Source organism: Cuculus canorus, chromosome 3 (genome assembly GCF_017976375.1).
Source record: "Cuculus canorus isolate bCucCan1 chromosome 3, bCucCan1.pri, whole genome shotgun sequence".
NCBI classification, from domain to species: Eukaryota; Metazoa; Chordata; class Aves; order Cuculiformes; family Cuculidae; genus Cuculus; species Cuculus canorus.
Window position 1 is genome coordinate 108,054,928 of NC_071403.1, and position 72,089 is coordinate 108,127,016.

General features: G+C 39.5%; 1 protein-coding gene across 1 annotated transcript; it reads left to right on the plus strand.

The window, feature by feature from the left end:
* Positions 1 to 6,007: 6,007 nt before the first annotated feature.
* Positions 6,008 to 36,376, plus strand: CDC42EP3 (CDC42 effector protein 3). The gene is made up of 2 exons (XM_054061747.1): positions 6,008 to 6,209; positions 30,941 to 36,376. The coding sequence occupies exon 2, from the start codon at positions 31,242 to 31,244 to the stop codon at positions 32,007 to 32,009; it is 768 nt and encodes a 255-aa protein (XP_053917722.1). The 5' UTR covers positions 6,008 to 6,209; positions 30,941 to 31,241; the 3' UTR covers positions 32,010 to 36,376.
* The last annotated feature ends 35,713 nt before the right edge of the window (positions 36,377 to 72,089 follow it).

Sequence of the window (72,089 nt, forward strand, 5' to 3'; positions counted from 1 at the left end):
AGCCGACTTCAGCATTTCCTAATTAGGTTATATTCAATCTTTATAATGTGCTTGTAATAGATGTGGTACTGTAGCGTAATCTCAACTGATATTATTCACTTCCCAGGAATGTACAGCTGAAGCTGCTCTGCAGGCTCTGACTGAAAACAATGGGTGTGCAGCTGACAAATAAAAGTAGCTATTTTACATGCCCTGGTCTATTTGGATGCCATTGTTTAAGGGATGTCTGCTGAACAGGTATTCACATTAGAAAAACAAGCACAATTACAATTTTCTGATGTGGCAGCTATTTTTGAAACTCATTAAAGCTTGCTAGTGCTTTTCCCATGCAAAGAAAAACTGGAATTGCCTGTTGTAATATTGGCTGGCAGTTATGAATGGTTTCAGCTCACATTTTATAATGAAGAAATGAGCTCATGCTGTATAATTGTGGGTTATCCCCAAGAATATTTTTATTCAGCATTATTGTCAGACTAAATTAAAACCGCCGAAGAGCCTGATTCCTCAAGATGCCAGGTGCTCTCAAATCCCACCGCAGTTAATGGAAGGAAAGAGCACTCAGCAGTTTCAGAATTAGTCCCTAAATGCTGATAGTGATGCGCAAATTTTCATATTAAGCAAGGCAGCATTTTGCAGAGCTCTCATTGTTCTCCCATTCTTCTTTTTCTTTGTAAAACGAGCAATTATTGCTAAAAATAATATTTATTCTATGCTGTATCCATGTATTACATTTATATGAGCTACTCCAATATCCTTTCAAGTGACTTTTGGCTTACTTTACCCCTCCTATTCTTAAAACAGACATTAATGTCCTTATATTAAAAATTAATTAGTGATGTATTTGAAGTTGCTGGTGTTCACAGACAGTGGCATTCATCTGGGACTCCAGATACGTTTGCATCCCCTCCTGCAAAATGCTGTGTAATTTTTGTTCTCTGCTCCCCGGGGAGTTCTGCAGAGAAAAGCTTTCTAAGCTTAGGGGACCCAGAGAGAGCAGATGACAAAAGAAAGGAAAAGCCCTTTGGGGCAATATGTGAACTACTACCGCCTTTCACCAGCTGAATCGCTATTTCACCCCACGCACTCCCCCAGGCAGCACTGGGCAGCCTGGGGAACCTGAAGGGGGGGAATGTTGGTACCCACAAACACACGTGCTTCCACTTGGCACTTCATAATGCAGTAGGAAAAGGCAGACTAGGAAAGCCAAATCTTGTGCAGTGTTTGAATACCAACAAAAGTTGGAAGTCAAATATCCATCATTAACATGTACAGGATCACGCAAAAACCTTGCTCAAACTGTAGGTCAATTACTCTTTCTTTCTCCCCTGGATCCACAGTGTTATCACCATGACGGGTAATGACTTAAAGCCAAATAAGGTCTTGTGGAGCTCAGAGGTCATGGAATGAGAGTAAAAAAAAAAAAAATGGGTTCTAAATATTATAAGTGTTTCAACACTGTTTTCTAGGTATTCTGTTAAATATCCCACTGGGAGGCTTCTTTTCATCAAACCTAACCACAGTTCTTTGGACTTTCTTCTCTGATTGATTTCAAATATATAAAGAATTTAGATGAAAAACAGATCTCTATTTTTTCATTGTTTAAAAAATGGTAGTAAATGCTCACTTCTCAGAAGAGTGATAGTGATTTTATTTATAGAAATTCCCAAAGTGACAGTTACAGAAATAATCTGTGGCAAACAAGTTGCAGAGTATTTTTCCCTCAGTCAGATCACGTTCTTTCCTTCCAATAATGCATAATGCTGCATAATAATTTCCATGAAAAAAGCTGTAGTATGTAGCCCTGATCATTGTTTCAACTTGGTAAGAGCAAACAGGGACAAAAAACTACACAGTTGGAGAAAATAGTGGCCTCCAAATAGGTTTGTTATGAAGAAGATGGTCTTACCGCTCTCTGGGCTCAGTGAGAGAAGAAAGCATCTTAATTCACAGCAAAGAGAGATGTAAGTTGTGTAGCTGTTGGAAAAACAGGGAAAATACAGATAGCGAAAAGATGAGACTATGAAGCTACCTCAGGAGGGTGTGGAATTTCCATCAATGGATAGGTTTCGGAACAGAGGATAAATAAACACGTGTAGGAATAGTCTAGGCGTATGGTTGCCCAACTTGCCCACAATGCCACAGGGACCTGAGAGGGAATGTGAAAGGTGGCTGAGGAGACAAGTTTGACTGCACTATGCAGCAGCCTGTTTCAGGGAAAGGGGCTGCAACTCCTCTGGAAAAAAATTATGGCGAGGTCCAGAGATTTTGGAAGGTTTTAAAAGTTAAGTGCTTAATCCTGCACAATGTGGAGGAGATGATCCCAAAGTCCCTTCTGAATTTACAGTTATGTTGCTTGATAAAGGAATTTATCAGAAATGTCATGTGTTTGGAAATGTGTGCATTGGTTATCCACGGGAATTATTAAAAAAGAGACAAATATTTAGACTATTCCTATATAGTATTGCTAACCACTATTTAGTAATAGTATTTACGAATGCAGTCTTCAGGAACACTGGAAAATAGTATTAGACAGTTTTTGAAAAAGGTTTTAGTAACATTTTCTTGTTTATGGTGGTAGTATGAAGAGTGTTTACATTAAATAATTTAACTTCTTAACTTCCAGAGCTTATGTTAATCGGGCACTTTAAGGATCATAAAACCTTTGTCAAAGCACAGCTTTTAAACCAACAATTTCAAAGCATAACAGACTGCTTAACAATCCTCTCTAAACTCATGATGTAGCTCCAGCTGAAAGAAATGCAAAAGCACCATGGCCTTGAGTTGGGTATATATAAATAAACAAAATATTATGATGAATTGAAGTCCTCATTCAGCAAAGCACTTAAACAGATACTTACATTCTCTAGATATTACAGGGATGTAAGTATTCAAGTATTTAAGCATTCAAACATGCCTGCCATTTAGGAATCTTAAAACCATGCTTTAGTTCCTAATGGGAAAGGTTTGAAATGACAGGAGAGACAGCACAAGTCTGTGGTGGAAAGAGACCAAACAGCGGAGGATCCCATCACTCCTTCCTGGTAATCAATTCAAAATCTGCCTGTTATTAATAATGCTGATACTTTAACTGCTGAGAAGCTGAAGAAACTCAGAATTTAGGTTCTTCTAGGAACTTTGGTTTTGCCTCTGGCCCCTTCATGTCTGACTTCCAGGGTTTCCCATAACATACTAAGCTGGAGAAGGGATCGGCATTTTTTTCTGCAGAGAAACTGAAATTTTCTCTAAATCGTTACTGCCTCAAAACTCTAACTGTATTTATGGGTACACATAACACTTTTAATATGTCCTTTCATTTTTCATAAGAGAACAAACCAGTATCATTATGGCCTATGATGATGCACTCGGGTACAGTGCAGGATAAAGAACATGCTCCTTGTACTGGGGAAGGCAGCCTTCTTTTGATACCCTTGGAATGACTAAAATGGGATTGGAAAGGTACGAGCAATGATGCAAGAACGGCGGAAACTTTGTGGTTGTGCCTTGGGCCGAGTAGGCTTTTAGGGCTAAAGAGAAGGAGGTCATCTCCTCACCACAGTGAAAATAAGCATGAATCTTAGATGAGATAAAGACAAAGGAAAACTGAAGAGCAAAAGCTGGAGCAGGTGCTGAAGGTCAGAGGCACAGGAGGTTGAGTTATGAAAGAGAGAAACTTGAGTTAAACCAACTGTGGCACAGTAGAGTGGCACACAGAGGCTTGAAACCCAGCTCTGAAAAAGAAGAACTAGGGAAAGTATTCAGAAGAAGCAGGGTTTGTGTGATGTGTCTGGGACAATCTTTTGAGTGTACCATTGTAAAATGTTGCCAGCCTGTCATAGCAAGTGAATCTGTGTGTCTGTTTTGTCCTCAGAAACTATTGTGAAGATTTTCTTCGGCTTCAGCACATGGAGCCACACACGTGCATGCCCACACACATGTACCTTCTGAACTTAAAAGAGGTATGAGCAATTTCATCCCTCGAGTGTCCCTTTTAGAAAGTTTTAAACCACGTACATTTCTAAATGAGAAAGCAGTCTCACGAGTAAAGTTGGTGGATTAAAGGTAGTGTGGAGTGCATTCATGCAGGACAAATAATTGAATAATTGCAAAGTTGGAAATGTATCCAAAGAAGCCAGGATTTATTACAGAATTCTTTTTTCTTTTGCTTACACAAACTTTTTAATAGCTGTTTTCTCTGACTGTCCTTTTGCATAAACTGAGAGCAGCCTCTGGGCTGCTCTCAAATTTACTTTGGCTTCTGCAATAGCAATTAAGAATTACTGGAACTGTGCAGTCTCTGGCCATGCCTTTTGTACCGTCAGAGGCCGGGGCACAGAGCCATCCTGCTCCCTTGGGCAGAAGCAGGGCTGCCCCCTCCAACCACCTGCTCAGTCGCTGCCTGCTCTCAGCTGGGGTACTACATGCCAGGCAGGGGAAGGACTGTTTGCACGAGACATTATTCCAACAGAATAAGGGCCTTTACGCTCAGCTATTAAACTGACATATAGAGAGCTTGTTGTTTTGTTTTGGTTTTTAAATTAGGTTATGTAAATCAAATGGCTAAAAAGATTTTCATAGAACTGAAAATACTTCAGCAATGAGAAATTTCCTGTGAACGGCAGTATTTTCTGTGCAAGCTTTATTTCAGACAGCAGGATAGCGGATTGGGGTATAAACTGCTGTGTATGACCTGATGTGTCCTGCCCAGAACCATCTCCCCGTACGTGTAACCGCACAGCAGTTTGCGGGCATGCTGAATATTACAGTCTTGACACCTTGAAAGGAAAATGTTCTCTGAATTTGGGCACTGTATTTACAGAAAAAAAGATGCAATTGCCCTGTGGTAAAGTGCTTTAGCATTAAAGTACTCCAATGCTAACAATGCAAAAGAGAAAAAAGGGGAAAATTCCCTCACCCAGATGAGGGTATGTAAACATATTTTAAACTAAGTATACATTTATAGGCAATGCACCCACTGTTTACACTTACTTAAAGATGCCATATATAATGAAAATTATGGAAATATTTATAAAAATTTACACCCTAGCCTGGGCAAGGTACATGCCACACTTAATACTTCAATAAATGCACAAGCAGCACTTGCACGGCAGTGCCAAATGTAACATTTTGAAAAATGACCTTTTGGTAAAGCCGTCGGATGCCGAGTGCCGAGTTGAGGTCCTTGCCAACAGAACCCCCTTGGAGAGTGTCACTGTGTCACTGGGAGAAGCACAACAATACCAGGGTCTCTAGCCATAATAACCAAGGGACTTGTAAAAAAATTTAATATCAGCTTAGTGTTTATAGGCTTCCAAGTCAGCAATCTGCTGGGCTGCCAGCAGCTATTTTGAGCCCTTTCCCGTTCTGGGCAAGGCAGTTTCACTTGTATAAAGCAGCTGTGCAGGTGCCCTTAAAGCTGTCCTTTAAAGGGCTCTCGGCTTCGGTGGGTCTCGCGGAAGTGAAGCTGGATGCTCCATGCTGGATGTTGGGTGCTGGATGCTCTATGCTGGATGTTGAATGGGTGCTGGATGCTATATGCTGGATGTTGAATGGGTGCTGGATGCTCTGTGCTGGACGTTTGGTGCTGGAAGGTGAATGGGTGCTGGATGCTCTATGCTGGACGTTGGGTGCCGGATGTTGTTGGGTGCTGGATGTTGGGTGCTGGATGCCCTGCGCAGCACCTCGCCAGCTCTCGCAGCGTTTGCCTTTTACCTGCAAATGGCAGTCAGGCAAGCCTAGGCGCCCCTTATAGACCTGTAAATAAAGGAGGAGAGGCGGAATGAACGAAAGCAGCGGGCGGAAAGCCTTCCCCCACCCCCGGCAGGTCAAGGAGGTGACGGGGAAGAGGGTTTGGGTGAAAAACCATCAGCTTTGAAGCACTTTTTTGAGGTGGGGCAGGGGGTGGGCTGCCCGCCCGAGGGCTCCGGCGGGGACGCTGCCGGGATGGGGGTGGCTTAATGAGCTGAAAAATAGGGAGGGGAGAGCGAAAACGGGGAAGGGAGGAAGAGACACCCCCTCTTCATTGTTCCTGCGGCTGCGAGCCGCCTCCCCGGCGGCGCTGCGCGGTGCCAGCATCTCCCCGCCTCCCCGGCAGCCGCGACACGGCGCCGCCGCTGACGGGCGCTCGCAGGTGAGGGGCGGCCCCTGCCCGCCCGGCTCCGGGGGCAGCTCGGCGGCGGCAGCAGCAGCAGCAGGAGGGCGAGCAGCCGGCTGTAAGTCGGGGAGCCGGGGGGCCCCTTCTTGCCCGTGGAGGGGCGGCACCGCGCCCGCTGCGGGGGCATTTCGGGGTGGTCTTGGGAGAGAATGCATTAATCCTCGTGTTTGGCTGCCGGGGGGGATGGGGGGGGGGGGGGGGGGGTATGCCGGCGCAGTCGCGTTCCTAAGATCGTCTCGGGGTGTTTCTGCATCGCTGAAATTCGCCCTTTATAATCTCTTTAAATTTCCTTCCTTGCCTAAGGGCTTTGGGCAGCCTGAGCCAGTGGGAGGTGTCCCTGCCCATGGCAGGGGAGTTGGGACTGGGTGGTCTTTAAGGTCCCTTCCAACCCAAACCGTTCTAGGATTCTATGATTTTGACATACCTGTTTTTATGCCCTGCCTTGGAGGCAGAAGGCATCCCTACATCGCCCCGAAACAGCGCGGGTATTTGGGGTTTCGTTGTTTGGGTTTTTTTTTGCGGCGGGGGGGGGGGTTTGGGGGGAGTCCCCTATCGATGCTTTATCAATAACCCGCGGCGCCGCTGGCTGCACATCTGGGCAGGGCTGGGAGGCACGCAGGGAGCCGGGACGATGCTCCCTGTCCCGACACAGGAGTTCGAATCGGGAAGTCAAGTAAGAATTTGGTATGGGGTTGCCGATGAAGGCGGTGCGGGCGGGAGGTTAATCAGAGGGACGTGATTGAATTTCGGTTGAAATTTAAGAGAGACCGAAAGAGAGGAAGTAATTAATTGAGGACTTGCGTCACTGTGGATTGTTGTTACGTTTCAAAAATAGGAAGAGGGCTTAATTATGAAATGTTGCGTGTAACAAATATGATCCTGATCTCGTACTTTCCTTTGAAAAACAGTTAGAGGAGGGAGGCAAGGAGAGCTCCCGGGAGTGAAATTCCTCATGTGTAGACCATTATTTTCAGTTACCTGTGGGTTATAAGTATATGGCATCGTACAGCGAAGTATAGGGGGAAAATAAAAATCAGAGGCTTTAAGGTATGAAAATCTAAAGCTGAATAATTCTTAAGATGCACAGTACTAGAAATCCTGTAATCCGTGTGTGGTGGCTCAGATGTTTTGAGGAATGACAGAGATACCAAAAAAGGCATCGTGATACTCAGTGATACCAGGAGCTGAATCTTCTTCCTTACAGAAAAGGAAAGTGCATTTCTGGAAGCTAGAAGTGACAGATGTGGCATCTTTAGCAGCTGGCTAAACATAAAAGGGTATATCAGCAGGTGATTACTGTCACAAGGATTTAATTTTAAAGTGTCTTGTACTGAAAGGGTCCGCCCTTTTTTAGTCAAGTTAGAGTTAAGATTTACTTTAGCTCTATGGCATGTTAAAAATAGTCTTTGAGAGGAAGCATTCAGAAAAGTAAAAGAAAACGCCTATGTTTAAGGCACTCTTTGCTTTGAACGTTTGCTTTTTGTTACAGCATGCAGAGAAGAAACTGAGCAGGATCTTTGCTTGGTAGGATAGCACTGAAGGGAGTAGCCTTAGCATAAGCCACTTGTATATGGGAAGGAAACAATGGGGCCTATCTCCTCTTTAGATAAAAGGTAACACCAGTTACTGTTCTGTGGGAGCACTTTGTGCATCCACAGGAGTGAAAATCAGGCGGCAAGAAACTACCTCTGTGGTTCTGCCTTTCTCTGTTGATCAGTAAAGCCAACTAGAATCACCAGGTGGCCTGGGTGAACTCGGGGAAGGAAAGAGATGGCTATCACCTAAAAGGCAGCCCACAGCCACTCTTTCCCTGAGGCAGTGTGTCTCTACAACCGTGCCTGTTTGGCTGCCGTGGCTAAATGTCACAGCGCCTTCAAAGAGGCGTCTAAAACTGTTCCAAACCACTTATATCGGCTTTACTGTAGCAAAAGAAAGCCACAGTTCATGGCAAAACATGTTTTGCTCTCAGCTTTTCGTAATTAAGTATGCTGCTTTGGTTTATAGTCTTCTAAGCTAGATGACTTCTTATAGAAGAAATTCTGGTCCTCTGCCCAAGTCTTGAGAAACAGTTTGGGGTAGGAGAGGGAACTGGCATTTAGAAACAACTTTCCCTTTGCCATGCAGAATTTACCATCAAGTTCTCCTTGCTTCTTCCCAGTGAGGCTGTCTTCCCAGGGTCTCAGCAACACTCTCTGAGCAGTTTTTCCTCCTGTTCCTCGCCTTTGTTGACAGACTTGCTGTGTATCAGGTCACCTGTTGCCCACTTTGGCTTTTCATAGTGTAGTTCACTTCAGGCTTTCACTCTCCTGCATGCAAATATTATTTTTTGGAGAAGGAAACCCCAAAACCCATAGCAAACAAAAACCATCACTGCGTCACTACTCCTTCCTTCCCCCCCCCCCCCCCCCAATCATGATCAAGACAGAGTAGAAGTATTTTCTTGAGATCTGAACCATCTCTGAGAGAGCTGGTTCCCTCTCCTTGCTGTAGTGGTAAAACTGAACTACTTAGGTGGTCTGAGCCTAAAAGGTGGAGCTGTGCTGCAGACATGGTATCCCCATGGGTACAGGGCTTCCAGGGGTGGCAGTCAGCTGAAGGTATATCCTGTAGTTCATTGGTTGTTTTTCTGTGTGATAGCAAGGTGAATCTCTGAAACAAACTCAAGTTTGAACTTAACTGGGGATGTGGGGAGAATTGTATTCAAGTGTTGGATGGAGTGTTTAAATTATATCCTCTTACTGCAAAGCAGGCCAGTTGCTAGCCAGTGAAAGCAGCTAACTGGTGCTGATGGATGTGTCCGGATAGAGCAGCGGGAGCAGATCTGAAGCACCATCTATATGGGAGCTGGCATGTGGGTGAAGCAGGATGGCAGAATGAGGTACAACTCCCCAGTACAAGCTCAGGTGAAGTTCATGCTGAAGAAGAGATCTATTTCTAGTGCTATGTTAAATAAGAAAGATTTCTGCATGACATTCATGAAGATAATAATTGCTTGCAGTATTTGACAATGCTCATTATTTACATTCACAATGTTGTTGAGCAAAGATGTCGATCCAGCATGGTGACTGCTGGGTAGCCAAGTGTAGCAAGAACAGCTGAAACTGGCTGGCAAGAAGACTGGCTTCCTCATAGTTTAAGGATTAAATCAAGAGGCAGTAAAGCTTCAGAAAACGCACTGCCAAGATCAAGTGGGTTGAGTACAAATGGACAGAGCTGGTCTGGTTGACAAAATTTATACCTTTACTTGGGTTTCATTGACCTTTATGGAATAAGTAGTCAGGTGAAGAAACGAATGTTTGTCTTATGGTTCTGCCACTAGTTGAGTCCACAAGAGCACAGTTATTTTTTTAAGCAGCTGTTAATTTTTTCTTTTAAGAGGGTAGTCAAGTGTTGAATATGTTTTACTCTTTTTTTATTTTGTGTGGGTTGGTTTTTTGTTTTAAAGGAGGGAGAGGTAAGTAATTTGCAGGTCCTTCACAGGCTGAGCCTACATAGGAATAGCAGCACATTTTAATACCTAAAGCTCTGAAACTGTGAAAATGATAGTTGAATACTCATATTAAATTGTATCTTCATGACCATAGAAGCTTTTTACTGGGACCATTTTACTGAAATGTATGTTTAGCAGCAGTAATTTGAAATACTGTTATCTTTGAAATTATGCAAGTTGTGCAATACTTTTAGAACTTGATGACTAGTATCTCATGAATACCAGGGAGCCACATTAAGAGTTTCAACCCCCACTATGTGTGGGACAACAACATACAACTTAACTATGTAAATGTTGCGTTAATGGTGTTTATTTGCACTGAACAACAGAAGAAAGCCCACCAAGTCTGATACACTGCTTTGATTTCTATCATAAAGGTCAACGGGAACAAGTTAGATAAGAAATTAAATGGACTGATATAGTGAGTTATTGTGCTGGTGTTCATTCTGAATAAGCTAAGTGAACTTTTCTGTGGTTATGTGTAAACAGCAGCTGACCCCTGTAGAGATACAAGTGCTGATGGCAAGCAAGTCCCAGAAACTTGCTTAGTCAAGTCTTCAGACTTGTTCAGGTGCGTTTAGATGCCAATTAGGTTTTTTTTAAGGCACCTGTAGAAAACTTTCTGGTTTTATTTTGTCCCTTTGAAATAGCAGATGTTTCAAGTCTGGTTCTCACTGTTTTGCTGGAGAAATTTCGTGTATATCTGAGTATTTGTGTTGTGCCTTAAACAAAGGAAGCAGGTGTTGAGTCGTCATTGCAAATGTTTTTTCTTTCATGTTCTAATATTAGTCACTTACAAAAAATGGCAAATAAAAGCAAAGTGTTAGTCTGACTTTTTTTCCCAATTACCTTTTTTAACAGCGTGTACAGTTTAGCAGTAAAGTCAAGCAAGCCTGAAAACCTATAGACTGTTATGCAGGCAAAGCCAAGTGTCCATAAGTTGGAAAATGCCTACATAAAAAATGGTGGTGCGTGTGAGTGCATTATGGTCACATTATTTCTTATAGCCCTCTTGCCTCAGACCATATGTGAGATGAATGATGTGAGGAACCAAATAATGGTTGCACAAGTAATATAATTTGGGGGTTTCCTAACTTTGCTTTCTTTGACTTTGCAATCCTAGTGTTCTGCATATGATGTTTCTAATTATGGGGTTCAGAATTCTTAGTGATACTCTGCAAGGAAGATCAAAGGTGCTTTGCTGCCACCACAGCCAGCATCTATGAAGCATTTCTCTAAAGAGGTTGTGAAACTAGCTTTCTAGCCAGCAGAGCTCTCTGTTATGATCTTCACAAGGAGAAACTCTGATACCTGTAAAGGTATGAGTAATGTTGTTTCAAATTGCCAGCAGGAAGCCAAGAAAAGGCAGGAAGGAGCTGGTACACAAAACTAGAGGCTTTCGTGAAAAAGAGGCTGACGGATCTTGTTTTCACAATTTCTCTGTTTCCCCAATTCTAGTAAAGTTCATTATTGAATTTTAAGAAGTTGATTCTCTCAAGCCATACAACTGGGTCAGCCTCCGGTGTAGGAGACAGTTTTTGTTTGGTTGTTTTTTCTAGTTTGAGTGCTGCACTAGTACAGAGTGATGTACAGAAGCATAATGCCAGTGTTTCTCGGGATTTTTTCCTCACATTTGTATTCTTGCATTTTTATACATTTTTCCCCTTAATGGATTCTTTTCATTAAGAAAGCTTTTAAATTTTACAAAAATCAATACTTCTGTAATTTAGGAACAAAAAAAAAAAATCATTGTGATGCCAGAAGAATTTTTTTAATTCTCCATTCTAATGCTTACTAAAGCTAACCTTTTCAACTGTGTTCATCAATCTATTCTAATCAGAAATGAATTCCATTCTTTCTTTCTTCTACATCTATCTCCAGTTCTAGTTAAGTAAAGGCTAAAGTGTGTGTGTGTGTGTGCGCGTGCATGCATACATACATCTTTTTCATGGGAGTATTTTTTAGAAACCACTAACTTCAACTTTTTACCTCCGTTAATAAGATTCAGTTTATGCTTTGATTTATGTTTAATTCTGTTTATTCACAAGATTGTATAAATTAGATCTGAAACTTGGGCAAAAATTACTCCAAGATGCAATGGAGCTTAAGGTGGATGCTTTGTTTTGCTTTTTCTCTCCCCTTTTCTGTTCTCAAGCACCATAAATATCCTGTCTTCAGTGTGACAGAGGACCACTAAAGAACCACATCTTGTTCAGGCACTTTTGCCACTCTTTCAATAATGAATTCTGCTGCGGAGTTGTCATCAATTTATTGGCTTTATTTTTTTATTTACTGTCTTTTAAGAACTAAAGCATAGTTTCAGTTTGGTTAAAATTTATCCCCAGAGAATGGCTAGGTCAGTCTTCTCAATGTTCAGTTTTCAAATGATAGCTTAATCAATTTTAATTTTACAAGCACTCTGTCATTTAAAGCATCAATGCAGCTCACTGGGTCTTTGAGAGTACGTGTTTCTGTGTTCATAAAGACTAAAACCAAAAGCATCTGTGACATCAAAAGCTATATGTGTTACAGTGAAAAGAAAATGCAGGTTCTGCTCTTCGTAGTTTGATGTAAAGGCCAGCCATACCACTTCTTCCCAGTACTCTGATCCTTGTAAAGGCTCGTATCTTTCAACTTTTGCATGAGTGGTACCTGTATTCCTCTAGAGGATGGTATGTTGTATTGTAGTCTTAAATGTTTCACTTCTTTTAAAAGTGCGTGGCTTTTACAAATAATGTTAGGGGTTAGCCAATTCAAAGAAGACTTGAACAGCAGGAGAGCTACCTGATGAATGAAAGAGAGGCAAGCAAAGAATAGTGCCATTGATTGTCCTGCGTGTCAGATACAGCTCACATGTTCCTACTCCAGATACAAAAGATTATGGCTCTTCATCAAGTTTAAGCTGGTTCTTTGCTTGCTCGTAGCTTTCTAGCAGATGACCTTGGAAGAATAACCACAGTTCATAAGAGGGTTAGGTGCAGTGTATTGGATATCTTCTCTGCTTGGATGCTTAAAAAATACATGGGATTATGGAAGTAAAGAATGGAGTATAGTTATATATAGCATATGGAATTGTATTTTACTTCAGACATGTGGAATGGAAAAATTAAATAGGAAGGAGATGATGCTCACAGTAGTTACAGTTCTGTTACAAAGCTAAAAGTATTCCCCGCCCCAAAAGATGGAACAACTGAAGAACTGTCATTTGTGACATTTTGTTGTTATCATTTTATATATGCATATGACTTTTGATTAGGGCTTCTGATACTACAGTAATACTGGTAACATTGCTCAGTTTGGTCATCTTGCCTAGAATTAAACAGGGTAGGATCTATTCAGTTTGAAGGTTAAATGAAAAGGTTGGATTGTTAATGTTATCAGTCTGCTCTAACTTGTTTCTTACTGATCATATGCAAAGTAACTAGTGGTACAGAGAAGTCATACAGACTGAATAAAAAATCTGTTGTTAGGAACAAGATAGCAGACTGAGCAGACCAGTAATTTGTATGGCAGCTGTTCTGTTCCTGTATGCCCCTTCCACACTTGCTTGGTATGATTTTAGTGGGGAGAGAGGCTATATTTCTTCTGGTTTGGTGTATATGCACCCTCAGGCATGATGAATGCCAGTCTCAGTCTCCAGAGTCTTTTAGATAAGATCCATTAAGGTCAAAAGCAAAGACAACAGAGTCATCCATTTTACGGCAGAGTAGGCTGTACAGCTCTCTTAAAATACATATTTGTAGTCCCAAAGAAGAGAAGTTACAATAGCAAGAGCCCAAGTAGGTTAGGAATCTGTAGGAGTTCCTAAAGGAATTTGAGAGAAGGACAAAATGAAGCCTTACCTCTCCAAATGAAAGTGAAGAACAATCAAGTAGTTCATGCTGCAAACAGCTTCTGTATTTTTGTCTGAGAATTATTTTCCCTTTCAGTTGCACTAGTTGTTTTACCTTGAGACTACAGTGGTGCCTCTACTTTGTCAGAGAAATATACACTGTAAGTAAGGTATTTTGTAGCATGGTATAACAGCTGGATTGCTGGGATATGCTCTTTCAACCTCATAGGAGGAGAAACATGAGTAGCATCTAATGAAGTAATAATAGAGGAGTTTGGTGTTTTTTGACATTGTCTTTGGTAAGAACAGTATATCCATTGAAATGTAAATCTTTTAAGTGTATTCAGTTAATCACTGAAAATATGAAGATATAATCTGCATGCAATTTGAGTAATCAGTAAAGAAAGAAGCAGGCTTCAGCGCCCAAGTGAGCAATGTAAACATTGAATGAACCCCTGTTCATAAATTCCAGCTAATTCCATGTAACATGCCTGCTTATACGTCTTTGTCCCTTGCATCTGTCAAGGGTCAATCCCTTTGCCATTTTCACTGTCCTTTGTCTTCTGATTCCACATCCCTAACATCCCTAGTTCTTATGCAGAGGTCCTGTCCTTCCCAAATTTTGGTTGGTGGTTATTCCTTCCTGCTGAGTTGTTTGTGGGGATAGAGCAATGTAAGCTGGAGGCATGGTATTTTTAATAGAGAGGGGATTTTGGAAGATTTTGCCTGGCAAACACTAAGCTACTGAATCTTGCAAAAATAATGTCATTAGAACACATTAAAATTGACAATCCTGGTAATTCACAATGACAGGAAAAGACACATTCTTAAATACAAATTTGACAGTCATAATGTGATGGCAGTACAGGCTGCTGGATGATGTGATTGAGAGCAGCCCTGTGGAGAAGGATTTGGGAGTGCTGATTGATGAGAAGCTCAACATGAGCTGGCAGTGTGTGCTTGCAGCCCAGAAGGCCAACGATACCCTGTGCTGCATCAAAAGAAGCGTGGCCAGCAGGGCGAGAGAGGTGATTCTCCCCTTCTGCTCTGCTCTCATGAGACCCCATCTGAAGTATTGTGTCCAGTTCTGGAATCCCCAAAATAAGAAGGGTGTGGAGCTGTAGGAATGGGTCCAGAGGAGGGCTACAAAGGTGATCAGAGGGCTGGAGTACCTCTGCCGTGAAGACAGACTGAGGGAGTTGGGCTTGTTCTGCCTGGAGAAGAGAAGGCTTTGAGGAGACCTTATGGCAACCTTCCAGTACTTGAAAGGGGCTACAAGAAAGCTGGAGAGGGACTTTACAAAGACATGTAGTGATAGGACAAGAGGGGAATGACTTTAAATTGGAAGGGGGAAGATTTAGATTAGACATTAGGAAGAAATTCTTCACTGTGAGGGTGGTGAGGCACTGGCACAGGTTGCCAAGGGAAGCTGTGGCTGCCCCTCCCTGGAGGTGTTCAAGGCCAGGTCGGATGGGGCCTTGGGCAGCCTGGTCTGGTGGGAGGTGTCCCTGCCCATGGCAGGAATGTTGGAACTGGATGATCTTTAAGGTCTCTTCCAACCCAGACCTTCTATGAGTCTATGACTAGCTTTAAAAATGCAGATATGCCAGATCTTTTTAGCAAGACTGTGGATTTTGATGGCTGATGTAATCATGGAAGTAAAGGGTGCTGCGATGGAGCAGAGGAGGAAGAATACATAATTCTGTTTTGATTCATTACAGAAATAGTATAACAACTTGTGTTAAATTTCTTCCACCTTTTTCTAATCCTCCCAGTAAACAAACATATACGGATTGCTGTACATGAAGGACAGAAAAATGTTGGCTTGAATGGTGAAGTCTGATATTAATAAAGAACTCTGAAATGAGCTTCAAAACGGAAGCTTCCGAGATATCTGAAGAGTGAGTGGTCATGTTAAAAATGCTCCATCTAAGACGTGTGTGTTCTTTGTGTAATAAAACAGTGTGGTATCTGTGGATGCAGGAGCAGCTGTCAGTGTGTATGTGAACATTAAAGATCCTTGTCTGAAGTGGTACTGGATAATTTTTCGGGTGCTGTGATACACTGTGTTCTTTCAGTCCATCTTGTGAGGTAGCTTTCAGCAGTCACTGGGCCTTCTGAATTTCAGAGTTTCTAGTTCAAGGGTTAATATGCTGAAAGTGCAAATATGGTCCCAAAGTCAAGTTTTACATCAGTAACAATATATAGGAGATGTAGCTTGAAAATAAGTGATAGTTATAGAGTGTTGTCAAAATTCAAGAACTACATCAGTTTCTCTGGAGTAAAAGTAAATGAATCCACATCTCACTTTTCATTGTGCTTTTCTTGAAATTTGATTATCTGGAGTTGGACACTGGATTCTGCTTGGCCATGGATTTGAGATACTTTTCTTAGAAAGATGTACTTGTAAATGTTTCGTTTTCCTTGGTCGCTTTGAATAGACTAAGTGGTTGTGAAATGCGTGCCCTTCTGCTGGCACAGCATCAGAGGAGAAGCAGCTTTTGAAGCTTGCAGATCTCAGCCTAGTCGTGGCAATTTGACAGGAAAGGGTTTATTCAGTTTTCTGTGCAGGATTTGGGGTAGTGTCAAGTATATCTATATTTTTTCTTCTGTGTTGTACTGAAAGACAAGAACTTTCCAAACACAACAGTTTGGGTGAGAACTCTTATTTTGAGAACTCACAGGAAATTTGCCCTTTCAACCTTCATAATCATCTTGGTGGCCAAGAAAACACAATGTGTGGACAAAAGGACACTAAAAATCTAGTGTGGCTTTCCCTAGTAAAAATGTTTTCCAAAATATTTAATTCCTAAGAGGAATGTCATGTATATAGGTAAAAACACTGTGTGTATCTTGAATGATAAAAGCCAGAACAGGCTCCTTTGGGAGCCTATGACAAGCTTTAGGCCTTCTCTGGATTTTTATCCAGTTCTGTGTCACTATGACTCCTTGCTGTGCCTGAATTGTTTGCATTGGCCTATGGGCAGGGTTTCCTTGTTTGTTTGTTTTAAATAATAAATGGTGGTTTGTTTGTTTTTAAATAGAAGTCCAAATAGTAAAGAATCCACCACAAGCCTTGGTAAATTGCTTTTGCTGTTAAGAAAAGGTACGGGTTTTTTTCTTGCCTTGCTTTGTCCACATTCTAGCAAATGAATCTAGCACGATTCAGTGGCTGGAAGCTAGATAACCCTCTATTACGAAATTTGTGCTCTTTGTGGTGGTAACTGCCCGTGATCAATTCATCACTTCATCTACTAAGTAGCTGAATAGACTGAACTTTCAACAAGTCTGTTGCTGTAAATTATCTAGTCCATTAATCAGTCTTGGGCTCTTCTGAAACCCTCTTGTTTAACGACATCCTCCTGGAAGTATGGCTACCAGGACTGGATGTGGTGATGGTCAAATATGGAATTACTGGACCTTCCCTTTTGCTGTCAGTGCTCTTTCATGCAGCAGGGATTTGTTGTGTCCCCTTGTTATCACAGCATAAGAGGATCAAGTTCAACTGATATCTGACTTGCAAAATTCTTGTTATTGTTTCTAAGCACAGTTTTCCATCATGGAAGTATGGTGTATGTGATTTAGTCTTAATATTTAATCTTGAATGCATGACTTCGGCTACTGTTAAAACTCAAGTGGCTTGCTGATGTCCACATATCAGCTAATCAAGGTCAGTCTTTTCCTCTAATTTCTGCTGTCTGCCTGTTAATTTTCCTTTCCTCCTCCTGATCCCCAGTTCTCCAGTGCAGAATATTTTAGGATAATTCTCCAACTGGAATTGATCAATTGAAGGCAAAGAGTTTAAGAGCATCCACTCCCTGTTTTGTTTCTGATAGCCTGAAACACTCACTTTGGGAGGTGTGAACTTTCTCAATCAGCAACCACTAACCTGGGGTCTTGGGGACTATTAAAAGTTAAATGTTCTACTAAGCTGCTAATGTGTTGTATTTGAAGAGTTTTGGTTTACTCATTAGGTGCAGAATTTTTTTTCTTTTCATTGTTGCTTGGGCCCTTCTCTTCCCATGCTAAATTGTGCCTGCCTTCCCGCTTTTGTTCTCTAAAGTGAATGGATTATAGTCTTTTCAGGAATGGAGAGAGTTTAACAGCAGTGTTTGCTTTAACATCAGTATTTGCCATAGTTTTTTTTGTTTAAGAGAATAGATATATAGTTTGATTTATTGTAGGGTAACCCATATTTAGTGTTCTCTGTTCCCAGAGAACTTAAACCCTTTTACCCAAGGATGTGATTTAACTTGAGCAACTAGGACTATAGCACTCAAGAACACTACAGGGTGTTGAAGCTATTTCTACCATGGATCTTTGTAGCTGTTGGTGAACAATTTAACCATTTCCTCCAGTAAGGATTTCCTTGCACTTTTTCCTCAGAGCCCAAGTATGCTGCCTCACTGCTTCTGCAGCCAGAAGGAGCATATCTCTGGTAAATCCAGGTAGCGCCCACGTACAGAGGAAAAGAAGGAATGCCAGTTTGGCAGTGTCCTCTTCCTTCTAGAGGTTACTGTACATTCCTTTTGCTGGGACTGTGTTTCAAAGTATTTTGGTTATGATATTTCTGTTCCTTCCTATGTGACCAGTATACGGAGAGTCTGCAGAACAGGCCCTACGTTGGTCATGAGTATCTTCCTGCCCAATACTGGAGCAGCAATGCGAAGATGTTGATGCCCTCCTCGAATGCAAGTTCCCTCTTGAAATTTCTTGAGTGTACTGTCTGATGGCCATGTGCTCTTCTGTAATTAAGGGAGGTAAAGTGTGTTGCTTCCCTGTGTTTCTACACAGGCTTTTTTTGTTTAAATAACCAGTGTAGATTTCTACAAGAGAATAGAGTGCCACGCTGTGCCTTAAATTAATGAAATTCTGATGCATTGTTACAATATAATATGGGGGATTTTTCTTCTGGCTATGGTTTGGATTTGCACCCAGGACAAAGACACTAACTTAAATTTCTGCTCTTCTTGCCAACACTAAGGAGATAAGGAGTACCTGGCCGCTTCTGTGACTTGGATTCTGACTATCTTTATGCTGGTTTTGTTTTCAGAGTTGGTGGTGGGGATGGTTGTCCTAGTTGTGTTTTATTGTTTTGTTTGGTTGCTTTGGGGTATGTGTGTCTGTTTGCTTTTCTAGTGTTTGCGCAGAGATTTTTGTCAGCACTGCAGGGCTCTGTCCTGGGCACTAGAGCATGTCACCTTTTCTTAAATTTCTAAAGGATGGTAAACCGCACTAAGCAACATATCAATACTCCCATGACTTGAATTCTGACTCCCTGAAGCTTGTAAGAGCCATTAGAAATTTGTTTTAAATAGCCTTCAGTAAAGGCAGAAGTTCATCTAACCTAGTTATTAAAGGATTAAGTAAATAAACGTGCCCTTTACACAGGAAGGTAGGTCCTTGAATTATGTTATTTGTCTGCCTACGCCCCACTGCCTTCCATACCAAGCTGTGTGAATTGGTACATGGACAACTTACAGCATGTGGTAGCAGCTTATTCTTGGTCAAGAGAGAGGTGCATCCATGCCCAAAGGGATTGCTGCACCTCATTTCTGTGCTGTTAGAGTTGTATAAATAAGATGTGATGACCAAGCAGTGTTATAACAGTCTAGCAGCAAGTGTCACAATGCAGTGTAAGGCCTTGGTATATGTGTGCTCTCTTTCAGAGCTAGCTTCTCTCAACTCTGAAATAATTAGTGCAACCTAGATAAAAGTGTAGGCTTAGTATATTTAGCTGATGTTGCTTTAGTGAGACCTAAACGTAAATCTTGCTTTGCACAACTGGTTATTTCTCTGATGATTTTTCCTGCCTGTCCCCCAGTACTCTGCATCCTGTGAGGGGCAAGATGTTGGAGACCTCTAAAAGACAAGCTGGGACGTTACTAAAAAGCCAGGTGGTTGTTTAATTCGGGTTGAATTTGTCTGTCAGACACCTGGTATAGGTCTTCTCAATATCCTGGGAAGGAGGTTTCAGTGCTGATCAATCTGAATTCTATGGACAATAGTTTTGGTAATGGTCAACTTCACTCTTTCACCTCTGATCTCCCTCGTGGGAACTAGCATAAGAAATACAGCGACTGATACTGAGGAGCATGTTTAGCAGTTGGGATTTGTAAAGGGGGGGTGAAAGGGACCTGCAAATGCAGGGCTCTGCTCCTGAGGTAGGAAGAAGGGAGCAGAGTTGATTCATTGGACTATATGATCCTAAAGGTCTTTTCCAACCCAAATGATTCTATTTGGCCCATGGTGGCTGTGGAGAGGTGCAGCTGGGTGTTGTCGTCTGTTACCTAATGTCTAGCCTAGTTTCTGTTGAAATAGCTAATTAATTTGAGGAGGTTTCATTAATGTGGGTTTTGGAACAAATTAAATGTGACCAAGGTCTCAACAAGGATCTGCAATTTGTTTTCTGCGGAAGGACTCTTTATACAAATTAACACAAATTTGCATCATTAAGCGCATGCTTCACTCAGGCTGCCCAACAGGACTGAACACAGAGACAGAAATTCTCTCTTGTGGGGCCTTTCTTATAAGGTGAGAGCCACTTAGGCCCAGCTTGTGCTTTGGCTTCTGTATGTTCTTTTACAGCCTTTCTGGGGAGGTGTAGGTGTCTTAGAGCAGTCTGAGTTTGCTATGATCCTCTTCAAAAGGGCTATGCATCTTGTATTTCTTTATGCAGTTGCTAGTTATTACTATCTATTCCTCTCCCTGTGCGCCTCAAGGATTTACAGTGTTTTAAGGTGTGTGAGAAGGGTTTGTTTGGGTAGGAGAACTCATCATAAAGAGTTGTAACTTGTTTCTCGCAACAAAGGCAAGCTGTTGTTTTAGTTGAGTATGGTATTACGCCACGGTGTTTGTCAGTGTCAATTTACGCCAGGCTTTAAATAGGATACTGTGCAATGAGTTTATTTTCTGGTAGTCTATAATCCTTTCAGGCTAGCTGACATAAACGAGTGGCAGCATTACTGTGGCTGGTTTTCTTTTGATCATGCACAGCCCTAGTCAGGAAATGGGTGAGGAGCGTGAGTCATGATTATATTACCCTAATGTGACTGCCTACTAAAGGTTTTCTTTTTGCCGCCAATATGCTTTCCTTTGACACTGCTTCTGAAAACAAAATGTCCATTTTGGAGCACTTTGAAATATTGACCTTTAAACAGAGGGATTTATGTTCTTCTGCAGTCTTGAGGCAAAGTTCTAAGTGGGAGCCCCTGCAGGGTGCAGAGAGAACGCGAGCATCTGCAAAATGCTTTTCCAGAAAGCTGCAAAGGACAGGACTTGACTTGCAGTACATTAGGTCTGCTTGGGTTCACTGAATAAAGCATGTTTCCCTGACCTATTTAATTATTCTATCACGGTGCCTGCACATTCAAGCTCAAGGTCCAGTCTTCTCTACATACAGATGCTGTCATTTCACTCAACATTTGGCTAATGCTGTGTTTTCGAGCTCTACTTATCTTTTGAAATATGGCTGCAGTAATGGGAAGAGGTGCTGACTACTGGCTGACGTAAAACTTGAGTGTTGAGAAGGTAGCTTTAGTGGGATTTGAGACAGCAGTATTTCAGACGGTTTGATAAAATACATGGGGCTTAGGGTTTGAAAGAAATGTCAGCTGCTAATCAGTAAACTAGCTTTAGTACTGAGTTGTCACTGTGCCACTCTGAATATTCAGACAGTATACTTCTGTACAAGTGCTGAGTATATTAATTTATTTCAAATTAAACTGATTAGCTCTGCCTGGTTTTAAGAGGACTCTGTGAAGTACGGCTGTTGGCAAAGAGGGTGAGTGTACTGTGATACTACTTAATATAGTCCAGAAAAAAAGAACTCTGATCAATTTAGTACAAGCAGCTCAAGTTAACAGACCTGAGTGTCTGTGGCAGAGCAATCTCAGGAGGAAGTGGGGACCCCTGCGCTCCTGTCCAGCATGATGTGTCCCTGTCAGCTGGGGCACGTCGCAGGTGTCGCTGACATGCTGCAGAGCAAAGCCAGGATATGACATTCTTTCAGTTGTCACTTATTCCTCCAGATTATTGCCTTTGCTCAACTGGTGCATTCAAATAGTGGCATTGGTTGTTAGGGGTATAGTATAAACTCACAGAGAATATTTAATTGCTATTTTTTTTCCTTTTGTTTCATATAAAGGTGATAAAACAGTTGCTTTAGTTATATTAACAATCCACTTTGAATCCACATCTCCATTCCTTGAAGAGGGCACAAGTTGGACCAAAAAAGAAATTCAGTGCAGATTTTTATAATCCATTGAACAATTTCCTTTCTTCCATACTCTCTAATCTCATCTTGATGACCATTCAGCTCTCTCAGGGAGGCAGACCTGCAGCAGAGCAGAGGATTCATCCTTGTTCTGTGTAATAAGACAAATAAGTCCTGTGTGGCTTCATATTTTTTCTGAGCTCTCCACCTTATTGTTAGTCTTTGTGTATAGAGGGTTCTCTGGCCTTCAGGTTTGTTTTAAACCCAGTTTATCAGCCACTTCAAGATGGTAAATACTTCAAGAGAAACGTTTTTTAGAATTGAATGATAGGAAAACTAGTGATTATAGTATGCCTATGTTACTTATGTATTTCAAGGATCTGATGAAGAATATTTAACTTTGAGATGAAGGGTGTTTGAGAACTGAAGGTGGGGAGTTCAGGGTAGGGTTTTTTGGGGGGGGCTTTGGGGTTATTTTCTGTTTGGGATCTTGCAAGATGGCTTTTGTCAGGAGGCTACCTGTTAAGGAAATCTTAAGCTAGGGATTTTTTAAAAAAATAATTATAATACCTTAACTGCTGTTGGAAAATCTTCATTTCAACGTAACAGCAGCCTTAGGAGCTGTAAGGCAGAAGCTAGTGGAGCTACCAAGCCATTTTGGCATCAGAAGTGAATAAAATCTGGATGTAACCCCATGGACTTTTTTTCTTGTAGAAGAGTTGGTTAAGAATTGCCCATCCCTTCTTCCAGAACTCCTTACTCGCAGAGACTGATGTTTCATAAGACAGTTTAGCTGTTCAAATGACTTTTGCAGCTGAAAGTAGCAGTCTCGCTCCTAGCTTTGTGATCTTACACTCCTTTCCTGGTTAGTTTTCACCCAGTTCAGCATGCTGAAGTGGCTTATAAGGGGCCAAGTGTGTACACACAGTAGGGGGAAGGGGCGAATGCCTTTCTGACAGCGACATTTATATTGGGCTTGACCTCCCTTGAAGCATTGCCATCAGTCACACTGCAGCTGTTGGTGAGCCTTTTCTGTAAACTGAGTCAGTGGGGAGAATTGCTGTTGCGACTGGTTTGCAGTGTGGCTTGTAGGTGTGCTGGCACACGGGGTACAAGGGAGTGCAGCGCAAGACCAGGAACCAGCAGCAAGAAGTGAGAAATCCAGGGTGGGAACTTCTTAAACCAGCTTTGAAAGCAGAGCTAGGTTGGGAAACTACACCCTCCTCTGTCAAAAAGAAAGCCATCTATGCTAACATGCTCGGAATTACAAAGGGTGGGGATTCCTAATCCACTTAAACTGATACATTGCTGGCTGACATCAAAAGGGTCAGTAACGCCTGCCTCAATCTACATCTTCCCAAGTTCTTCCATATCGCAATACCAGCATTTAAATGAATGCCCTGAGCTGTATCAGGCAGCTGCTTTGACTAAAACCCATTTGTTTATTCTCCCTCAGCAGATGAGATTTCAACCAGAAGTTCCCCAGCCTTTTGGTTTGCACATAGGCTTGGGTTATAGTTTGTTTTGGGTTTTTTTTGTCCCATTTCACAATAGTTTTCTTTGGCCTAAGAGAATTGATAGACAAGTTTTTAAGCATCTCTATCTTGTGGCTTATGAGTTTATGGTCTCCAGCAATTTGCTCATCTGGTCTGCTGGCTTTGTAGGAGGAAATGTGTGACTGTGCTTCGGTGCCCAGTCTGTCTGATGTAGCATAACCTCACCTTCAGCGGCTGCATGAATTAAGGTGCTAGACTTTGTACTGACATGTACCTGTGCCTAAATGTGCGTGGGCTTGCACTCACCCAGCTTTTGAACCAACAATAAAATTGAACTACATGGTATTAAATCTGTATGTATTTATTATGCTGGTTAACAAAGTTAAGAAGAAAGTAATAAAGAGGGACCTATTTCAGTCCATGGAGCTGAACAACAGAATACAGTGAGCTCATTAAATGCCTGCCTCTAGAGGAGAGTAGAAAAGAAAAAAGTTTTTTATTATTCTAGAAAAGATGGTAACTTTTCAAATCTGAAGCAAGGCTGTGACCAAAACCTGTTGGAAGGTGAAAAATTTGTTCGATGAAAAAAATGCAAATTATTTAGAACGGGTTAATGAATGGTCAAAAGCACAACTGCAAAAACAGACTCTGTAAGGCATTTGACGTAATATTGCATCACAGCCAAATTTTTAAAGCATTAGTCCTGTGCAATGTCAACAAAGCATGTATTAAACATGTTTAGACTCTCAGAGTAAATGTCAGAAGTCAGCATAAAACAGGGGTGCATTATTGAAATAATGCAGAAATCTCTATCCTGCATTGGGCTGCGTAGTATTTTTATGAGAATCGTGCAGAATTGTTGTGGCACAAATTTGCAGGTGATGGAGATTGATGAGGAAGTTTGTTGATGAGAGGATGGAGTAATCTCAACTGATTTATCGATTGACTGCTTGAGCACATTGAAATAAAATACTTTCTCTTTGTGAGGTATGACCTTGCTTTTTATCTTGAAGAATATAAATCCAGTTTATTTGCTGAAGAATGATAGCTTGGAAAGCCTTCCCCCCCTCCCCCTCCCCCCCCATAAGAATTAGAATCTTACTGAACAAACAGTGTAGTATGAGCACCACTATTGGCTGTACTGGCAAAACTTGTTGATTAAGTGAATATATGGGTGTCATCATCCTAAAAAATAGAATGAGGGTGCCCTCTCTGAACTGAGAAATGGCAATGATAACTAGTTTCTACTTCTGTCAATATAGTTAATTCTGGTTGGAGAATGCTTTTTTTTTTGTTAGACCAGCACAAGAACTCAAAAATTGTTTGTAATATGAAGCCACCTTGTAACTACAGGAAAATTCCTGTTGCAAGATGGTGAGAATAAAAGCAGAAATATGATCTTGTTGATAAACAAGGCAGCAATGATGGGAAGAAAGAAATTATTTTATCTTTGTGTATGCTATTAGGGAGAACAATATTGAAATGTTGTCACTAATTCTGATCTGCTCTGAAGAGGATGTTGGAAAATTGGAGAGGGTTCAAAGGGGAGAGAGAGAGAGAGAGAGAGAGAGAGAGAGACAGTTGTATTTGAAGGCTTAAAATTACTCCCCCACCATCACCACATGAGGAATTCCCCCTGTTCACTTTGATCAAAAAGGATGACTGTGAAACAACTTGGTTAATAGTCAAGTACCTTAACAGGGATGAAGGTTAGTGGTTGATAAAGAGCCTTTGTAATTTCAGACTGATACAAAACAAAATAATAACTCGAGGCTGGAGCCAGCTGCTTAAATTAGGCAGTAGTTCCAAATTAGATAACTTCAGGGGCTCTTTTCTGCTGTGCTAGTACAGCTGTTTGAAGGACACAATAAACTGTAAGAATGACTTTTTTTTTTTTTCCAAAGCAAGTTGGCCTCCCTTTATTCCTTTTCTCGCAAGCTAAAACGAAAACTCTTAAATATGTGAAATGCCTCATTCATTCAAGTAATGCACAAGTACTTGAATGGTTTAAAGTTGAGAATGTTCCCTGTTTGGCATGATTTACTCCACCTTGATCAATTTGAACAGATATTATGCAGGGACAGATAGCGAGATTTGAAGCAGTCAACAGCTGAAGTTCAGAACTTGGTTTTTCTTTGTTCATGAACTTGGGTGTTAGTGAAGGGAAAAGAGAAGATTGATGGACAAGTAGAAGATAACTGGAGAGAAAGACGCATGCAGCCTGTCCATGTCCGTGCTTACTCTTAATGGGTGCTTCTTCAGGTGGACTGCTCACAGCGAGTGTACTATTTGTCTTTGATTTATGTGGGGAAAAAGTGTTTATAGCAAGGGAGATGAAAATGTATCTTTGTTTTTCTTGTATTTTCCTTTCACTCTCCCTTCCAAAGATGACTGATAATTAATTCCTTTCCTTTTTTTTTTTTTTTTTAAAATTACTTCTACCCAGCTAATGTATAGCTGAGGTTTTCCAATCCTTACTTGTCTTTCATTAATACATCTGTATTATGGAGCATATTCACGTTTCCTCTGCCTACCCTGAGCAGTCAATTGCTTCAAGAATTAAAGCTGATTCAAGTAGCAGTGCGTTGGAGTATTTAGCCACTATTAATTTAGAAAGATATATCAAGTGGAACTCTGCAGTTCTATCTTCCTTCTCTGTTACTACCAAATATTTTCATGAATTATTTGAATGCATAGTTATTACATCCATAGATGACGTTAAACCTGCAGAGGGCAAGATTAAAATTCAAATTGATCATGACCATTTGAAGTGTTTGAAATTACTAGAATGCAATGCAGCATGTACAAAGGCTTTGCTGCTGGGGAATAGTCAAGAACAGGCTGTAGAATGACTAGCTAGGCAACAGTTGTTCACTAAAGGAGCTAGATTTTTAGTGGACCACGAGCTAAACATAGGCCAACAGTATTGTGATGCTGAAAGAAAAATGCAGACGCTCTATCAAGAGAAAAATTGAGACACTGACTTGAATATTGTGTTTGTTATGGGCGTATTAAAAGAAAGATTAGAGCCAAGGGGAGAAAGACCAAAAAAAGGTTAGGGGAAACCTATCCAAGCTCCAGAAAACATGACCTGTGTTGAAAGATTAAAATATTTATGTTGTTTAATCTGAAGGAGTAAAGCCTGAAAGGAGATGTAGAATGTATAAAAAATAATGAACTGTATTCATTATGGCCCCAGTTGGAGCAGGAGAAGCTTTAGGTGCATGTTCTCTGATGACTAGCTTCTGTGAAGTAAATTAATCTGAGCAGTCTGCACCTGAAGGGAATTTTAAGAGGAGGGTGGATGAACGTTTCCCAGGACTAGCCAAAGGCATCCGGGTCTTTGCAGGAGGATGGAGAAATGAATGAACTAGATCATAGGGTCCCCTCTTGACCTGTGTTTCTGTAGATGTGGGAAGGATTGGGATTTTTTTTTCCCCCTTCATTTTCTAAAACGTGTACATGACAATGGGGTAAAATAGGTTAGATTTGATCTAGGAAAGTAGGTTGAGTGTAGTTTGAGAAAATTAGTTAAACTGAGGTGTGATTAGCCTGATTGTTTTTATAAAGTAATTATAGCTGAGCTTTAATCAGAAAGGTGCAAATTCTTTGATGGAGAAAGAAACAAAGGGGCAAAGACTTCTAATCTGATCAGGGAAGGTGACTTTAATACAGATAAATTCAAAGGCTGGGCGTCTTATAAACAAGGTTAATGTAGATGAGCAATCTGAGGGAGAAGTGTTACCACTGGATATAGTTCAAACTGTTTAGTAGGTGATGGCTCTATAAGCAGGGGCTCGCTCGTGGCTTGGTCTAGAAGTGGACAGATGTGTGACCTTTCATCTTCAGAGGCTGCAATTGATATAGACACCTAAGTCCACAGGAACATGAGAGGTAAGGTCTGTGGTGCATCATCTGCTGCTTTCCTTGCACCTGAAGACTGCTATACTGGGAGATTTTTTTTACCAGCATTCAGGATTGTGACTGCAAGAGTTGAAGCCCCAGTTACAAAAACAATAAAAATGTGGTTTGCACTGATGTTTCACACATAGTGATGGTATCAGCATTGGCAAATATATTCTCAACTGCTTGTGCTGCTGAAAGCTAAAATGAACCCCTAAAGCCTAATTCTTCTATACTTTCAGGTATTTCATTGTGAGAAAAACTGCAACAGCTTACTGTGTAGTTTGTGTCTGTCTTTTGCTGTGTTACTGTAATCTCATTTGGATATTTAAATAACATACAGACTATGTTTTCTGCTAGTGACTTGCTATGTAAGGTAATTCAATATTATTTTAAACAATGCTCTGGAAATGGGTTTCTCTAAAGCTCATATGCTTCTAGGCAGTGATATGTAAGGCAGAGCCCTTGGAAGGATTGCCCTGTAGAAAGCCTATAGGCCTCCCAGAGCATGCACTTGATTCTATTCCTGCTCTGTGGAAACAGGATTTTTCTTTCTATCGTTATTTTTGCCTGGGACGCTACTTAAGGATCTAGAACTCTTGGGATTGTGCATAAGTAAAATTTTGCATCCTGACGCTTATTTGTCTCTGGCTTTGTAAGCTTAGCTGTCAAGATGTTTGCTGATAGTCTGTCCTTTTAAAACTGTGCAGAATAAACTGTGGCATCCATGGAAAACTGAGCTGTGTGGAAGGTGATGATTGCTGAGTGGACAGAAGATTTGCACCGCGGATTGAGAAGTGCCTCTGAGAATGTTAGTCTTTGTTACCAAGCAAAACACTTACATGAAAGTGTGAAGTGACAGGAATGAAAATTTTTGCTGGGCTGAAGTTTCTCTGGCTTGGCTCATGCTTGGAGCTTGTTAGGAGAGGGGTATCTCTAACTGGAAGAAAAATCCTTTCATGTTGTTCTCTTAAGTTCTCCCACTGTAAGCTGGCAGTCTGGGACTGTGGGCTTCTGGTCATGCATTTGGTTTTCTGATAATTTCTCATTCAACTTTCCAGTTTGGCTATAAATTGACTTGGTTGCTGATTTGAAATTAGTCAAAACAGAAACTCTTTTAGTGCAATATCAGAAAAATGTCTCATTATAAGACAAGGTGATCTTTACTGTACGGCCTGGTATCAAGTGTGTTCTATCTCTTCTCTTAGCCCATGTGTAGCAGTGCTTTCATTAATCTTGCTGAGTAGAGGAGGGTGTAGGGTTCCTGTGAAGGTTTTGTGGACTGATTTTTTTTAGTTTTGCAGGAGTTGAGCTGAAGGCTTAATCTCCTTAGGCCTTTCTTCATTTACTGAAGTTGGATTTTAATTTTTTTTTCTTAGTAAAATATCTGTTATTTTTTTAAAACCACATGTTATCTGTTGATATGGATTCTTCCTTATTAAATTGCAAATGTAATATGAGTTACAACAGTATTTTAGGCTAAGTGAATATTTCCAGATGTACAATAGGTTTCAGCTGTTCAAAGTAGTTTCAAATCTCTACTGCTTTGGGCGGTAGTTGACAAACAGGATAGGTATGCAGAAATGAAGTACGGTTGCTCTGAAGCCTATGTTATGCTGTATGTGGAAAGCACATCCATTGAGGAGGCAACCCTTACCTCTTGTTTGCAAGGTGTAATTTGCAGAATTTTTAATGGAGTATCTAGTGAAATCTGCAGTAATGGTAACTTTCGTTTTCAGCAGAGCAAACGATGCTTGTAATAAGCACATAATTGTGGAAGTTCTTCTCTTCAATTTTAGAGCTTCTTGCACGGGCCCAGTGGAAGGCAAGGCCTTCACAAATACAGAGGCTGCTTTATAGAGAGGTTTTATAATTCTTGGCACCAGAATCTCTAGCAGCATCCTCTGAGGTAATGGTGGTTTTACACTGCCCCTTACTGGAGCTCTCTCATAGTGCAAGAAGTAAAGGAGATATGTATGGCCAAGTTAGCTCTATTTTGGGGTTTTGCATTTCCCCCCCCCACCCCCTTGAGTCGAGGACACTTTGTTTAGCTAAATAAAAATCAGAATGTAGGAGTGGAGATAGATGACATGACAGTGCAGTGAAGTTTTCAGTTTATAACTGAAAGGTAACCAGGTTGACTGATCAGTTCTCTTGTCATAGGGTGTGGCACAAGTAGAGATCTTATTTAGGATTCATTTTTGTGTCGTAGAGTACTGACGTGGAATTAACTTGGTGGAGTTTTGGTACACAATGTGGGTCTCCTAGTATTCTGTAGATCCCAGTTAATTACCATTTTGTTGTGTAGAAGGAGGCTTTGAAATACTTTTTGATTGCATCAGTCAGTTACTATATTTTCAAACTTGCGGTTAGAAGTAGGAAATGTGCTCATACTTCATAGAACATTGAGCTTATTTTGTATGGAAGCTTTCATTATAGATTATATCTGTTGTACTTTTTTGGGAGAGGGCTTTTCAATGATATCTGAAATGCAGTTAGATATATGGTGGGAATCAAAAGGCCAAAATGCTAACCTGGCTAGATTCCCAGTTCCCCTTGTGATGCACAGTTAAGTACTCCACTGTAGGAACTAATTACTCAGGTTAAAGGATTTATGAAAATGCTTAAATACTTCTTGACAATCTAGCTGTATATCCATACAGTGCAAAGTCTTAAAACTGGTGATTCCTACTAGGCTTAATTTGATGAAGGAAAATACTTGCTGGGACATGGTTAAAAGGCAGTAAAAGTAGCCCTTGTTACACACGGCTTCCCTTCACTTATTGCATAGAACAGTTTTTCTGTGCAAAACCTACAAGCTCTTTTATGTACTTAGGATGGTCATGGACAGTGTGTGAGGGATTTGGGGCTGAGTATTCTCATGAGGAGTGACCTGTGATGCTCTGGTAGTCCATGGGCTGCACAGGGGAACGTACAAAGATGTCCAGGAGGAAAATTCATTGTTATTCTGAGATTGCTCATGAGTCAGGAACTGGTACTGTAAGGAGTAAATGCACCATTAAAACATTAATGAGGAGTATTTTTACATAACTTGTTGACCCAATAGCCTCTTAGCCCTTGTGGACTGCTTTATCAGGCTTTTCAGAGACCAGGTTCTCCTAGGAAGTCTTGCTTTGCAAACACTGTTTCATTTGGTGGCACAGAGCAACATTGTAGGCTCTTGGCCTATATAATTCTTGAGCTATACTCTGTAACTAATCGCTATGAAGAATTCCTGTAGTCAAAAGATTGTAGTCACAAGAATCAGTCTCTTCTAAACTACCTGCATGTGGATATTTCTAACTAATTGTAAAGACATGGACTAGCACATTTTCAAAATACCTAAGCCTGTCCCTTTAAGTAGGCACATTTATTAGAAACGTTATTGGTCACAGTTTGAAAGAGTTCCAGTGCTAAATGGGGGTATCAAAAGTTCTCTAATCCAAGGTGGTCTATTCAATTTCCAACTCTGTCAGTCTTCCTGGGTCTCCCAAAAGCTTAATGTTGTTGGATGTTCATAAGTGTGTTTCTGCATGTGCTCTCAAAGGCCAGCATTTTTGAATGCCAGAATAAGAAGAAAGATTGAGATAGTCATATTTAGCAAAAGAATTGTGCTCAGCAACCATGTCTAAGAAACTCTGACTTCAAAAAAGAAGCTATGAAGTCAGAGAAAGGCTAGCTAGCCCTTGTTAGTCAAAACTCTTTTATCTTGCCTAATGAAGGGAAGCAATATCATAAAGCTAATCTGCAGGCTGGAACTGTCAGTACCATGACTAATATTTTTTTGTAGAAATAAGACTGAATGAACCATGAAAAATAAATTAATGATAACCCGATTTTGTATCCCATGCAGGTTTTTTCAAGTTCTGGAAGTAGCAGGACATTTGGTTGCTAACTGATCTGAAACTTGCGCTAAACCTTGGAAAAGTCTGCGGTGGGGAGACATTCACCTCTACATACCCCACAGTTCTCTGCATCAGAAGAAAGGGACTTCATATGCAAGAGTGGTTCAAAGTGATGATGTAACTTTGATAACGCTGAAGGTCTGCTAAGAATAAGTGACTTTGCAAAGGGCTTCTCCCTCCCCTCCTCTTTTTCTTTATCTTTTTTTTTTTTTCCCCTAATAACTGCCTCTCTCAGAAGCTACAAGCAAGATGCCAGCCAAGACACCAATCTACTTGAAAGCTGCTAACAATAAGAAAGGGAAAAAATTCAAACTAAGGGATATTTTGTCTCCTGATATGATCAGTCCACCACTTGGAGATTTTCGTCATACCATACACATCGGAAAAGAGGGGCAACATGATGTTTTTGGAGATATCTCCTTTTTGCAGGGCAACTATGAGCTATTGCCTGGAAATGAAGGAGAAACCAGAGTTAGTCAATCTGGTGGCCACAATGAATTCTTAAGGGCGAACAGCACTTCTGAATCCATGTTTACAGAAACTCCATCACCAGTGCTCAAAAATGCTATCTCCCTTCCTGCCATTGGGGGTTCTCAAGCCCTTACGTTGCCCTTACTGTCACCAGTGACATTTAATTCAAAGCAAGAATCTGTCAGGTCGTCAAGAAATCCTAGGCTTAGCTGTGAGCCAGTAATAGAAGAAAAATTGCAGGAGAAAAGTACACAGATGGAAGATGGTGAGACATACAAAGATGATGTATGGGAGCAAAATGGTGGTTCTTCTCATCTTACTAATGGTAGAGACAGTCACTCATCCAGCTTTTCTGAACGATGCACTGATTGGCAAACAGTTGATTTATTCAATGACAGTCGACTTTCATGTGAACTAACCAAGACAAAGACTAAGTCAGAAGAGTCTCTTTCAGATCTTGCAGGTTCTCTTCTCTCATTACAGCTTGACTTGGGACCTTCGCTTTTGGATGAGGTCCTGAATGTAATGGACAAGAATAAATCTTAGAACTGGTACTCCCTTCTTCTTTATAAGTGATTCACTTAAACAAAAAAACATAGTTCAAAAGTAGAGACACTTAATCAGCTGTATTTGCAGTTGTTTGACGGGTTTTCTAAAAATGTTCTTAAAATACTATTTTTTTACCTATTGTTTTTGATGATTTTTGTTACAATAAATTCTCATAGCAGAGGGTAAATTTTAATAACAGTTTTCAGCAAATATGAAATGTTTTTAAGTACCAGTATTAATGATCAGAAACTTAAGAAACAGCTTGAGGATGATACTGATTGTGACATTTGATTAGTTCATTTTACAGGCTTCTGAATATATGAGAATCTCTTTAAGAGTCAGAAAGGAGACTGCTATTGATTATTCACTTTTATAAATTATTACAGCATCACTCTACATGTAAGCCTCTTTCTAGAACCTTATGTTTGAAGGTTTGATAGTGTTTTTCTTCATTTTGCATAGTACCATTTCTGTTATACCTTCACTGTAACTACTTTCTTGGTCTTACACTAACGCTCTGTATTCAGATGTGAACAATTTGAAGGCTTTTTCAGCTTGAACACCTGGTCCAGACTCTCAGCTGCTTTAAATGAGTGTTCACAGATTTACACAAGTTGAGGCTTGGGCCTGATATTGTATATGAAATTATATGTTGTAAACAGGTGACACAAGATATTATGGTTAAATTATTTTAAAAGTTGAAATATATTTTTTGTGTGCATATTGGCTTTTTAACATGGGAGCCTACATGTGCAGTATCTCATCAAAATAATCGCTTGGCGTTATTGGTGCTCTTCTGAAAATTGTATATTTGTGTGTTTGAAAAGAAATATGTATTGATACTTCTTGCTTTTTTTCTTCATTTATTGCCACACGTGCTTAAACTCGCAACAGATTATTTTAACTTTTGAAGAAAGCACTGGTTATTCACAATGCTTGTGATGTGTGCTGCAACAGCCAATATTTGGGAAATGTGGATCCCTTAATACAGCACCTACATGGATTGCATACGTATCATGTGCAATACAATAAACAAAACTTTAAATTGCTATGTCTTTGTGATTTGGTACATAGCCTCACCAAAATACAAAGTTGTGTTTTCTGCTGTAATGAAGTGGACTGCAGTAGATTTGCAGAAATATGGGACCAAGGGGTAGATAAATTATACTATTTTAATTCAGCTGAATTCTCCGATTTGGTTTACTTCCTGGGGTTTTAAGGGCAGACTCCATGTAAGTAGAACCCTTTGGGATATATGCTAGTTTTAAATAATTGGAGACAAGAATCCAGTACTTTGGTTCTAGTGAAGGTAATGGCAAAGTTCCAGAAGCTTTCTCTGAAGTCTTTAGGTAAAATCCTGACACAGTCTGTAGGCTGTTCTTCATTAGATAACCACATTTATCTGTATATTCCTATCAGAACATGAAAGTCATGGATGATTTAATACATATTATATTTATCCTTAAAATTTCTAGGGAGCAAATGCCACCTAATTCCATTCTTTCAGTGTGTTTTAGGAGCACAGTCATCTATTTCCAGCTGAGATATTATTGAGCATTAATAAGACATGCAGCTACATCCTCCCTATATTGTTTCTGTAAGTGAGATGTAGAATGGCAAGAACTGTGTTTATTTTTAAGATAATGCTTAATTGCCTTTGACTTTATATTCTGTGTGTGTAAGCCTGGATTAAATTTCCAGTGCATTATGATCCAAGAAGAGTGGTTCTGTGACTGTACTGCTTTTTGTATTCTAGAAAGCAGATTCAAGCCTGTGCCTGGGCACATGCTTCTAATGGGATCTGGGCATTTAGAACCCGTTGAGAGTTTAGGCCAGAACTTCTATTGGAAAAGTCTGTTTGTCGTTAGCATAGGGGAAATTTGAATGAAATGGGAAATTAGATGTTTTCTGTGTAGACCAGTAATACCATGATTAGAACATGAAAAGTGTTTGCTGAATGAGAAATTGTTGTTTTGCAGGACTTTTCAAGTAAGTATTCTCTACAATGCAGAAAGAGATTCTATTGCAATTGTATTATTTTCACTTTGTCATGTTTTGCATATGATTTCCTAGATTACTCTGCTGTAAAATGTCTCACTATTGCAGGAGACTTTGGTCTGTGCTATCCTTCCTATATGATTGCTCTTCTAAATGAACAAATCCTCAGGTCTTGTTCAGACTACCCATTCTTATCACTAAAATGATAACTATCGCTCCAGGCAAAAAGAAATACTGTGTTGTGGAGGAGAACCTTTGCTCAGGTCAAGAACAGGACTTTTTCACTGGCAAAGCAGATTTAATCTTTCATTAAAGCCTTCTGTTACTTCCTTCAGAAGCTGGATCCCTGAATTGTTCAGATATGCTTAGTCTTACATGTAAAGACCTAGAAGATGCAAAGTTTAAATGTGCTCAGCTTCTGTTCTGACATGGTTTTCTGTAAAATACTGCTTTTTGTAATCTGATCTGGCATTTCAGCTGTCACAATACAGCGTGTCAGCTCAAAACCTTGAATATCTCAGGCTTGTGAGAAGCTCTGCCTTGATAAAATTCTTAGCAGAAATTAGAGGGAGTTAGGCAATTTCCTCAAAACCAAGATAACTGCTGCAAGTTGGCCTTGGAACAGAGAACTAGAAGGAGTTGCCTTGCTTATTACATCAATTTTCTGTAGCCACAGGGAAAAGGATGCTAACTCTACAACTGCCCAGAAAGGTCTACAGATGCTTCACAACTCTTCCAGTATGCCAGAAAACACTTCCCCATCTCTTCAACTAACCAAAGAAATACAGTGAAGACCTAAAGATGTAACTGAAATGTGCCAGGGGAAGAAAGCAGAAGCCATAAAACATATGTTTGGCGCCTGCATTAAATTCCTCATCTATACAATCCTACAAGTTGGACTACGCACAGTATAATATAAAAACATACCAGAAAGTCCAATAATAATCCGTTTCAAGAACCCTCGACCCCTTGTCCCAGTTCCCTTGCCAACTGAATTGGGGTGATCAGCATTGTACTTGAGTATGTCACTGGGAGGTAAAGAGCAAATAGAATGCTGGGAAGTTTACAACAATGTATTAATCTCTGTCTTTTTCTGATAATGACCAAATCCAATGATTTTGAGGAAACTGAAAAGCAAAATGAACCTCCAAGCTAGATCACAACTCAAGGATGGAAAACAGACAAGGAGGCTGGCAGAAACACTGAGACAGGGATTTGATGCAAACATGCAATTTGTCTGAACACTATTTCTTTTCAAGTTCCTTGTACAGGTACATAAAGTAACTAAGGGCTTCCATAGCCTTAATTCCCCCCCTGCATTGACAAAGTTACGTTATGTTAATAAAATTGGCTTGACATTTGCTTGAATTCACACCCTTCAAAGTTTAATGTATTGAAGGTATCCATTTTGTTTCACCTGTTTACCCATACCACTGTGGAGTGTGTACACAGGACAGACCATCTGGATTTCTTGGCATATGGGTATAAGTAACTTTACAGTGCGTGAACGTGATGAAAAAGAGCAGCGAATCTGAAAAAAAAAAAGAAATCGAGTAGAGTCATATGTAATACCTTGTTTAAGGGTGATTTGATTACATGGTCCTTTTTCCTTTTTGCATTTATTGGTGTTAATAAGGAAGCCAGTTTTCAGGGTTAGGGCTGAAGGATATTCTTTAATTTGTGTAAGAAATTCACAACAAGAACAGGCTGAGGCCAAGTTTCAGAAAAGCATTGGAGGACTTGACACCCAGAAGGTATATCAGCTCAAATTTTTTTTTCTTTCTTGCTAGATGGGATGGGTGAAAGAATTTCCTGCTAGAATTCGTGAAAGAAGGGAAGTCAGGCAGAATAACACTCGCTCTCAGTGCGCGAGTGAAAGAAGGGTGGCTGCCTTTTTTTGTAGAACGTCTGTCATGGCCGGAATTGGAAACAGCTTGTTGATAATGTCAAATATAAATAATTCAGCCTAGTAGGGAAGGTGTTGGAGCTGGCATAGTGAGGCCAAATAAAGTTCAGATGATGCAAGAAACAGCTAAGGAAGGGACACACTGGACTTTATTCCAAGGCAAGAAATTTATGGTGGTTATAAGCAAATTGATTAGATTAGCAGTGACATAACATTTCTGCTTGCATCTGTTTGCTTTTCATATAACACAAAGTACATTATTACATCTGTTTCCTATAAACACTTTAATTTCATATACTGGTTTTTTTTAGGGGGTTTCCTGACTCCAAATGTAAGGCTGGATCTATCACTAATTGCTCCTCTCCAGTTAGTGTTTTACAAGTGCTGGAAAATCAAGGAAGTACCCAATGCTTTCTGTTTACTTTGAACTCTAAGGTATTTTCTCCCTGTAACAATTACAAAAGGACTGTTTTTCTCCTGGTATAAATTAACATTGCTCCAATAAAATGGCAGATTCTCATTTATACCTCAGTATTCCCAGAGAGGATATTCTTTTTCACGGGTACATTGCCGTATGACCCTACACATTCCTTAAGCTATTTCTTTTCCTCATTGTCTTAAGACAATTCTTACTTTATGCTCAGAGAAACTAGGACTTTAGCTTTGTGGGCAGGTGACCCTTACCCTGTGCTATGTTTCCTGTACTTCTTAAGATATTCATATTTTTAGGAACCTTTCTTCTATTAGAGCCTCCTGTCAGGGTGCCGTGTGAGCCATGGCAGAGATGGAGACCAGCACTCCCATGGCATTGCTAGGAGAAGGGCTGAAGGCTCTGGGCTGGGCTGAAATGGGGCTTCTAAGCCTATGGACAGGGGTGGTGTCCTGTGTGAGAACCCTGACACCTCTGGCAGATTACTTTGGGTAATACTTCTGATGTGAGAGATGCAGCTTAATTTTATTTTCAGTAAATCATAAATAGTCACAGAATCCATCTAACACGCTATTAGATTTTAGCTCAGTAGAAATGAAGGAGCCTTGGGCCGTTACCTATTTGCCCACTTGGCAAATTGCTAATGCCATTCCAGAGCACGTATCTGCCTTATTAAAAAATGCTGCAGTTTTACAAGGCAAAGTGCCCATTGCTCTGTCGGAGCTATTTGTTGCAATCTCAGCTTGGAGGCAGGGATCATCTGGGAGTCCTGGGAGGAGACAGCCAGGAATGGGCCCATTGCTGGGGCCATAATAATGCTATCTATGTCTTGGGGACCTAGACCAAAGAAGGACCATGGCTAGCCCTTCAGGATTCACTCAGGAATGTCAGGCAGAATAACACCTGCTCTCAGTGTGCGAGTGTACCATCTCTACTGTCAATTGTGTTCTTAGTCAGGAGGCGGACTCAGGCTTTGAATGCAAGATGCGTGAGTGAGCATCAGAGAGGAGACTTCGTTCAAGACAATTCCAGTCTTCCAAGACAGGGAAGCAAGATCAGAGCAATTGGGTGATCTGAGAGACAATAAATGACTGGGAAGCAAGAATGGAGGAGAGGCAGGAGAAAGGTTCAAGAACAGGTTGAATTGGAAGGCATAGGAATGAGGATCTCAGATGAGCACAACTGCTGCACATAAGAAGGAGTTCTGCCTTATCTGCTTTGTCAGCTGTGAGGGTTTTCTTTCCTTTGGGCATACTTTATTCTCCCAGGTGCTTTGCCAAAAGGGAAGTCTGGCTCTCTGGCTCTGTGGACTACATCTTTTGCCATACGCTGGTTAGTTGTGCTTGTCACAGTCTGACTGACACCAGATTTCCTCCTGGTGCACAGAAGCTTCCCACATCAAACAAATTTACAGTGCCAGGACATTGTCCTCCCATCCTCCTCCCCCCAGTCTTATATTGCACCAATTCTGTGGGAGAATTTTAAAAGCCAGTGAGATGTAGTCATGGAAATGCAGTAAAGTTAAGTTAGGCCAGACTCAATCCTGTCATCCTCAATCCTGTCTCCTGTCATCTTTGCTTGATTTCCTTTTCATTGAGATGGGCGTTTCATGAGCTTGGAGGAGGTAATCCTTGAAAATAAATCGCCTCTCCTGGATACCTCTTCTCTCCAAAACTGCATCCCATGGAATTCTTCCAAGCAGATCTCTTGACAGGTTTGTGTGTGTTCTCCTGAAGTCTAGGGTTGTGATGTTGCTTTTGCCTGGCTCCATCCTGTCAAGATCTGAAATTCCACCATCAACCAAATTCCACTTCAACCAAGGCTGCCTTAAATCTTCAAATCCCCAACTGGTTGTATCCATGAGGACTAAAAACACATTATGTGTTATAGTATAGGATAAGCTGTAGATTACTCATTAGATGCCTACAGATACGGTGCATACATAAAAATGTGCACCAAGAATAATATTTAAGGTGCGCGTGTTCACTGCCACTATGTTTAGACAATTAGAAGAAAAAAACACCTTAAGTGAAAACATTTATGCCAGACTCCTTAGACACCTGCTTAAAGCCAGTAGCAGAATCAAAAGATTTCAAATGCTCGGAGTCCCAAACAGCTATCACTGTCATGTATTTTATGATGTAATAACTGAATGGCCTGTTTGTTTTGTAATATTTATTCTTTTCACAGGAAGCCGAATTCCAGACATTACTTTCTGTTTCTGAATGATACTGGGAGATGTTAGCCCTGTCTCTCGCGGCCTCCACATATTCTTTTTTGACCAAACACTGCTGCAGTACAGAAGAATTTCTGGACATATATTCTCTTTTTCTCCACCTTAATTTCTAGCAAATTTTGTCAGGTGGGTTAGACAAAATGTGAGAATAGAGTTATTCATAGTATTCCTATTTCCTCTTCTGACAGATACACATATCTGCAGTTCATGGTTCATGTATTTATGTTTAATAATCAATCATTTTCTAAACTCACTACTGTATCCAAACTGCACAGATGGAGACAGCAGCTTAATGAGCTGACTGTAAATGTTGACCTTATGCATCCACATGGCTGCAAGAGCTTACACTGCATTTGGCTTATGAAATTACTTCTGAAAGGAAGCCACAAATATGCTAAACATAAACTAGGATTCTATAGCGAGCCCTATATCCTGTGACAGTTTTGGGGGGAATCCTAACCACACCAAGGACTTGCACACTGAGGAATGCCATTTCTTGTACTGGAAGTAACATGCTTTCCAACACTGACAGCTATGCTTGTGCTGGTACAGCGAAGGGAGTTTTCCCTAGCATTGCCAGAGTAGATAACCAAGCTAACAGGAAGAACAAAGGGAAAGGGAAAAATTCCTCCAACTACAGCATTAACCTGAAATTCTAGGTACTCTTGGTTCTAGCATAGACTTAAACTATGGGCGTGAATTTAGGCAAATAACTTAATCTCTCCACCGCTGAAACTGACATCACTACAATAAGAAAGGTAACATTGTGCTTCTATCAACTTTTGTCTCTTCTGTCAAATTAGACAAAAAAAAATTGCAGATAAATTGTTTGGAGGGCAGTGCTTAGCCTAAGAGCATTAGCTGGGGTATCTTAGAAGTCCTGTTATATGGAACTGCAGCACTTTACTAGACTGTACACTGCACGGTATTGTAAATATATCTGCTTAATAGAACGTATAAGGTTTCAACGATAGATTCCTTAAAATTGTATTTTCATAAAATTCCATGAAAAACTATATAATTTTAAGAAAAATCATCTAGGCTTTTCTCTCAGTTTGAAATGCAATCAATCATCATAAGGCAATATGATTCCATGACTTGGAAAAGAGGGCAAGATGGGACAGTGCTGGCTTCACGAAATCCAGTGTTCAGGGATTACAAGTGAGGCATCTAATTTATTTGTTTGTCTATTATTGTCTTCCGAACTGTGCTGAGGAGCGCTGACTTTTTCATCCTATGTTTGGAGAGCAGTTACAAGAAATAATAACAACACATGTTCAGTAACGGAGGGATGTTCACTGTGCCATGACATGCTAGCAGAGATGTCAGGCAGAGGTCAAATTTGCACAGAATCAGTTCAGTGTGAACAGGTGCGACCAGACCACCATGAAACAACTCTCTGGTTAAGTTGTTCTAAATGAGGCATGAGACACTCAACACTAGCAGTATTTGTAACCTTAAATCTGACACTATTCCTAGAGCAAGCAAGCAAGAGAAATGGGCATCCTTAATTACTGCTGCATCATGAAAAGTATTTATCCTGTTAATACTGAGGATTGTTCTCTGGTGCGGGAGTAATCAAAGGATATTTTCCTTGCCCACTGTTATTGAATGAAAGGAGGAAAACTGTAAGCAGTCTACGTGTAGGGTGGCACCTTTCACCAAATCATTTCATCAGGGTGGGAGAGAGTCATAGCAAGAGAACTATTTTGCAATTCATGCCACAAAAAAAAAATGGCTCTGAGAGCCCAATGTGTATCTGTCCCACAGTCTGCAGGAGGCAGTGGCATTGCTCATTGGGTGTCTCAGTGGCTTCATAACAGTCTGTTTTAAAACACTCTGTTTACATTGAACAATGGAGAAACAGTGTCCACTGCAGCTAGGATTCCTCAGCAGAACAGCGTTGAGACACAGCTAAAGCATGCCTAGCTCTGCTCTGACACATGTTATAGAGTCATAGAATTATAGAATACCAGGTTGGAAGGGACCTTATGGATCATCTGGTCCAACCCTTCTTGGCGCAAGCACAGTTTAGACAAGTTGGTCCAGCCCCTGTCCAGCTGAATCTTAAGTGTCCAGCGTTGGGGAATCTATCACTTCCCTGGGGATATTATTCCAGTGGCTGATTTTTCTCATTGTGAAAAATCTTCCTTTTGTGTCCAGTTGAAATCTTCCCCAGGAGCAATTTGTATCCATTACGTTTTGTCTTTTCCATGTGACTCCTTGTAAGGAAGGCATCTCCATCTTCCTTGAGACACATATCTTCAGCTCCTTCTTCTGAAAACTGAGCATAGGAATGGAAAATGCATATCTGCTTGGATTGTGCTCTTATCTCAGACAGGATGTTGCCAGGGCATACACTCACAGCCAGAAGCCCCAAAGCACACTAGTTTATGCATAGTCCTAGAGCTTTCCCCTGCTGGAACTGTGGACTTTTTCCTTTTCACCACACACCTTGCAAAGTTTTGCTAAGATGAAAGTCTGCCCACTGTGCCTGTCTTTCTATCGTATAACATGACGGCAAGCAAAATATAAATTACACACTTTTCCAGTTTTAGGTCTTTTGCATTTCTGAAAACTAAACATGGATAAAAAGAAGTCCTACTGCCTGCCTCTCTCTACTATTAACTTGCATTTGCAAGTTGCATATGAAAACTTCCTTACTACATTAAATCAAAGTCATTTAGCCCTTGGTATCTTGGAATCATGCTGGTGGGTAAATCTGAGAAAAGAACACGAGTTAGTAGCTGACCCAATGAGTAAGGCAGCTTTTTCTGGTATGGAATAAACCTCAATCTATACAATTATATGCATATTAAGACGTAAGTACACACACTTATACAAATAAAACAGCATTGCTAATGCATCATGCTTTTTAAGAGCTTTCACATCTTTAGCAGCAGGGAGAAATCCTGTTGTGTGGATTCTCTTATGTCTAAAAAAGGCTTCTGTCATGAGACAGCCTTTTCTGCATTAGGAGAGTACAGGCATACTAAAAGGGTCTTTCTCTGCCACCTGGATGCTTATTTTCATCAAGTTTGTAGCAAACAGAACTGAGCAATTTACCTGTCCATCAACTCTGACTGAAACAAACCAAAGTTTTAAAAAAAACTTCAGGATCTCACACACATATGAGCCCACAGTGAGATTTCCAAACCACATTTCTTTAGAAAGGTAGGCTAATTGTCTACTGCATTTTATCCCACACTGAAGTCTAGAAAGTCAGGCAAAGCATAAATTGATGCTGAATTTGACTTAGTGTTTTGATATTCAGATGTGTGCTAAGTGCAAATAAATTTCAATACTAAGGAGTCCAATTCTGGGTTGTTTGTTCATTGTTTCTTAACACATCTTTTAATCTGCTGTGGACAAGTCTAGCTCTTCCTTTTAAGGAAATGTCTTGAAGATATAATTTAAACTATCTCATAAAAAGTTCATCACTGTCAGGCAGAGATGTGTACAACTGGGCTTGCACATGGATATTTTTTGGATTCTGCAAACTGTTTCCTTTTAGGGGAAAACCTGTTGACAGGGCAAACTTCCACTTGTGTTCATTCAACGGAGGTAGATATGCATTGTTATTTACATTCTATACCTGCTTGCTTATATTCTCTATTCTTTCTATCAGCATTACATTTATATTAAAATTATTAGTTGATGCATGTCAGCTTTTTAGACCAGACAGATCTTTTTATTTATGGATGCAGAAAGTCTGCACATGATGGAGTCAAATTAGGGAGGACAAACAATCTGAAATACTGAACTTAAACATCTTCCTTCTAAAACTCATGCAATAATACATCCAATCACATTGCTCGATTAAATCCCCATTTCTTTTGCACTTGTTTTCCTGTCCAGTTAAAGAGCATTTCTAGTTACAAATGTGTGTATGCTGTAGGAGGGTTCAAAAAAGTATGACTCCTTTTTTCACAGTTAGAAAGCTGTGCTACTGTGAAGTATCTTTAGATATTCTGACTGAATAAACCAAGAGTTCATCACATCAGCTGCAAAAGAATACCTTGAAAAAACAAATATGACACCATTTTGATGGTTTTCCTTCTTTCCATAATTTAAATTTTGCTTGTGCAATAGTATTTCCCATACGTTCTATAAAACTCAGTGATGTCTGGACTTGATAAAGAAAAGGAAGATGAGAAACAAAGAGATAACTCAAATCCATCCATAAAACTGTAACAATTTACACCTGTGAGGGATTCTCGTAGTACCAATTAGGTTTGAGGAAATTAGGATTTCTCTACTGTAAAACTGTTTAACAACTGAAAGCTGTCCATCTGACCTGTGGATAGGCAGAGTCCATGTGAAGTTTCTTGCTGCATGTCCTTCAGATAGTTTTTGCAGAGAAACAGGGTTTAGCTCCTGTGGAATGAAGGAGTAATTATCACTTTTAAATGTATTATCTATTAGATCTGCGTGGTTGTCAGAAAGCAATCAGAAAAAGCAGCTGTCTGTGGAAACTATATGGGTTTTTAATATTCCTGTAGTCCTGGGTTTGCCCCCTTCCTTTCCCTTCCAGTTCCTTGCAGCAAGGTCACAGCAAAGTACTAAGAGTGTCTTTCTTCTGGCCACCACCCCATGACCAGCGCCTAGGGCACAAGAAATGTATGCAGGAATCAATGCTAAGCTGGGAAATCCTTCACAGAATCCACAGTTATACTTCCAGTAGTACATAGGTAGCCTTGGAAGTTTCCCATTCAGCCCAGTTTAGACCATAGATCTGAAATGTAACCATGACAGGATCCTACTCTGCAATAATATGATTCAGTGTTCATCAGAAAGAATCAGGTTTTTCTTAAACTCATAGATAATTACCACTTGTTTTCTATGGTAACTTATCCCTGACGTTTATCTTGGGGGAGTTTCAAGATGATCTCATAAATCTTCTACATCTCATCCATTTATAGGATTATTTTCCCCTTCTCTTATTTGCACTGGTTGATCCAACTGGCCCAAACCCTCCCTACAGTAAGTGCTTTACACCAGAGTTCATTCTTTTATTGTGTTTTATAAATAAATAGTTGAGATCTTGGGCTAAGATAACCCATTAGCTGAACATGCTGAAAGAAAGTGATGCTTTTATAGTCTGCCTGCAAGCACTTACTGTAATAGATGAGCAGTTTATTCTGATCAAAAAAATATAAGGAGGAATTTAAAACCAGCAAATTAAACCTGATCATAAAGATATGTGACTCTAATACTTTGCTTCTAACTGACTGTTTAAGACTTGTGAAGAGGACTCAATCACTTTAAGGCAAGTTGCATCCCCAAGCAAGGCCTGACTGTGTTGCATGGAAATGTGGCAGCCCAACAGGCAGCTCTGAGTCTCTCTCCGGCAGCAGGACAGGAAAAAGGTTGCCTTTAGAGACCCTTTTTATCTGTTCTGGAAAGAGAATTAGAAGGACTGTCATTGATAGCATGAGAATACAAGGCCATGGCAAGAGTCTAAGAGGTTATGTATAGTCTTTGGATATAGTACAACAGAAAGAGGGTTCTAGGAACAGTCATAAGCCTGCTGGTATGTAAAGGGCAAGTCTTTTTGCCAAGTAATTTCTTAATACAGCACTGCAAAACTTAAAGTAGCTCTGAAATTATTCTAAGTTCCTAAGTTCCTAAGTTCCTAAAAATCTAAGTTCGTAAGATGTTTAAGAACACATATCCAAGAAGAAACTGCTCTAAGGAAATGGAAAAGAATCCTTTGTTAGACACCTGCCTATGTTTCTCAAAAGAAGTTTTAAAAATTAACATTTTATAACAGCTATGAAAATTACAACCACACTTTTCCCCCACTTGCTTTCTCTTCCTAGTTGTAGAAATAACAAAAATATCATGAAAATCAGAACATGTCTATGTGTCTATCAAGTTTACTGTAGGAAATCAAGCAAATTACTTTTATATTTAGTTATTGATGCAAGGAGATCTGAAGCTTATCCTTCAGTTCTGCAAGTAACATAGTCCAAATGTAGTAAAGCTAAGTCCCTGTCTCTCTTGCTTATGAGGGTGCCTGGACTCATTTCATTGTTCTTGTGGAATGCAGCTGCTGTGTGAAGGTCCTGCTCGCAGCTGGAGAGGCAACAGCTGAAGTTATTTCAGTACATGTTTGTTTGTAGACTAGGTCTTAAAAAGATGAAACTGCATTAAGGATCACAGTTATCAAGACCGATCTCCCACATCATAGCTAGTCTCATTATATAGACCTTTTTATAGCTATGCCAAACTCCATCTTAAACCCTTTGTTTCCACTGCTGCTGTCATAACTCCAGCGTTTTACTCTTGTAGCAATCTTCTTGTTTTTCCAGCCTAAAAACATTAAGGCCTAGTTGTACCCTTGTGCCAATGCTGTCTTTTACCCTAAATAGCTTTTCATCCTAGTGTTTACCCCTCTTCACCAGTGTATTTGTCGACAGCATTAATTTTCTCACTCTATCTTCATTTTGCCAGACTAAACAAGCTGCTCTCTTTAAATCTCTTAAAAGGCCCTACATTCTCTAATGATACTTCCAGCTTTTTTTTTTGCAAACATTCCAGCTTAAGTTTGTCTTCCATGTATGTAGATGAATACGCAGTTTCCCAAAAGTGATATCAGTAGCGCCTGGACTTTCCAACGTGTACTGGAAGAGCCTGCTAGAGTCTTGGGCCTTGATTAGCATTAATGATTCCCTCCATCCTGCACGAAATGAGAAGCCACTATGGACTGCAAAGAGTGAAGTGATACGCTAGTGCTGGCTTTTGTTGACAAGTAGAGAGCCTGTGCAGTGGAACAGTTAGAGGCTACATTACTGTATGTGTTTTTATTCCTAGCTAAATGTCATGGTAACATAGCCCTGCATTCCTCAACTTGCAGATCACTGTGGTCAAGTCTACTTCTGAAAGGGAAGTCCAGCCTTAGGCATAAGCAGACATTGTTTGGACACGTAATAGCAATGAAATGCTTGAAAGAACCTAAAAGTTGTTGAGCACTTGTGTGATGTTTTTCCACAGCACTTCCCTCTTCTTGCTACGAGACCATCTTTGTGTCCCACTCACTTCCAGCTGGCTGTTCTCAAAGCAGTGGTTGATTTTGCTTTGATAGAAAGTTGGGTTGTGCATTTGAAAGGAAGACACTTTAGATCTGGACACTATTCACCTGGGTACTGTTAGTACTGTACGCTGCCTCACTGCCTTACTGCCCACCCTCCCGCACCTCGAGCCAGACTAGCAGCAAAACAGTTGGTTCTCTGCAGGTCTGTTACAGAGCACAGAGCTGCTGTGGTGGCAAGAAATCTCTGAGAGTTTTCATGTAGTTTCCTTCTCATTCTTTATTGATGAGGTGCTACAGAATCCCACAGATCTGGGAAGGCTGGAATCTGATACAGCTGAACCACCACTGAGGATCATCGTCATCAGGACTGGGGGAAATGGAAACATAGCGGAGGTAGCTCTCAACCCTCGTAGAAACAATGGCTATAATGTATTGTGTGACTATGATTCTTATTTTCTAAGCAAAGTTCTCATTTTTTCATGCTATTGCGAAGGGAGAAAAAGAATTCATCTTGAGTGTATCTAGAGGTATCTAGTTGCAAAATCTGATGAAAACTTGGTGTCATTTAAAGTAATAGCAAAATTCTCTTTGGCTTTCCTTGGGCCTGGATAGCCTGGATGTTAGCTGTAAGGGATACTATCACAGCTTCCATTTGTTATCTCCTTTGGTAAAATAAAAAGTTCTGCACATGGCTTATTTTTAATGTATTTTAATAGCTGCAATGCAAACATTATTGCAGAGAAGATGAATGACAACAGAACAAGAGATATTCAGCTGCTGAGAATTGTCACAGCTTAGCTGAAATCACATTATGTTAGCAAAGAATGTTCCCCACACATTTAAAATGCAGGAATAGTGAAGGTGTTAGGAACTTTAAACGTGTGGGAAGCAACTTAATGATTCACTGTGGTTTAGTGTTGAGAAGCCCTAGCTTTGTGTATTGGACAAGTTCTCCAGACCATGTTAAAGAAACCGGATACATACTCAGAATGTAAAACATAACAACTTTGAAAGAAATGAAGCCATTGTTGTATATTATTGGCTGCAAGCACAGACCCACAAGCAAAGAAGTAATGTGGAAAAATTACTGGAAACACATATTTAAAATACGATACCTTCCAAAATAATTTCTACAAGCAGTAAGAATTAATGCATTGCGAACAGAACAGTGTTTTCACTACGAACCTTTAAAAAGGAAAAAGGTTTAGCACAAAAAAAATCTGCAGTTAAATCTCTGATGATTTAAGTTTTTTTTGTTTTTAAGTGTTAATAATTTATCAAGAAGCTCATGGGTTTTCAGAATAAATCCATGCTCACTCATTTTGAAGCAACTTTGTGTTTTTCTTTTGTTTTCAATTTGTTCTAGTCACATTCCTTCTGAGTAGGAAAAATAAACCAAGTATTTCTAAGATATAAATAGTTTAGGATGAGATGAGTAATTAAGTGAGAAGAAACCAGAGTTGATTGGTGATAGATCTAAGTGACATTATAATGAAATTTCATTCTTTCCTACTAGCTCAGCATAGAAGAGGTGATGATTTTATGAAACAATGCTCCATAAAAATACAACATATTGCAGAACATTATTGTACCTCCCCCTAAAATAAAAAGTAACAGCAAAAGATAAATATGAGAATTACCTTTTAGTTTACAAAAGACATGCAAATGGTGGCACATTAGGCCATTGCAAGAGTTTTCCAGGTATTCTTGCTACAATTTTCGACATTGGGAAACCATCCCCCTCGATGCTCAATAAGCCTTACCTTTCTCCAGCTGTCACCAGCTCTCACTCACCTGCCTACTTTGGAGCCTCCTCCTTCTCAGCAGGACTAATAGTAACTAGAAAGAAGGAGGCACATTTTTTATGATTTGGCACCAGTCTTTTTTATGGCACCTTTAATATTTGGGGTGTTTTTTCCTCCAAGTGTAAGAGTACAAAGGAAAAGACCATCAAGGAGTCAAATAGTTTATGCCTTCAGTTTATCCCAAAGGTAATAATGGTCACACTCCTCTAATAAAATTAGTAAATAGATACAAATACATGATCTTTAACATCCCTTCCAACTCAAATCATCCTATGATTCTATGTATTTGCTTTATTGAACTAATTAGTTATTTAGAGAACTTATTTTAATCTCTCTTTAAAGATTTTTAAAGAGACAATGTTTGAAATGGAGCACATTGGCTCTACGTTGTCTTGCCATACTCCAGTTTTACTTTTACTGCTCTGTAGGCTGAGCATCAATGCATCTGTTATGGTGAAATAAAAGAGCTTGAATGAACAGAAAAGAAATGACTAAGGCTTCGTTGATCCTCTTTTGCTACCCACCTACTTAACATGCTTAAATGTTCCTTCAATTTGAAAGATCTGTGCTATTCAACTGTATTACAAACCACTTTACACACTGATGGAGGAATATTTTAAAGGTTAGAGATCAAAAGGTGACTCCTAATTTAAAGGAGCAGGTGTAAAGCAAAGAATATAACATACCATTGTTGCTGGGGAAGGGAGTCACATCCGCTTCACCTGGTAGTAGAATGAAGCTCATTGATAAAGACTGTATGCCCTTCCTCTGTATTGTAGAACAGTTTTCTAAAGTTAGGTTTAGGGAACAGGGAAGGGCCTATTTCTAGATGAGACAGATTGCTAGGGGAGCCTTATCTACAATAGTTTTACTGCTATAAGGTTTTACAGAACTTCCTTAGTGCAGATGACCATGCTTATTCAAACATAACTTATTCTAGAAGCTGTACGAGCTATTTCAGTGCAATACCCACCCAAGAGCCTTTCCTGCATATAACCTTTTTGGTAAAACAGTACTCTTCTAATCAAAACAGTAATAACTGTATGACTTTTTTAACTATATCAGATTTAAATGACCTTTTGATTCTCAATAGTTCCACAGTGGAAACTTCTCTCTCTTCCCTTCTAGGAAAACCTCATCAAGATTAATTTGTCATAGAAACATCGTCACGGGGAAAAAACAAATTGGACAGCAGAAGTCTTGTGACCTCAGTCACACAGCTGATGAGAATGTCAAATTTGTTTATACAAAAGGCATTGTGAAAAAAAAATTATCAAAACTGGGAATGCTGGAGAAGGTTAAATGTAAAAATAGTCATTTTAAGCTCTAAAACAAGCCAAGTATTTGTGCTGCTTAGAAGCACCATTGAAATTATTCAGTGACAGAGAGGCACTCTCTGGGGTAAAGCAAGCTCAGGTTCACTTACACTACTTCCTGTTATTGTAAAAGAATACTGTTAGAGAATATACGAATGGTGCTAAGTTTAGAATGATTACCTGCTAAACTTGTGATGAAAGGATTATGCCTAGCTGAAAAGCTGTTCCATGGGAAAGCTTCTGCTGGTGGTAAGGTATCATCACTTTGCCATTCACAGCAACATTTTCCTTCTCATCTAAAATGAAGATGACCACAAAGAAAATGGGAAAAATGGTGAGGCTACCAACGTTTGTCAGCAGGAACAAGTATAGTAGTTGAAAAGGATCTTGTTAGTGGGTTTCTGTGTTCCTGACAAAGACTCCATAGCTTGTGCTTCTCTTTTGTCATGGTAGTAGAAATATTGCATATATGTCAACTAGTCCATCCCGTTGGCTCAAAAAACAAAAGTGGTCTCCTTGGCAACAGCCTTTGAGACACAAAGAGGAAATTCTCCAGTCTCTCTGACCTGGAGGCTCAAACCCTCCCTCTGGGGACCAGCTGCCGTCTTTTGTCTCTAGCTTCATTTTTTAAATATTTTAGCTTTGATCTGTGTTTATATTGACAAAGAGAATCTGCATAAAATAAATGAGGACAGCTCAGCTGTATAAACCTGCAGGCTGCCTCAGCAAGAGCCGGAAGGAACAACACTGGAGATAGATAGAAATCTTCAGCCTATTCCATGAACATATAGAGACAAGTAAACTGCCGTTATTACTGTCTTCTGTAGTTCTTACAAACAAGGTAAAGTATATACTTCCACATGGACAGACAGCAAAGGCCGCTTACATTCTCTCTTCTGTGCAGATGTATAGTTTTATCAGACCTGACTTAAGACGAGTCATGCAAATATTAACTTGTATTTAATCTTAAATGTATGAGAACTCTATTGACTCTCGATGTCATTTGTAAAACATTGCAAGATCAGGGTACCCATTATATCTGTCTGTTGCATCCATGCCAGCCTAATGCAATATAAGGGACTATGTTAGTACGGCAGTTTTTCCGCTGCTGGCTTTTTATGTGGAAAAAATTAGTAGGTCATTGAATTACCACTCTTCTGCAGCTGTGGTGAGGAAAGAGCCTGATAAAGCAAGTGTAAATCAAAAAAAATCACACTGTCATGCTCTGGGAAAGCCTTTTAAGGAACAGGGCTGAATCCCACCTGTATCATGTATTCAGTTAGCTCTCAGCTGGTAAAAAAAAAAAAAAAAGTGACATTAAAAGCAGTTAATGTTGTTGCTCAAAGGAAAGCTCTAGTCCAAGGAATGCTGACAGGGTTATGGTCCTGGTTGAATGACCAAACAGACTAAGGGTACCTACTAACAAAGTGGCAGTTTTGGTACATAGTCCTAGCTGTTGCCTTTTTGCTAGGAGATCTCTTGGTGTTGGTCTGTCACTAATAAGTGGGTATTTCAGAAAAGGAATGATATGCTATCTCCAGTCAGAGTTTTGATGATGCACTGCATTGGCTGGCTTACATGTCAAAGAGGAATCATAGAATCATAGAATGGTTTGACTTGGAAGGGACCTTAAAGATCATCTAATTCCAATCCCCCTGACATGGGCAGGGACACCTCCCACTAGAAGCCTGGTCCACTGCCAGGCTTGATGGAAAGTTCTTGTATATATTCATGTTTATATTCTGGTTTGCTTTCTCCCCCTGCAAGTAAATGAGTGAGCCATTGCCTAGGATCAAGTTTGTTTCCCTTGGTGGGAGCACAGCAGTAACATTCAATGTGCTTCTTGTCTCATTCTGCTATTGCTTCATTGCCTGAGAAGACCTACAGATTGTGTTAGCTTATGGGCCTGCTTTTACCTCCATTTTTTCCTACGCTGTTATTCATAAGGTATGAACACAGGGCAGCTTACGCAAATATTCCACTGTGTAAATTAGTCTGGCCCTAAAACTGAATGCTAAAATGCAACTTGTAAGTAAACACATTTAAACTGATATTGAAGTGGAATTACTGCTATGCTCTAAAATGGTTTTGTTAGGAACGCAAACATGCTAGTGTTATCTTGAGATGTTTTCATATATTACTTTATTTGTAAGAAAAAGAAAACATGCTAATAGTGCTAGCAAACATCAGAGCTAAGCAATTTCATAGGGTCATTTTACAGAAGAGTTCTGGAAACCTTCTGTCTACTGCAGCTCATAGATATTAACACAAGCAGCAGACTAAACATTTGTACCCTGTTTGTACTGCCAGCTGACAAATGAAGGTAATTAATTGGCAGCTGTAAGGTGGAAGAGTCTGGAAAATACCAAAACTTGTCATTCTGAAATGCATAGAATGGATGCCAGAATATTGATTTAACTGCATTACTGTTGCTAAGTAATCTTGTATAGTTTTACATTAGGTATTGATTTTCCCAACTTATTATTTGTTCCTATTTCTTTTCCATCATATTTTCACTCTGGACATTTATTGCTAGCTGAATGTTAGACATATTGCATATCAAGTGCAGCTATTCTAGTCAACAAGTAAAAGGACTTGACATTTGTCGGGTTTTTTGAAGTTAGTTTTCAGTTCTGTTTGTTTGGTTGTTTTTTTCTTTCAGTATGAATACTGTTAGTGGATAATTACAATGAATGCACTTATTGAAATTAAAATAAATGACAACTTTGTCTTCTGGAGAAATGGCCAATACAGGGAAAACTACTCTTTTGGAAGTAGCCAATAATAAATTAAACTGAAAAGTGAAGATGCAGGGCTGTATGCAACTTGCATTACTCTGGGCTGATTACTTTCTCTAAATTCCATAGTCTGTAAGGTCATTTAACTGTATTTGACCTTAACTGGAGAGTATCCTCCAAATTCACTGTTGTCTGCAGGCCACTTAGGCCATCTATTCTTCAGTGGAATCAGGTAAGGAACACTCCGCCTTCAGCTTCCAAATCAACTTTGTTAGACAATGCTTATCTGGAAGGTTATCGGCCTATGTCTTGTTATGTACAGAGGATGAAAATCATGGTTTATAGTAAAAAAGGAAGGTTATAATGGTCTGGTCTGGCCTGACCTGACCTCCTACATACCCTGTTCAGCAATTTCCATGGTTACTGCCAAAACTTCACTAGAAAATATCTTTTTATAAAGACTGTCAATTCAAATCTATGGACTGCAAGACACATCGAGTTTTCCATGCCTGTGGTAAACTGCTCCAGTAGTACCTCAGTCTTAAAAATATGTTTTATTTCCTGTTTAAAAATTGCTGATTTAAACTTCAACCACTATTTTGCTATGCCTGTATTTATACTAGAAACTTTAACCTGCCTTCAGCACTGATAAAAAAACGTTCTGTCTACGGGATGGGAAGACGAATAAAAGTAAAGCTAAAAAGCAATGTATTGGGTCCCTCCAGTATTCCAGGAAAGAGATAAAAGGATACATTTCATTCATTGCTAAATTTTATCATGACCTAGAGAGCTTTCTAAGATTATGCCAATATGAACGTGTTATTAGAACATGTTATTATATCAGTCCATATGCAGATTATAATGCCTTATTCTGTTCATAGTTTTTCTGATGGGTTTATCATGTGATTTTTAGCAAAAATATTCTCATTCCCCTTTAGAAAAGTTACAGCAGTTTGTATGAGCACATTGGCTTGCACAGGGGATTGGTAACTTTGCTCTCTAGAACAAAATCTTGGGGATGTGCACATATAGGCATTGTGGCAGGTTATGTTTTTCATTCATGAAAGTGGCTCACGCTGCATTTCAGCCATTGTAGCATAATGGTAAAATCAATTCCTAAATACTATAAAAGTAATTCCTGTCCTAGGAATACATTTTTTTTTGTCTTAGAAAGGAGAAAACTCATTACTGGTAGCACTTGTGAGCAGTGACGGCTGCTTGAGCCAAATCCCCAAATGGTGGCAGTACTCCATTGGCACAAACCTGTGACCGAGGGGAAAGGCACCAGACTGGTGTGCCTGGGCTTCGGAGTTAAAATCAAACAAAGACAGGAATTCAATAAACTGATCAAACATGATTGAGAGGAAAGTTAATCCCTCTTCCCCCCTCTTCCCACTCCTTCTTCTGCTGGCTGTGCATCTCCTTTCTCACACTTGCTCTGGTGTATCCTGGGCCCTGCTGTGATCTAACTCATTAGTACGGCAGAGACCTATTCTGTTTTTCATTGCATTTTTTGGGGTGTGTGCGTGTGCCATTTTAGCTAATGGAATTGGCACTTAAGAGGGGCTCTGGCAAGGGCCAGCACCAGCCTGATGGTAAGGAGGGCAGAGGAGACGGCTGAGCATGCACACGCCCTTTGGCAGCAGTGAGCTTTAGATCAGCTTAAAGACAGTGTCCCTTGAAATCATACTCTTAAGTTTTAATCGCAGTGTCATAAATACACATAACACATTGAAAAGAAGAGACCTGTCATGTATCCAGAAGGCAGCAGGGCAGTGGAAGCCTGGAGAGGTTGGTGCTGCCCAAAGCAAGAAGAAAAGGAGAGTAGAGGGTTCCTCTCAGGTCTCCTGCTCTTTCTGTGAGGATCCTGTGTTTATTTTTCCACCGAAAGAGTTGTCAAGTACTGGAAGGCTGCCCAGGGAACTGGTTGTGTCACCATCTCTGGAGGTATTTAAAAGACATGTAGATGTGGAGCTTAGGGACAATGTTTAGCATTGGAGTTGGCAATGCTAGGTTAAAGGTTTGATTCAATGATCTTAAAGTTCTTTTGCAACATGAACAATTCCCCAATTCTATGATCACTCACCCCATCCTGTGCATGGAGGCGAAGCAAAGTCAGCTGCAAAGCAGCCCCATGTGTAGAGGTGCTGAGGGGATGGTGAGACTGCCACAGCCCAGCCAGGGAACGTCAGGTCTGTGAATGAATGCTGGAAAGATGAACGAGGCTCAGACCTTGGAAGTGGTAATCTGACAGCACTAATGTCAGATAGGATCTGAGGTACTTTGTCAACGTGTCTGGATTTTAATGATAGATTCAGCCACACGTGAAGAAATTTTAGACAGTGATTCGGACTTTAGGTGGTTTTTTTATTTTATGTCTATCACTTTAACCTGCTGAGTAAAAACATACCAGTTATTACTAGGAACATGTAGTTGTATGACTTATAAATTACTCCAAAAAACATCCCATGCTACACATGTAGCTATTATAGAAAGACTGTTGGACTGGTTTGTGAAAATAGAAATTATTTACCCAAATGACAGAATGCTTTTCTGTGTGTCTTCTTGCTTCTGTTCTGTTGCCTTTGCATGCTTAAATTGAAGATCTGCATTCCTGGGCAATTTTTACTTTCTCCCTACTCTCTTTTGTACGGTTACTTATTTTGTTTCACTCTGTTGCCTCCAATACTTTCATGTTTTTGAGGTATAAAAATGATATTATCGTTCAATATTGCCTAATGTTTTCATAGTTTTATCACTAGGCATATTAAGATTGATTCATCATATTTAAAGGTGTATATAACCATAATCTTGTTGTAGCAGAGGAAAAATTGTAATTATCCTACATAAATACTTTGATACAGCACAATGCTCTAAGTCATAAGTAAAATGGCTGCTATTCAGCTGTGTGGATCAGGTGATGAAACAAACTATGAGAAATAAAACTGTTGAAAATTGAGAAAGAATAGTATTCTTATGGCTGTTTAGACAAGACTGAACAAAAAGATACAGTTCTGCTCACAGACTTAAGTCTGTAGCTTTCCTTAGACCTTGATGTACTTGGTGCCCTTCCACAACGTTGCCGCTGCAACTGGAGCATTATACTTAAAATCCAGATTTATCTCTGCTAAAAAGAATATGAAGATTATAAATTCAAAAGCTGCCAGGGCAGTCAGAGATTAGCTAACATTTATTTTAAATGGAATTTTCAAAGCAGTGGCATTTTTTTAGTTTCTACATTGAAGAGTAAGTACATGATAAGCCCAGGATGTTTTCATTTATCAGAATAATGGCAGCACCCTTAGCTGGACAGACGCTGAAGAAAAAGCACAGGTTGCTGCTGAGCCGAGGCTGTTGTAGCAAGTCAAACAACTCGATGAAGTGTTGCCAGGCCTGCCTGAGCAGGGCTTGTGTGAACTTGGTTTGGTTTGGTAACCACGAGAGCTAAAAATTGTCAATGCTTTTCATTTGTTCAGTTATGTTCTCAAGCTTTAGAGTACATGGTTTCAAGGTTTTCAAGGCTTGCAATCATGATGTATATAAATGTAGGGGAAAGGAAGGTAAAAGTGCAGATATTACAATACAGCCAACGACCCCAGGACTTCGGGCTTCAAGTACTCTTCATGTGCTGAAGGACTCAGAATAAAAGTTACAGGAGTTGGCAGTGCTGATGAATGGTCTGTTCATTTCAATGTCTTTTGCAATGATGGAAAGATTGTCCATGTAATGGTCTTAACCTGCGTCTATTGTTCTCGCTTTCACCAGGAAGGTAATGTAGCATATCCTAGGGAAAAGGATTCTAAAGAAATGTGGGTTATAAATGGCTACTGCTACTATGAAATGTTGCTATAGGAAAAACAACTGTACACAAAGTCCTGCACATTCTTCAGTTTCCAGAATGGGGTATAAATCATTTGTTGTGTGTACTCTTACCAATGTTTTTGTAGCCTTTTCCATGTGCTGAGCATGTGTCTAGGATACTTCATCTTTCACAGCCTGACATAAGTCTTAATTTACTATTCTCTTGCTCTTTTAATTATTTGGAAACAAAATGTGGTCATCTACATAGTTATTTTAATACTATCTATTTCTATACTCATTCTATGGTTTTAAAAGGTTCAGTAAATGGTTTGGACCTTTCAGCTCATCTCTGATTCCAGTCTCAGATTTTCACCTGTTTTTTCTTATATGTTCAATGAGTGCAGCTTGCAACAAAACCAAGAGACTATGATTTGTCTCTTGCTGTTAGTGGAGAAAATAAACGATAAAATTATTTGCAATATAACCACTTTTTACACATCTGCTTTTAAAAACATGGACAGCTTTTCTAGTCAAGAAAGTTTCTCAGCTGCAGCTTGTAGGAACTGGGGTGGGAAAGGAGAAAAGGGTATTGCATGTCGTGGCTGCCTGCTTTTGTGTTCTTATGTGGGAATACACTACCCAGAACTGGCAGAGCTGGCTTTCTGTGCTAGGGGGACAGTGGATCTGGCCCAATAAGGCCATTCTTGTGCTTGAAGATTGAGGGCATTCTGGCCCTCAACAAGGCATTTCACAATACCGGAATAAATATTGACTGCATAGTTAACCTGAAAGAGTTAAGTTTAATTTAGCTTCTACAAACTGCTTCTTAAAGGCTTTTGTTTGCTCATCTCCACTGGATCTTAAACAGAGACATTGTGTTGCTATGGAAAATAGTGAGCAAGCAATAACAAATGCTTCACATAGAAGCAAAGCACCCTGTTAGCCATCATCCATGCAGACATGACTGAGAGTGGAAAAGAAAATACAGGGAAAGCTATGAAACCAGTTCCGGTGTTCATTCTGCCCTTAAGTGAAATATGACCTAATTTTCTGCTTTCAGCGGTGCACAGTGGCATTCACGTGATCCTGGAGAAGAGGGTCATTTGCTGATAGCAATTTAATGATTTGAGAATACCCACCACAGCCATGAGTATCAGTCTGAAACAAGAGAGTCTGAAAAGCTTTGTCTAAGTTACACTGCACATATGGACATCTTATGCTAAGCCAAAAAGGATAAGGTTTTTTTCTTCTATGATTTTATTAATCCCAAGAAATTTCTTCATGAGACATATGTGGGAATATAATACCCGCAGTCCAATCAAACTTCATGTTGCCTGCAGCAACATGAAAGCATTGGAGAAATATAAATTAGGAAAATTTGACATAGGCCTTGATTTTTGCTTTCCCACCTAAGACGCTTTCCAGGGCCAATCTTGAAATTCAACACAGCACCATTCTGTTGGAAGAAAGCAGAAGTAGCACAGTAGAGCTATTTTATTTTAAAAAATAAGACTGCTACAGCTTAATTTTTTGAAATGGTCACATAGGACCCAACCTATTTTAAACAACTGAATCTTTTCATTCTGAAGTCTCTGCCTTTTTTCCATCTATCTGCAGTTTTCTTTTTATAAGGCTCTTGACTAAACAAAGTTAAAGTAAGTACTCATACAGGGTACTGAATCTGACATTGTGACTCCTTTGATTTGGTTTCCTGCACCAGAAAAATAAATTAGTCATTAGTTACCAGGAAGGTAATGTACCTGCAACATAACAAGGTGATCCTGCAGATAAAGTAACATAGACTTTTCTGGACATCAAAACTATGCAATAATATTTCACTTCTCCCTTCGTAAGGAATCAAAGAGAGCCTCGGGTACTCCAGTTCAAACCACATCACAGCTGAAGTGTCCAAAGAGAATCTAAAGTTTCAGAATCAACCACTGCTATGTAAAACAATGCCACAGGAACATTCCCATGTCAAAGCCACAATTTTTATAGCCATTTGAATACCTCTTTCATGCAATGAGCAATCAGTTCAAATATATACCTTATTCCAACTAAAACAGAGATCCACTGTAGATCTGTTCAAGGAGAGTACTTAGCCTAGACTCTAATCTCTAGAAATTGGCATAATTTGAAGGCTCTCAAGAGAACAAACACTCAAATTACAGACTGTTAAAATAGGAAATATGCTGGAGTTCTACTGGCACAATTTGTTGGACACTTCTCCAGTTATGCGGCTGTCCAAATATAACTGCTTTGTGCATTAGTTTGAAAGGCATTAAGGGTCATGTTTTCTATACATGAACTGAGATGAGGACTGCAGATCTGACTTGCAAAACCAAATAAAGATGGGAGGCCTCAAGCATGGCCCCTAAACTTGTCTATGGAAAGCTCTTCTACAGGTATACCGTGATGGCTATAGGAACCGAGCTAGCTTTGCATGAAGGAGGGGTAGAGATCAGATGTCTGTCTTCTATTGATGTCTTGAGCTGCTTCCTACTTTTCCACCTTTTACAGTCTAATGCCTCAGGAGATTACCCTAGTTATCCCAAAAAGCCATTCAGCTCCAGATGGAGGCAGAACAGGACAGAAAAATGGTAGTGTCTCCTTCTGTGCCTAGAAAAGATGGGCTCATGTGAACGCAGCTCACATACATTGTAGCTGACACAACCTTGCTCCTCCTTTCTTCTCTTATTGCAAGCAGAAAATTATCCAGACTGCGCAAAGCAGGATGAATGTGAAAGCAATACTATGACTGATGGCTCCATCCTGAGTTCTGCTCACAGCTGAATAGGAAAACATACATTCGCGGGGCCCTTGCTTTGTGTAGAAACTGGAGTTCCTCCTTCCAACACTCTTCTGAATCACTAGAACTGGCCCAGGCAAGTCTATGGAGCTGCGAATATCAGGGTGGAGAGGAAAAATAAATTGTTTTTGAGGTTCTGCATTTTCCCCAACACAGGCAAGAAAGGAAATCCCAGTTTCTCACTAGTAAATGTGCCCACTTCTTCAGTATTGTGTTTTTTTCTTAAAGATTATTTCTAGCTGAATCTTATGGTTTCTGAGGACTAATTTCACTGTGCGTGAGTTCACAACATCAGAAGTATCTTAGGAACCTACCTATCTTCAGACATCCAAATGCATTGAAAAGCACGTGTCCTGAATAGAAAGAGCAAGAGACTTAACTTTATGTACACTAGCAGAAAATTGAAGAATCATCTGCCACCTAAAAATCCTTTGTCTTCTCAAAACTTCCTTAATGCAGGACATACAAGAACACTAGTTTTAACTTATTGTGAGTTGTTTAACTTTGTGAGGCTGAAAACAAAGGATGTTTTACCTGTTACACCAGTCTAATTGTGGACTTTACTTACAGACATCACATTTTACATCAAATTTTCAATTAACTGTTCTCAAAATTAATGAACTAAATCAAATAACACATTAAAAATAAAACTAATTATTTGCTCGAAAAGCATAAGCTGTGTCTGTATCAATTTGAATTCATATCTGTGATGGGTTTGGCTGGGATAGAGTTAAATTTCTTCATAGTGACTAGTGTGGGGTTGTTTTCTTGGCAATAGTGTTGATAACCCTGTTCATGTTCCAGTTACTGCTGAGCCCTGCTTACACAGAGTCAGGGTCTTTTGTGCCTCTCACAGCACCCCACCAGTGAGCAGGCTGGGGGTGCGCAAGACACTGGGAAGGACACAGCTGGGACAGCTGACTCTAAGTGTCCAAAGGGCTATTCCATGCCATATGATGCCATCCTCAGCATATTAGACTGAGGGAAGAAGAAAGAAGAGGATCGAGTTTGGAGTTATGGCTTTTTTCTTCCCAAGTAACCATTATGCATGACGGAGCTCTGCTTTCCTGGACATGGCTGAACATACGTCTGCTGATGGGAAATAGTGAATGAATTCCTTGTTTTACTTTGCTTGTGTTCATGTTTTTTCCTTTACTTATTAAACTGTCTTTGTGTCAACCCGTGAGTTTTCTCAGTTTTACTCTTCTGATTCACTCCTCCATGCCAGTCAGGGGGAGAGAGCAAGTGGCTGTGTGGTGTTTGGTTGACAGCTGAGGTTAAACCATGACAGCATCACAAGCTGTACAGAAAAAACACCTTTCTTGTGCAACAGGATCTCTGAAGTAAATATCGAGCAATGATAAACAGGGTATTTTACTTTTAAAACCTCAGTTTGGAGAAAGCTCTCTGAAAATGGCTAAAGGTCTTGAGCTTCACTGACTGAGCATTCTCTGCAGTTTCTGGTGGAAGACCCATGAAAGGAAACAAACATGTGCCTGCCCTTTGGATGTCGGGGAGGAATTTATGGGCTGACTTTCCATCACATAAAGCTGTGTTCCCAATTCTCACACCAAAACATCTACTGCTAGAAAAAGCTGTTTGAATGGTGTTTCAGTAATTTTGAATAGTTCAAGCCTGCATATTCACCTGGACTCCAGAGCAATTTGAAGCTTGGAACTGGGACATTAGAACTAAAATAACAAAAATGGAATGACACATGACTTTCCAGGATCCGGAAGGCTGCTTCTCTCCAGGTCCCTACTTTATTCAGGAAATTATCTTTTTTATAATGTTGACATTCACATACACAAATGGGAATTTCCTGGACCTGACACCGAAATCCACACAAAAGGCAGCAGCAGGCTCAGAATGAAATGAAGTGCTAAAGGAAATAAGAATAATAATCTTGAATTTCATTTATTGTTCTTTTTCAAATCTTTGTTTGGCAATGTTTCTATGAAAAGATTGAAGTTTAGAGTTTCACACATATTTAACACCTGGTTAAACACCATGTAAACCCATGGCAATGGCCAAATACATCTCATTAAGGAAAACTTGTGACTACTGTCCTAATTAAGTCCCACGCTTTTCTACATACTATCATGAATTGATTCTTTAGAAGCTTTTTCAATAAAACATCTGTCCCGATTAACTGTGTCCAAATTAAGTGAAATATATTTTATTGAAATAACCATCTCCAGCTGTGGTTCTTTATATCATTTGAAAATGTGTTTCTAATAATGCTGTTTGCAGGACAGCAGAAGGCAAATGTTTTTACAAAGTAAACCAAAAATATTGACACTGTAAAATAGAATTCTTCTTGACACCTGCCAGTATTCAATCCTGCGGCTGTCACGTCCCCTCCTTTTTTGACTTGCTATATGTACTAACTAACTTTCGCCAGCATCTTGGCAATGTTCTGGCTTTAAATCTTCTGTGGAATGCTACAGGTTAATATCTTTTACCTCCATTCTTTCACCCTCAGAGGTCAGAAGTTTATTTACTTCACCTTGGAGCAGCCTACTTCAGTAACAATTCATGAAACAAGACTATATTAAAGAAAGCAATGTTGATTATATTGGAAACTAGAGAGAAGTAGTAAATGAAACAAAAGTCGAACAGAACAAACTTTCATGTATCTGGCAACTGCACAAAGCCTAGCTCACCAGGTTATAATCTCATGGTTACTACTGATATTTTCAATCACATTAGAAAAATGTATCAGTGCTCATCTGACCTTTCTTCTCATAATATGGTCCACAGATCTGTTACAACAGGAATTTCAGCCAGCAGCGGCTTCAGGGAAGAACAGTCCTGGCAGTCATGAACAGCAGGGAAATGCTTCATCTTTTGAAGCTCCTTTCAGCTGACAAAACTCTCCCTTGTTAGGATAACTGACATCCAATATTTTTTAAGTGGTAGGTGCCCTAAATATATTTTGAGGTCACAAAAAACAAGCAACTGTTTCACCAACTTGAGAACACGGCTAGTTCTACCCAGTGATGACAGCATCTCCAAGCCTTTGCGTGGCAATTCCAGCTTGCTGCTAGATATGTCAGAATATGTTGTCCTTATGAACTGATAAAAGGAAATCTTTAGCTTAGCTCACACACTTGCATCTCTCTTTATGAAAGCTCCACTGATCTGCCACTGGGAAATTACTTTCTTCAAAGGAGAGAAGCAGAATTATTTCTTGAATGCAGTAATACAAAATTAAGTGTATTGTACTTAAATATGTCTTCTTTAGGCAAAGGCTCCTGCCATAAGGAAGGAAACTGCAGAGAGTGAGGCAGGCTTATCAACGAGCAGAATTTAACATACTATAATAGCTGGTACATTGAAGTCTTTAATACAAAAGGCAAGAATACTTTGCCTTCAGATTGTCATTGCTTTTAAAATTAGACTTAGATACTTTATCAAGTCCCCAATATTCCTTGAATTTCTTTAGTTGGTGACTGCCAGAGTGTTTAAAAAAAAATTGGTTGTCAGAATTAAGAGACCTGATCTCATTATAGCAATCTGTCAGCTTCAGGTTCAGAAGCCTATCATGATAAATAAAAAGTGGTCACTCAAAAACATAAACTGTGGATGGCAAGTGCAAGGGCATCCGCTGAGGTATTTCGGTTTGCATGTCTGAGCTCTGAAGTTTTGCAGGACTGGGATGGGGTGGATGGCCTAGGAAATTCTTTAATATCCACACATGAACGAAACTTTTCAAGACAGAGAAATACATCTCTAACACAGAGATGCATTCATGGGATGTATTCCTGTTCTTCTTGGTTATGAAATCAAACTGTCACACCTAGCACCCATCTCTTATCCACTGGAGGATAAGAGTGCTCTCTCTTTTAGGTGCCTGTTGTCAGAATCCAGTTGCAGTAATCTCTTCAAAATGTCTCATTTCCCACATTTCCCTGTTGTGAGAGCACATAATAGATAACCAGAACTGACATGAGATTACAGCCATGTAGAGAAAAGTGCGAGATACACAGTGTTTTGAAAGAGGAATAGAGTGCCAGAAGCAAGAGCAGAGAAGAGCAGGCATGACAGCCTTAAGATGGCTTGAAAGAAGGGAGAAAAGTCATGGAAACGATGTCAGGCAAGAAGCAGGAAACTGAAAACAAGGAATGGAAACTATTCACTATATTTATGGTAGGAAGGAGAGGTTCAAAGGTATTAGAACCAGGGATAAAATGCATGGAAGAGTGAGAAGGCTGTGAAAGTGAGGTAGAGGAAGTGAAGACAGCTAAGGGAGGTTAGAGACTGAGGCAATCATCATTAATTATGAGGAATGGATGAGAAAGGGGGAATTAAGTTACTTGAGACTTGAATTAACTGTTGATGAAAGCAAAAAGAAATAGAAACAGAACGAGGAAAACGTTTAGGGAATGATAAGAAAAAGAAGGGACATGAAGATATTGGGATACAGCGAAGAAGGGTAGACAAGAAAAGATACTGTAATGCAGACAGGAGCACAGGTGAAAACAGAAAAAAGAAATCCAACCCCCAGTCAAAAAGAAAAAGACTTTCTTGTCTTAATCTGTCAAGGTAGGAGAAAGATGAGGTGATCCATTGTTCACATATTTTTTCATTTTGTAAAAAACCATACACTGTTTGGAAATTACAGAAATAGTAGAGTAACTTTAGTTACCATTTCATGCTTCTGCAAGGCTAATCCTCTTCTCGATGCCCATGTTAATTCCTCCAGAGATTACCTTGTCATTCACAACTACATTGAAGGATCAATATAAATGCATCCAAATGTATTTGAATATTTCCATTTATCCTCCTAATCGGCTTTAGGTTAGTCCTGTAATTGTAATGACTGACACTTGCTTTGTCTGAACCTTTCCACAGTAAACTGTTCCTCCAGGAAACCATTTACCCAACTTACCCGAACACACACCAGTATTAATTGGCACATGCATATGAAGTAACGGAGACGTAAGCACAACATAATCCTTGCGACGTAGTGTAATCCTCAGTGTTACAGATGAAGAAGCTGATTTAGAAAGGCATTTGAGGACAAAGATGTTTTATTGTATCCTAGAGACTTAGGCAGCTGTCTGTACTGCTTCTAATTATGATTTTGCTGTCAATTGGATTCATTGCCCCAAGAAATTTACTTTGTATTTCAGGTCAGTGAGCATATCTTGATTTCTATGTATTTTATAAGATTGCTGCAAAGCTTGCCTAAATAGTAGATTTATCCTGAAGGAGGTAAGAAAATATACTTTTCAGTTAAGTAAGAGTAATTTTCGAGGGAGTGTTGCTATAAAGTACTCTCTAAGGCTTTTTATATTTACTAGCTATTCAAATCTCTCAAACTCTTTCCATTAATTTCAACAGGCACTGAATTATACTGAAAGTTAAAGCCTGGCTGAAGCATTAATGTAGAAAAATATGATATAAAGTGTGAACCACTACATTCTCAACATTGTGATCAGGTCACAAATGAAAAAAAAGTAGCTTGAAATATGTGCCAGAATTTTTTTGAGCAAATCAGTGCAATTTCATGTCAGTTTACTGGAGCAGCCATTTCATGAAGCAGTTAACCAGCTGCTCACATATTCCTATTTCACCCATGTTAACAAAATTGTTCAAATATTGATAGTTCAGTACTACTACTCATATGTAGAACCACACTTTCAAATGTTCATGTTTTGTCTGTATTTAAACAATTGTATTTAAACAAGCACATGATGCACATTGCAGGACACTTACTGTGTAGGAGGCCACAAACTGTGCAGCAAGGCTGCCTGGAACCCAATCTGTCCAAACATAGTAATATTATCTATAAAAAGTAAGCTGTAAAATGATAAACTGAAGAAAATTAGTATAAATTGGGTGTAGGTATGTGAACAATAAATTATGTTAGAAGGAAAATAGGCTCAAATTTCACCTTTCCTCTCCTTATTTCCTAACTGAGGAATCTTATCTTATTGTTATTCATATTTTTGGGGCTTGGAACACATTTATTTTTTCCCACTAAACTGCTTAGTAAACCACAGTGTTATCCATTTACTGATCAAACCTTAATTAGATTACTTACATGCCAAAATAACCCCAGTCACTTGTGTGAACCACAGTGACTTCAAATAATTTCGAAAGAAAGCACAGGCACTGAAGCCATCTCCCCCTCTCATGGGGAGACGCTGCCTGCAAGATCACAGTCATGCCAAGGATACAATGTGCTCTGCAGATGGTTCCCTTCCATCTCAAGTTTGAAGACAGAGATGTACTGAACAAGCCTTTTGTCACATTCCTATTGAAAAGTTAATGGCCAACAACCAACTCTGAGCAAAAAAGAACAGTGCGATATTCCCCTTCAATATAAAAAAACTATTGATAGCCTTTTAGCAACAGCAACTCATTTGGTATTTCCTAAGTGAAGACTTGATTGATGGTACTTGGAAGGGATAATGATTTCAAATAGTAGAACTAGAATGGAGTTAAATCCTGGTTAATTGTAATGCATGCCTGCTCACACCAGTTATCCTCCCTTTTCCTGTCTGAAGAATAATACTCCATGTATATATTGTGAGGGGGAGAAAGTTGAAGCAAATTCCCTTCCAGCATTTTTTACCTTCAGTCAGAATTTTTTTCCCCTGGTAAGAAAATGCTATTCCCAGAATTTTATATGGAGCAACTGCAGGAAAATGAATTTAAAAAAACAGTCCCCAGTGAGTAGCACCTTTAGTCACAGCAACGTGAGTGGTGAAAACCTGATCATGTTCCTCAGAAATTTTCTATAGTACCAGTCAGTGCCCAATGAGAAGGGCACTCTCTTGCGGGGGTATCTTACAGCCAGACTGCATCCCTGCAGCAAGCTTGATGTATACTTCATGTAACAGAAACTTTTTAGGGATAAAGTGTAATAAACAGACCAGGCAACAGGATGACCTTTCCCTGAGGAACTGAGAATAATCACTACACAAAGGCATAAGGATAATTTTAACAGCTCTTCGCACAGGTTAATTTTGGTCTTCTTTTCTGACGGCCATTTACATACAAGTGTCATTCTGTAGCACCAATTCTTCCTACGGTTTCAGAATGAAGCAGGTTTTTCTTAGCAATGAGAAGCACACAACAGTTGTGAAATGCCATTGCAGATCTTGCCAGCAGAAACAGGGAAAGAAATGTTCTTCGCTCTCTGTAACAACAACTGTGTCTGTAAACTAATTTGTGTTTTGTTTAAGATTAAAATCACAGTTGGCTTTAAACAATAGTGGGACTAATGAAAGGAACTGGACAATTGGTTGGGAGAGTGACAGAATGGAGAAGGAAGAGACACCTTGTTCTTAGATCTGAGTTAATCCACACCACTCTAATTTGTCAACCCACAAAGAAGCTAATAGAACTGCAGGACTCCAAAAAATTAAAGTCTTGCTGTTAATGCTTGATTTTACACATATTGAAGTGATTATCTGGTGGGTATTCTTCTTAAGTGAAAATGCAGTAACAGTTATCATGTGAAAATAAAGTAGCCTCTGCTCCTCTGAAGCACCTAAACCTAACGACTTTGGCGTTTAATAGATTCAGTCCATATGTAAGCAAGTGATGTGGAGATGGCAGGTTTTCAATCTTTTGTTTGCTTTCTTGATATTTTCCAGCATTTTGTAGATATCCATTTCTTATCAATTATCCCTGCAGTATTATTTCTGATGAGGGTATTGCCTCTGACAGATCTGAATCCGTACTGCAAGCTTTCATTGAATTGCCAGAATTACTTCACTCTCCATTTGAGCCTTTCCCCACTCAGTTTAGGAAAGATAAAGGCATCTGTGTTTTCATTTGCATGCATATCTACTGATGCTTGTCATTCTTTCTAACCATAAGGAATATTTTTTGGACCAGCTTTCAAAAAAACCCACTTCCTTTCTATCAGACCTTAGTGCAACTACAATTATAGATATAAACTCACAGACATATTAACACAGGTTTTTTTTTCAAATTAAAGTGTAATGAAATGCTAAAACTGTAATAAATTTTTGTTTTGGATTAGCCTCTTAACATTTATATATGTCATAACTTTATGAAGCCTATAAGGCTTAATACTGACTGTAATTGATTTTACTCAGTAACTGTCATATACATTCCCTTGAGATATCATATGCCTCATCTCAGGTAAGAAAATTAAATTTTAAATTACATTTAAAATTTAATAATATGCAAAGCAATATTTTGTAATAATATCCAGGAAAAAGTATGTAAACTGCTCCCCTTCTTAGTACCATAATGTAGGATCTCCTCTAATATTTCAAAAATCTTAATAAAGGCTTTTGCTAATAGCCCTCAGAAACAAAGGGATATGAAAAGCATCTAACATATTTTGCATGTATTTACAAAGAAGACCTCTAAGATAAACATAAATTTTACCTTTTTGTTATTGGCTGTGAGCTAAGACTGTTGACACCACTAAGCAGTCAAACTCTTAATATCTGAGTAGCTTTTTTTAACAGTACGGTTTCTTGCCCCAAAGTGAAATTTTGCTTCTGCTTCTCTTAAAAACATTTTGACTATAACAGTGGATGGCTTTTTCAAGTGACTGCCTTGTGAAATGCGGTCAGTGTATTCAGTGCATTGATGGGCTGCATGTCCCAGGCTTTTCAGGCAGTTGCTCAACTATGTAAATTTCTCTGTTTTCCATTTCCAAAATCATAAACAAATACCAGGAAAAGGCAACAATGGGGATTGCTCTAGATTTACATCATTTAGACAAGATAAGACTGCTTCTGGCTTTATTCTAGACTGTTTCCCCATGTATAGGATAGCATGTAAAAGGGGAGAGGTTCATAATAAGTTGCACTCTTCAGAGAACAAAGGAGAAGTATCTTTTTTCTTATCTGCAGTTTATGTTCATATCTCATTGGCAAACTCCCATCTGTCTGATGTTACGTAACTACATATTTCTATTGCTTATACTGCTGAATGCTGGGTAGAGCACTCACCAAATCAGTCATCTATAAAGATACTTGGCAGTCACTAAAAATCAGAATAGAATCCCCAGAGGGTGAACATATTTCAATTTAGGTTAATATTTCATTTAAGAAACACATTCCTGTTCTATTTTGGTTTGCAGGATGCCAAAGAACATGTTCTGGGCATGATTTGTACTGAAAAACAGAGAAAATTCCACTTTTTCCTATCATATAAACCTACTTATCATTTATAGATAAGATCATTAGACCGAGCTCAAGTTGGAGGGCAGTATCTAAATCTTTGTGCTATTAGTCAGCCATTTATGAAGGAGCTTCTTAAAGCTCTGTAATAAATAACATAATCAGTTCTAGCAGTGTGTCCTTGTTTTCTTTTATAAATGGCCAGCAAAGAGAAAGGTTAATTAAAAGTCTATTATTTCTCAGACATAAAACTACTTTCCAAGCATTTCTTGTCACACAAGAAATATTCCAGAAAGCTGATTTTCTGATAGTTATGTAAAAGTCATCTTGTTCAGAGGTCCCTGCAATTATCGGTCCAGTCCATGGAACAAAAATTATTAAGTAGCTAGGAAACTTTGTTATGAAAAATGTGGTAACTTTTGCACAAGAGATATATATATATATATGTGCATGCACACACATTCACCGACACAGGCATGGAGAGGGGGTGTCCAGCATTTGTGTGTTTTTATCTTGTGTTTGAAATAGATAGAAATCTCTGATTTAACTTATTGGAAGTACCAGGCCAAATTTTTTAAAGTGGCTACTTAGCTGAATTCCAGGCACTAAGATTTTGATTTTCAGAGGGAAGTTAGGTTTGAAATTTAAACCATGACCATCTTTTATTGGAGTCACCTTTTCAAAGTGCAAACATCTAAAACACATCTGAGTCAGGTATTAAAAATAAGATCTGTGACTGAAAGCTCTGATACATAAAGACCAGAATTTTGACATGATGTAGGAGACAAATTATAGACTATGGGCACTTGGATACCGCAAAGAATTATCAAAATGCCATTAAACTCTTATGAATACAAAAACTACTTTCATCAAAAATTGGCTATAATGAAAATATAACTGTAAAAAGTCTTCTACCAGAAGTCCTTGTTTCATTTTAAAGCTGTTCTTAAAAATAATAAAGATCTTTAGATTACGAAAAAAGTAGTTTAACCAATCAGTACCTCTACAATTATGTTTTCCATCATATCTTGTTTCATACACTTTCTGACCATTAATCAAAACTTATACTGTCTTCTTATTTCTATTCAGCAGCTAAAATCAAACCAAAATCAAAGCATTCAAATTGAATGATATACAGCAAGTTTCCATTCTTCAATGAGGAGAAGACAGGCTATTCTCCAGGCTATAATCCTCCCAAAAGCATGACGTATGAAGGCCAAGTCCTATCTGCTGCTGCAAAATAAGAGTTCAACTGCCACTGAGAAATACTGGCTATTTCCAGAGTCCTAGGCAGGTATTTTTGGGGAAAAGGGGGCTTATGCATATCTCCTGAGTCTTTGTTGCCTGCCTGGTCCAGTATATTTTGTTGCCTGCCTGTTGCGCATGTCACATGTCAAGAACTGTCTTCACTCCAAGGCTGAAGAAGCAATGTTAATTTTCTTTCTTCCATACCAGTAAACAAAAGACTTTTCACTTGAAGATAGCTGGTTAAGGATGTTATTAAGAGAGGTTTTGAACAAAGAGAAACGTTTGATATCCTTCTCCAAACACAGTAGGATTAGTATAGCACCGATGGTTAATTTTCACACAGTTTCTGTGCACAAACGGTGTGTAATTTGGAGGATTAAAGTAAAATTCTGATCTCACTGACATCAGATGAGATACTGCAGTGGTTAAGGTGGTTCTTGGCTTCCCAGACAGCCATTGGAGTCAATATGTTTCTAATAAGATGGAGACTCACTAGGGGCCAGGTTCTCTATTAGTTTAAATTCTAAGAGTAGCAGGAGTTGTGTAGAAGGTTAGTAGATGGAAAATGTTTTCTGCTTTCCCTAAGCTCATGCCCTCAGTCCAGAAATTCAGTTACTGCGTCCAGCATTTGTACTGGCTGAGCTTCTGACTGAGGCTTACTTTATAAGCCTTTTATACAATAGTAATAAAGTAAATACTTAATGTTGTATATTTGCAAAAGAACTCATTTTCAACTGTTTCATTTCTCACTTATTTTGGTTTGGGACAGAATTCTACCTGTTCACCTCTAAGTAATTATCTTTCTTGTATTTTCAAAAGTCTCTTGTACCTACTATTTACTAGAAATCTTCGGTACAGTGGTAGCTGATGTTCACTAAATGTACTACTGAATGAATTATTTAACGCAATCTAAACACAAAACCTATGGCTGGATAATAATGCTGTAACGGAACAAAATGTTGTATTAGAAGATGAAAGTTAAGTGAAGCTTCACACAGTCAGACCTGAGTAATTTCAGACCAGGGAGTTGCAAAGAGTCTGGCAAGTAGCAGGATGATTTGCTGTTGTGTTGGTGACCATGCTGATGTAGAAAACCTGCTCACATCTTGTAAGCATTCCACAAGCACTTCTGGCAGCAGCACAGCACCCCAAGGACCACTGCTGGGGTGTCTGCAACATCAGCTTCCTGGCACTGGCCTCTTTTTCTAGAATAGGGAAGCTGCTTATAGCTGGACTTCTTCAGGATGTGTGTTTCTTGGCACAGCAGAGTGGGGTTTTTAGCTTGCACAGCACCTGCAGCAGTGCTCAGCATCTCCACCCCCTCCGCGACCCTCCCCAGAAGACAGGGCTACACACGTCAGTGGTGCTATGGCCCTAAGTTACTCCTCTTGACTTAATAAATCCTGCACGTCTTCAGGGATGCAGGAGAGAAAGGCTGGGAAGAAAGCTGCAATATACCCATAGATAATAAAACCTGAAAGAATCCTGGTTACTAGTAAACTCTATTTTCCTTTGAGTGCCTATTTATACATGCACTCACATAGTACGTGACTTCAGGCAGTGCCTCCAACATACCACTGCGTAGCTGGAGAAGTGCCCTGGTGTCCTTTAAATAAATCAGAACAGAAGGACAAACGTTTTTTTTTCATGACAGAGCAGTCTTTTGTCTAAAAGTACCTGTATTTGTGTAGTGCAGCTACAGAGAGGGTGAACGGAGTCCAGATGGAGGCTTTGCAATCTGCAGAGAGGAGAACAACCTACAGAGAGGTCACTAGTACCATCTGAGCTGTAGCGGAGGTTCAGGTCGTACTGTGCTGCCCTGTCTCATACCGTGCTGCCCTGCCTTACTGACACTTAACAGGTTTTAACATCATCTGTGATCTCTGTGTGGAGAGAGCTGACCCTTTATGAGCCTTAAGACAAAAATTTCAAAAGACAGGAAACATTTTGTGTGTTTTTCATCCTGCCCATAATTTTTTAAAAAGATATGGATTATATAGAACATATCAGAGTAGTTTAGGCAGAAAAACTCATAGGTTAACTTTCAGCTATGATGGAAACTGGGATTTCTCTCAGAGAGATACACAGGAGGACTCATAAGCATGACATTTTCAGGAAAAATTAAAAAAATGAAAAGGCTGTTTTCACTGAGATGAAGGAGGGAGCTCCATGTGGACCTATCGGGGATGTATTCAGCTCCTCCAAAGACTAGGAGTGCTATCTGACAGAGGCTCTCACTAACACATCAGTGAATTTCACTGTAATGGATCAAGAAATGCCACAGCAGCCCCTTATCCTGAGAACTGCTTTTCTTACTAAAAAGATCTTCTGCGTACTCATTGCCCGGGCTGACAGCTCTGCTGTTCAGTCCCACTTAACCACAGCCCAGGTTGTTTCATGGCAAAAACGTACCAAACAGAACAAGAGATCTAATTGGCTTTGTAGGGATATAGAAATATAATCCTTTCTAGTACTGACAACTAAAGCATCTGCTATATAAGGTGCTCATGTGCTCTAGCTGTGAGAACTAACTAACCTCGGTGCCCTCATGTGTGAGGTGCTGCTGGAGTGCAGGTGGTGGACATGAACTATAATTTTACATGTTTTCATTTTAAAGTAATTACTGACACTTATTTCTATATCATGAGAGAGAATTTAGCTCCCTTCCAGAAAAGCTGTCTCCTATACAAGGAAGTAAAAAGATGAACAAAAGCAGAAGCAATATATATATCTCTTTCCAGGAAAGTTTAGCATCCTTTTCCAGTCCACAAGCGTTAACATCAAAAGCAAGCAGGCATTTATTCTGCACATTCTATACCGATGTCCCAAATTCCAGTTCAGTACACAGGCTGTTCTTTGCACTTTGTTTCTGAACACAGACAAAATAGGAAATAATTTCATTTTTTCACATCATGCGCATCTTCAAAAATTCTAGGAACATACAGCCCGTATATTGAACTGACTTCATAACTCCTTTTTAAACTGAAAAATACAACAGTAGTGCCCTGCTAATGATAATCTCTTTTCTGAATGAACCAAATTTTAGACATGGGTCACAGTCTTCATTCAGAAAATTAAGCAACAAAATTAAAATTACTTTATTTCTATGTATCAAGTGGCTAGTTAGGGGCAGGGACAATACAAAATCACAAGAATAAAAATAAGAGATCATGAATTGTTATGTTGAATGTGAACATTATTATATTCTGCTGTACATTCTTCTAATCTCATACTTATATACAAATGTTAATGTGTTTTAATGATTTGAAAAAAAGTTAAAATGTTGTTATTTCATGATTACATACAACTGCAGACTTTTCAAATGTGTTTTTTTCCAGTATAACTCAGTACTTTGGAACATATAAGTATTTGGTCCATTGAAAGAAGCATCTGAAAATCACGAGAAAATTGTGATTTTTCTTATGGACAAAGCCTCGTGAATAACAGTTATTAACTTCCATTGAAAGCCGTTAAAAAGAATAGTATTTTTTTTCCCTCTGGAAAAGGGCAACATGTTTATCATTTGGGAGGAAAGAAGGCCTTAAGTTGGAAGGAAAGCATCTTCCCAGACAAATTTTACTTGGTATGTGATTATCACACTATGAACACATTACAAAGTGGGACAAATTCAC

Bases quoted from the DNA above. Each gene is read 5' to 3' on its own strand.
- CDC42EP3 (XM_054061747.1), top strand. From the start codon at position 31,242: ATGCCAGCCAAGACACCAATCTACTTGAAAGCTGCTAACAATAAGAAA.